This window comes from Camellia sinensis, chromosome 8 (assembly GCF_055761805.1).
Source record: "Camellia sinensis isolate YWXY chromosome 8, ASM5576180v1, whole genome shotgun sequence".
NCBI lineage: Eukaryota > Viridiplantae > Streptophyta > Magnoliopsida > Ericales > Theaceae > Camellia > Camellia sinensis.
This window is the reverse complement of record NC_138968.1, coordinates 193,694,083-193,755,030: the sequence shown is the minus strand read 5'-3', so window position 1 is coordinate 193,755,030 and position 60,948 is coordinate 193,694,083. Positions and strand designations below refer to the sequence as shown.

The following is a 60,948-nucleotide window of genomic DNA, read 5'->3' as shown; positions in this document are numbered from 1 at the left end:
TAAAGTGGACCAACTAAGGCATGCTTGTGACTCATATACTTGAGGGCTCACAAGCCAAAATGCATAGCAACCATATCAAACATGTCAAACATGACCAAATGGATAACCAACATACTTTAAGCATGGAAAAATAGTGCTAACATCTTCATGGAACCAAGCCAACACATGCAAAAATCATGGTCTAAACACAAGGGACATTTCTAGGCCAAATGGAGCAATACAAAGCAAGTACTACAAGCATACAAGGAGGCACAAATCCGGCCAAAAACAGAGGTTACATATGACCTAAAACATCCAAAAAAACTTCTGAAATAAGGCTCAAGATGATTAAACATACATGCTACCTTTTTAGGCCAAAATGTGAGGAAACAAGACAATGAAGGGAGAGGGGTGTCCCTCCCCTATGTAAGACTTCAAACCACCTTCTTTATCACTGAAAATCAACTGGTTTTTAGTGGTGAAAAGACCAACACACTCAAGCAAACAAGGTCTCTCAAAAGAAGCACAAAAGAGGCCAAATAAAGCCTAATAAGGTGAGTTTGCACTCAAACCACAAAACAACCTTAATGAAAGTTCTAAAGCATGAGAATACAAGCATTTTTCATGTTATGCACAAAAGCTAAATCAGCAAGCAAGATAGGTAAAAAACTATTGTAAGTTCGGGGAAAATAAAGCAAGATGCTCACCCTTGAAGAACCTTTGAAGAACAAATGGTCTAGCCCTCTTCTTTTGATCAAAATCAGTCCAAAAACTCAAGAATCAACCCCCCAAGTCCCTCAATCTCGGAGCTAGGTGTAATAGTGTGTGTAATGGTGCAAAAGTAAGGTAAAAACACACTTTTGGGGCCAAAAACCACACACAAAGGAGGAGAGAGAGGGAGATATAGAGATAGGATATATCTATATCTCTAAGCTCTGGTTTTTGCTTCTAACTTTCTAACCTAGAGCCAAGAGGAGAGCCTTCCTCTTATAAGACTCCCTCTTGCAAAGCTTATACAACAAGCTTGCTTAGAGGGAGATCCCTCCATACACGTGTATGGAGGGAGGCAGAGTTGGTGCCAGCTATCACAGCTGGCACAAAATATCTCCATAAAGTAGATGAACAGTGGTCGCCTGCCCAAAAATGTCATTTCGACAAAAAAGAGTGCCGACCGGCAACAAACTATGCCGACCGGCAATAAAATGTGCCGACCGGCAACAAATAGTGCCGATGGCAGAAAAATACCAGCCGGTGGCCTCTAGACACTGCCGGTGGTGTGTGGGGATGCCTCACAAGGCATTCCCTGCCTCTCCAAGGCAAAACACAAGTGTTCGGTGTGAAACCAGGCACTAAACGGTCGAGTTCGGAGATCCTGAGGCAAGGCGCGCGAGCCGAGGCCTCCGGGAACTCCAAACGAACATAAACATGGATAATCACCGAGTGTTCAAACGGTGACGTCCAAGTCTTGAGGACGGTCAAAAATGGGGTGTCTACAGTAACCTGCTGGAGGCAGGAGCAATTAGAGAGGTGCACTACCCAAAATGGATCTCCAACACGGTCGTAGTGCCAAAGAAGAATGGCAAATGGCGTGTCTGCGTCGACTACAAAATAGTCAACAAGGCATGCCCAAAAGACAGCTTTCCTCTACCACGGATAAATCAACTGGTAGACCTAACGGCAGAGCACAACCGACTTAGCTTTCTGGATGCATACAGAGGCTACCACCAGATCGCCATGCATGAACCAGACTAGGAGGTCACGTCCTTTACGACTCCAAGAGGACTATACTATTACAAGGTCATGCCCTTTGGCCTGAAAAACGCAGGGGCAACATTCCAACGGATGGTCACCAAGGTGTTTGAACCATTGTTAGGCAGAACAATGGAGGCTTACATCGACGACATGGTGGTCAAGAGCAAGGATGAGAATGACCATCTTAAAGACCTATGCAAGATGTTTGAGATCCTAAAGAAGCACAAGTTGCGCCTTAATGCGTCCAAGTGTGCATTCGGAGTAGGATCTGGCAAATTCCTGGGTTTCCTTGTGACCAACCGAGGTATAGAAGCAGACCCCTCCCAGATCAAGGCAATCCAAGATTTGGAGAGACCAAACTCAGTGAAAGAAGTGCAGCATCTCACCGGCATGGCAGCTGCGCTCAATCGGTTCATAAGCAGGTCGTCAGATAGACTACGACCATTTTTTCATGCCTTGAAGGCCAAGTTTGAGTGGGATGAAGAATGCGACCTAGCTCTGGAAAGCTTGAAGGAATATATGTCTTCTCCACCACTGCTTGTTACCCCAGTACCTGGTGAAGAACTCTTCTTGTACTTGGCAGTCTCTCAGCATGCAGTTAGTGCTGTGTTGGTTCGTGCAGAAGGAATCCAACACCTACCCATCTATTATGTCAGCAAGACATTGCTAGGGGCCGAAACAAGGTATTTGCCCCTAGAAAAATTAGCATTGGCCTTAATGATGGCCTCCAGGAAATTGGCACACTACTTTCATGCCCACACCATAGTCGTCCTCACAGCTTTTCCACTAAAAGCTTTGTTTGAAAGGGCGAACTTTTCTGGGCGAATCTTGAAGTGGGCAGTAGAGTTGGGACAATTCGACATCAAGTTCCAACCCAGAACCGCAGTAAAAGCCCAATCTTTGGCAGACTTCGTCGCAGAGTTTACTCCTGGAAGTCATCATATCTGCCCAGTCGACCTAACTGACACCACCGAATTAGGGATGGAAGTTGACGCCGGAATAGCGCAACCCCTAGTAGAAGGTACTCAGTCAGACTCCAAGGCAGACCAGACTAAAGACAGCAAGGTAGAAGCTACACCAAACCATGGCTCTCTAACAAAAAAAGACTTGGTACAATCAGATAGCAAGGGGCAGACAGCAAGCATGGACCTTGAAGAAAGCACCAGCAACATTCTTGACCCCACGAAATCATCTGACCCCTCCACTTGCTGGAAGTTGTTCGTTGGTGAGATGTGGAAGCTCTTTGTGGATGGAGCATCCAACCGGCATGGTGCAGGACTCGGCATAGTCCTCATCTCACCAGACGGCCTGGTTGTAGAGCAAGCAATTAACCTTGGCTTCCCAGCATCAAACAATGAAGCGGAGTACGAAGCGCTTCTCGCAGGACTCAAATCAGCATACTACATGAAGGCCATCGAACTAATGGTCTACAGCGACTCACAGCTGGTGGTAAACCAAATTTCTGGCGACTATGAAGCAAAGGATGATAGGATGGCCAAGTACCAAGAATTGGTCAGAACAGAGATCAAGAAATTTGAAGTAGTAAGGATAGAACAAATCGGCAGGGAGGAAAACAACAGAGCGGACGAACTAGCAGGCTTCGCCTCAATGGCAGATACCTCCATACCTTATCTACTACTGATCGACTACCTACCTAGACCAAGCATAGAAGACCTCGAAGCAGAAGAGGTATGTTGCGTAGAACTAGGCCCCTCTTGGATGGATCCCATCATCCTGTTCTTAAAAGACGGCATCCTACCAAAAGAGAAAAAAAAAGCCAACAGAATAAGAGCGAAGTCGCAGCGATTTTGGCTCTCCTCATCCTTGGCATTATACAAGAAGTCATTCTCAGGACCTTACCTAAAGTGTGTTCATCCCAGCAAAGTGGAAGCATTTTTATACGAGATACACGAAGGGGTGTGCGGAAGCCATCAATGAGGAAGATCGCTAGCTTACAGGGCCATTTCACAAGGATACTGGTGGCCATACATGCAGGCAGACTCAGAGAAATATGTGAAGAAATGTGAGAAATGCCAAAAATTCGCACACTAAATACATCAACCAGCAAGAGAACTCCTACCATTAACCAGCCTATGGCCCTTCGCAATGTGGGGCTTGGACATAGTAGGACCACTTCCAACAGCACCCGGCAACAGAAAGTTCTTTCTCGCAGCAACAGACTACTTCACAAAATGGGTGGAAGCAGAAACATTGGCATCAATCAAAGAAAAAGATGTAAAGAAGTTCGTTTGGCAGAATATCATCACTCGGTTTGGCATACCAAAAGCCCTAATCTCAGAAAATGACACTCAGTTCGACGGCAGAATCTTCAGAGGCTTTTGTGAAGAGTACAAGATCGAATTCTACAATTCTACACCGGCATATCCTCAAGCAAATGGCCAAGCAAAAGCATCAAATAAAGTCGTCTTGGATGGATTGAAGAAAAGGTTAGAGAAGGCAGAAGGCAAGTGGGCGGACGAACTTCCTCATGTTTTATGGGCTTACCGCACCACACCGCGACGATCACCAGGAGAAACGCCATTCTCCTTAGCCTATGGAATGGAAGCAGTAATCCCATTGGAAATTGGCCTCCCCATAATTCGAAGCGAAAATTTTGACCCCGACTTAAATGTAGAGGCCATAACATTTGAGCTCGACCTCGCCAAAGAAAGAAGAGAAAAAGCACTAGTCCATATTGCCTTATACTAACAAGAATTATCCAGAAAATACAACAAAACGGTGCATCCAAGACAATTCAAGATTGGAGATTGGGTACTACGCAAAGTGATGGGAAACACCTTGATACCAGGAGATGGCAAGCTAGGGCCAAACTGGGAAGGTCCTTACAAAGTGGTTGGGTTAGCAGGCAAAGGGGCATACCACCTAGAGGACAAGGACGACAAAGCAATCCCTAGGCCATGGAACACGGCCAATCTCAAGTTATTTTATTTTTAGCTTTTTTCTTTTCAAACATGTGCAATTTCTTTTTCTTCAATAAAACAATCGATTCTTTTCAGCATGAATTGTTCTCTGTAAAAGTTAGCTTTAGTGAAGTTAGGAATATTGCAAACATTTTATTCTAAGGTAGCTGGAAAAACTAACTTAGAGGTTGGCTGGATTAAACCAACACCCTTCCTAAGCTCAGGATAAGGATCCAGGCTGCAGGACGTTTGGTCGGAATAACCAAACATTATTCTAAGTTAGCTGGAAAAACTAACTTAGGTTGGTTGGATGAAACCAACACCTTTCCTAAGCCCAGGATAAGGATCCAGGCTGCAGGACGTTTGGTCGGAATAACCAAACATTATTCTAAGTTGGCTGGAAAAACTAACTTAGAGGTTGGCTGGATTAAACCAATCCTTTGTACTCTTCAGCTGAAGTAAGGGTATGGCTGAAGAGTGGTTGGTTGGATTAAACCAACTCTTTGTACTCTTCAGCCGAAGTACGGGTATGGCTGAAGAGTAGTTGGCTGGATTAAACCAACTCTTTGTACTCTTCAGCCGAAGTACGGGTATGGCTGAAGAGTGGTTGGCTGGATTAAACCAACTCTTTGTACTCTTCAGCCGAAGTAAGGGTATGGCTGAAGAGTGGTTGGCTGTATTAAACCAACTTTTTGTACTCTTCAGTCGAAGTAAGGATATGGCTGAAGAGTGGTTGGCTGGATTCAACCAACTCTTTGTACTCTTTAGCCGAAGTACGAATATGGCTGAAGAGTGGTTGGCTGGATTAAAACCAAACTTTTAGTACTCTTTAACCGAAGTAAGTACATCAGCTAAAGAGTGGTTGGCTAGCAAGGTCAATCAGGCAGCTCGGTTAAAACTGGAATAATGTGCCTCGGCCAAAAAATAGTGTTTCGTTCAAAATTACAGTTAGAAAGCAAGCACAAACTGAAAAGTAAACCGAAATAGCAGTTGGAGTAATAGAAGACATTACAAGTGCAAGCATACAAATCAAAACCGGAATAAGAGTTGAGCACAAAAGAAATTTCTCATTCATCAGAAAGATTACAGTTAATGGGCTCCTAGCCCGGTTACAGGTAAAAGCAAAAAAAGAAAAGCAAAAAGACAATCAGTTGAAAAGATCATCAATTTCGGCATCAAACGCAGCATCGGCATCAACATGAAGACCGGTTTCAGGCGGGAGCTCGCTTTCGGTCACAAGGGTGGTTTCGGTCGGAACCATGGTTTCACCTGGTAGTTCAATAGTCAGGTCCTCCACCGTGGGCTCCAGCCGAACTGACTGGTCCGCATTGACAACCGGGGTATCCTCAGAGGCAGAGTCTTCGTCAGAGTCTGAGCCTTCAAAAAATTGCTGCTGAATGGCATCAGCATACTCCACTAGGGAGTTCGGTATGAAGTAGGCTGGAGAGTTGAAAACCTCGGTCTGTGGATCGTGACCGAGCTTCTCAATAGCTGCCCTCCAGCCGCACTTAAAGAAGAGTTCCTTGGCGGCTTCGCACTGCTTGATATAAGCATCCTCTGCCTTCTTGAAGCCTTGCTTTTCGGCTCCTTTTGCGCTCTCCTTCAGCTGGGTTATCTCGGTATCTTTCTTCTTTTCGAGCTTCACCAGCTCGCGCAGATACTTATCCTTTAGCACAATGGCAGCCTTCTGCTTTTCTGTTTTGGCCGAGCTAACCAGTCCGGCCAGTCGACCGTTCTCAGCCCGTAGCTCGGCCATTTGCTTTCTGGCCTCCTCTAGCTCGGCCGTCTTCGCTTCGGCTTCTGCCACGGCTTGCCTTGTTGTTTTCCTGAGCTCTAACACTTCCCTGTGAGTGATGTTGTTTTTCTGAATGGCCTGACAAAACAAAGACTTCCCTTGAGCTGAAGCGAAAGTTGGAAAAATTAGACAGAAAAACAGACAGAGCTACTTACCAGGATCATGGATTTTGTTGAAGACCGGATGGCCTTCAGTTCGGTGTTTAGTTGCTTTTGGTGGTGCTCCATATCTTTGGGGAGGCACACACTCTTAGCCAGGTTGAAGGCCAATTGGTGATCCTTATAAGCAACAACCGAGTCAGAATCTTGGATATCTCGGTTGTTGAAGGTAAGTTTTGGTGCCCAGCTAGTAATAGTTCGGTCAGAAGGCTCCGGTTGGGGGCTCGGTGGCGGACTCGGTGGAAGGGCAGTCTCGTCTTCAACAACCAAGCGTTGTTCAGTTTCGGTAGTCCGGGCGCGCTTGGTTCGGCGGGATGAGGACGGTTGTTGCGTAGGAAGGGCCACCACCGCTTCTTGGGTTTGACTTGAGGGTGGTACTTCGGCCCTGTTGGTCTCAGTCAAGAGGGCCCTGACTCTGTTTCTTTTAGCCATTTCTTCTTCGGAAGTTAGTGGAATTAGTCTGATTTGTGGTAAGGTTGGGTCCGGCTCTGGTGCGTTTTCAAGAAGAAAATCAGTCACTCTGGCTTTTCGGCGACCACTGTATCTGTAGGTCGGCTCGAACTTTAGCAATTTGGCCCAACTACGTTCTAGATACCGTAGTGTGGCGCGTAAAGTAACTAGGTTTGGGTAGCTACATAAAGAATGAAGGTGGGCAGAATCTGCGAAAGAAGACAACTGTTAGTTCGGCTGAAAGATTGAAAAACCGAAATACAAAAAAGCAAACAAGAAAACCGAAGTAAGTATACTGGGTTCTCCTTTTTTCCAGTTTATACGTCGGCCAGGAATCTGGGCTTGATGATCCTCAAAGTTCCCAGACACCCAGAAAAAGTCGTCGTCGTTTAAGTCTTTATCCGGTGTATATTTTATTATCTTCTCTCGGCGACGATGTATTCTTAAATAGTAAACCCACCCATCTTCTTTTGAACCAATGGAGTATTGGTGGAAGATTTCAGCCAGGCCAAGGTTTAGTCCGGCTTGGCGGTTCAGTTCGGCTATTCCCATTATGATGCAGTAGGAATTGGTGGATAGTTGGGTTGGGCATAGTCTGGTTTGCCTAAGAAACTCGCAAATTAAAGGTTGGACTGGAAATCGTAGTCCGGTTTTAATAATTGACAAAAGGGTGAAGGGGACAAAGCCTTCATTACTCCAAGGAATGACATCCTTTCCGGCTAAAATCAGGTGAACGTCATCAGGTATATGGTAGTCTTTTCTGAATTCGGCTAGGCCGCTCGGAGTGTCTACTAGATACCTATACTTCCCCATTTATTGTATAAATTATTAATAAATTAGTTCGGTCGGAAGAATGTGCTCAGTAGCTCGGTTGAGCGCGCAGAAGAGTGCCTGGGCAACCTAAGTCTGCAAAGTGGAAAACAAAGGTATTAAGCACAGATCGCAGACCGTGCTACAAAATCAAAACAAAGTTAAAAAGTCCTACTTCGGCCTATGGAGATGCTGTATCTCGGTTCAACAAAGTGCTTGGTAGCTCGGATTGAGCATAAGGTTCGCGAGATCGGTTTTCATATGAGGCTGGTTATCTCAGTTTGATCTATGGGTTTAGTTACTTCGGTTGAGCCTCTAGGGGCAGCTTTCTGAGTTTGGTTTAGAAACTAAGAAAGCTGGCTTAGCCCCAAAGGCTTAGCTCGGTTGAATGCCGAGGTTCCTAGTTTACTGAGTTCAAAACTTCGTTCGGTGAGCTTATCTCGGCTAAAATAAATCAGGATTTGGTAACTTACTGAAAGTACTGTTATCTCTATGAGTTCTAGTTCGGTTATTGTCTGAATTGATCTACATATATAGCACAAACAGTACCCTAGTTCGGTTGGGACAAGATTCTGGATCAAAAGCTAATTTTCTATAGGATATATCATATACTCATGGGTTCTACTGTTAAAGTTTTTTCCATAAAAGTACAGAAGCAAAACAGAAATGGACAAATATGTTTCGCAAAAACATAGAAAGCAAAATACGAAAACAAACAGAGCAAGAAAGAGGAATTTGCTTACCAGGTTGAAGTAGAGGATCTGGAAATGGATGCAACGGCAGTAAAAGATGAACGCAAAGCAAGCTTCAACGTTGCAAGAAGTTGAGAGGCAATGGATGCTTACCAAGACGAAGAGGTGCGTTTTAGGCAAAGGGAAAAAAAGGGCGGGACTGTTCAAATTTCACGACGTACGAAGACGGCGTGACAACCGTCCTCAGTCAATCAGAGCGTGCCACGTGCCCTGGGAAGGAGAAACGATTTAGTTGCTGTGATTGAAGAGACGTTTTGACCGGACTAGCAGAGCCCTGTGTGAAATTGGCTCGGCTGGAAAAGCTAAACTATTTTTAGCTCGGCTGGAAAAGCTAAACTGTTTTTAGCTCGGCTGGAAAGGCTAAAAAGCTTCAGCTCGGCTTATAGACAGGTAATCCCAATCATGCTGTGCAGATGGAATTAAGGGGCAATTGAGAGGGTAATTTTGGTGAAAATTGGGCTGAGCTATGAGATTGACATTATGGCCTCAGTATAAAGGGCCGAAGTGAAATGGCCATGGAAGATACTTCGGTCGTGCGATATTTTGGAGTTAGTCCGGTCGTAAGGCTGCAGAGATAGTCTGGTCCGACGTAAGAATGAAGTTACTTCGGTCCAGAAGCAACTTGAAGTTAGACCGGTCTTGGAGTTATACCGGTCGTGAATCGTTAGTTCGGTCTAAATCGTGCCATGTACAGTGCATGAGAAGCCGACGTAAGAAAAGTAAAAGGAAGAACTAGTTCGGCTCATTCTACAACTATGCTTAGTCGTGTTTACTTCGGTCGAATTAGAGATCGGCCATGATACAACCATCTCACTTGGTTTAAGCAGTGAGGGGGGTGTTGAAGGATAAGCATTATCTTTCAGGAGTATGAATCCTAGGAGGACTCTGCATGGAGGAGTAGAAGTCCTACTAGGATTGTGCCACACGAAACCTATAAAAGCTCACAAACATCACCTTTGGAGAGGTAACACACAACTTTGCTTTTTGTTTACACGGAGCTTTTGTCTATTTGTCAAGGTTACTGACTTAGGCATCGGAGAGGTTTCCGGCACACACCCGCCGGCTAGCTCACGTTTGTGTTTTCAGATGATAAAGTGACGACGTATGGAGGAGCGCAGACTTGGTCAACAGGATTATACGAGAAAGTATGTTTCTTTCCCGTACAACTAGGATCCTTGAGCTTGTCATTACTCTCTCTGTCTGTTTCAACCTTATTGTGGTTGATGTTACAAAACTTTGTGACTTAATTACAATATTTGTGATTTTTAATAATTTTGAACAATCTTGTTACGCCAATTAGTGATATCATTACGTATTTTGTGTTTTATGTTACGAAATTTTGTGACTTGATTACGATATTTCTGGTTTCTAAAAATTTTAAATATTTTTGTTACACTAATTAGTGATGTGGTTATACATTTTGTGGTTGATGACTATAATACACAAAAATAGACAATGATTTATATTAAAAACAAATAAAAAAATTAAGATTTAAATTGATAAATAAAAAATTAATAATTTATTTTATTATAATACTCAAATCATGATTTATTTTTTATTTTTTGTAATTGTTAATAGTAAAAAACTTTATCAAATTTATCATAGTTTTCCCTCCAAATAATTTTTGTCAAAAAAATTGGAACAAACCCTCGAAATTTTGTCCAAACCAAAATTCCCTCATATTTTTTTTTTTGACAAACCCCTGGACCTTTTCTTCAGCCCTAACATTTGGAGAAATTACGCTCTCTCTCTCTCTCCAATCGTCGCCGCTGTCCATTGCCACAACCATCACCACATCTAGGTAAGTCCTACACCTTTCTCTCCTATTCTGTTTTATTTCGGACAACTGATTTTAACCCTCTAGGTGTCACTCTCTGTCAAGGGATCATACACTTCCTGCCATCGTCTCCACCACCTTCGTCTCCACCGTCATCTCCAAATTAAACAACCTATTGGATAACACCTAACCCCCTGCAGCGACGACGAAACCCTAGATGTATTCGAGCTCGATTACAAACTGGTTTGTATGTAGTTCATAATTGCCCAAAGCCCTTACTTTTACTGTATTATCTTCGATTTGTCTGTGCTAAGAGGAAATTTTCAAATTTAGGGTTTTCAAGTAGAGGATATGGAATTTTTATATGATCAAGTAAAAAAAATCGAAAACCCATCTTCATTCAGTCCCATTTCCTTTGAAGAAAGACTTGATTTTGTTTTTCCAAATGTAATTTATGAGCTTTGGTTGATTGTTTGTGTTATTTAATGTTTTTGTTTCTCTCCCTTTCTCTATCTCCATTCTATGAAACCCTAGACCGAAATCCCCTTTTTCGAAACTGCCCCTTTCACGTTTGTGAACTCACTGGGTTGGTTTATAAAATTAGGAAAATATGATTTGAATAGGTTTAGGTTTTTTTATGTTTGTTTGTTGTGTTGATTCCATATATATATATATATACTTGAAATTTGGCTTGTGTATGAGATTTGACGTGTGGGTAATTGAATTTTGTACTCATGTAACTGATATGAATTGCTTATTTTTTATTTGAAATCTGTTTATTTGATCCATTTGAGTTTAAAGTCCATTTGTTTAGCTAGTTAAATAAGCCTTTTGATCCATTTGTTTTTTCTGTTTTAAAAAAATGGTACACCCAGTTTAGTCCCTATTGGATGAAGGTCTCGAATAATTTTGTTTTTCTAGCTTTCTCAAATTATATTTAACTCTTTGTATCGCCTTGATGCTTTTTTAATAAAGTTTGATTATTTATCCAAAAAAAAAAAAAAACATTATATTTAACTCTTTACTTCCAAACAAAAATTCTTCTAATAATACTGATTTTAATCCGTGCAGATCAAGGATAAAACTGGTGAGCAAATAGGTGAAACTGAAGGTATGATGTGTGATTAAAAAGAAGTTTTTCTTAATGTTAGATAGCATTTTTGAAAATTTGCTTCTGATCTATTACTGTTGCATGCTGTTTCAATGGTGATTTTATTTTGATGGGAAAACATGACAACCATCTGAACAGTATGATAGCTGACCTGGAATTATCATGAAGAAATTTTTTTTTGAATTGATAGTGTTTTCCTGTTTCAAGCTAATAAACTACCATAACTACATTTAATCCCAAACAATTGCCCGATTTTGAGTAGTAGTCCCCCCATTCACAAACATAAATAAAAATCTTATGAACAAGGTAAGTTGTTCTAACTTGGAATAACTTAACTTACAGGGAAGTGTAGTGTTAATAGCTATATCATTTCAAAAAATGTGGTATGGACATCATTTCATGATCCTTTTGGCTATTATGGAGTTTCAGTGTTTCATTTGTCTTTGGAATTTCAGAATGATGTAGTGAAGAACCTAGTGACTAAGTTACACGCTGCTAAAGCTACGCTTGATTTGGTGACACAAACAAAATGCAAATTTGTTTTAGAGAATAAAAAGGTTCATATATTAAATTCTGATTTCTATAGCTTGAGTGGATGTACATAGATACTAAGGGTAGAGTGTTTTTTTATTTTATTTTTTATGTCATTGTTATTACTGTTTATATTTTTACTAGCCTTTAAGTGTTTTGAATTGCCTAAAGAGTGAATGTTGTTGTTCAGAGAGAACTTCACAAACCAGAGTCTAATCGTTCTTGCATACATCTGGAGTTCGATGTATTTTTTCCTTTTATTTTTTGGTTGTGTTTGTTGTTTGATTTTGGTTTAGAAATAATCATGCAATGTTTGCCTAAATTTAGTCAATATATTCAAATAGCAGTAAAGTTTTATCCATATTATTGCTATTTTTTAGCTTTATTACAAGTCCATTTGATTGTAACTTATTTAAGTACTAAACTGGGTGTATCAATTTGAGTGTAAAGTCCATGTTTTCCTGTGGTAGAATCATAGGGGGAATTGTAGTATCAAAAATCAAGTGCCTAGTAATTTTTCAAAATTTTATATAATTCTGTTTATGATGACATGATAAATATATGAATATTTGCACAAATTTGCATGATTTATCATGAAGATGACTTCCAAAATGTTGGAAACTAGACTAATAAGTTCAAAGAGTGACAAAGATACAAAGTAGCCACAATCATTAATTTCCTTACGTATTGTCTTCTTTACTAACTCTATTTCAATGTGTTGTTTTTGTTTGTTATAGGTCCTCAATTTCTCCATCTTAACATAGAAGTAAAGCTATGCCTCCTCCATCCCTTCCTCGCTAGCGGTTGCATTAGCAAGTGTGTTTTTTAATTTATTTGCTTTTAATTAATAGCAGGGCACTGGCGGGTGTGCTATGTTATTTATTTGTGCTGGCTTTTCTTATTTATTTGTTTATTTTAATTGATAGCAGGGCACTAGCGAGTGTGCTATTTTATTTATTTGTGCTGTCTTTTTTTATTTATTTGTTTATTTTAATTGATAGCAGGGCACTGGCGGGTGTGCTATTTTATTTATTTGTGCTGTCTTTTTTTATTTATTTGTTTATTTTAATTGATAGTTATTTGTTTCATGTTAATTGATAGTAGGCTAATTGCTTCTATTTTTTTGAATTTATTTTCTTTGAATTGGTAGCAGGGCACTGGCAGGTGTGCTTTTATTTTGTTTGTTTATTTTAATTGATAGTAGGATACTTGCGGGTGTATTGTCTTTTTTTTAGAGGGAGATGTCACAAGAGAAAGATTGAATTCATTTTTGGTTGAACTCAAATTTGTTAAATGACATGTAAATGTCTGCAAATTTTGAACTGATACTTTTGCTTCCCACCCATGACAAAAATAAACATAATTTTGAGGGAGTAAAGAAATGTACATGTTTGAAAAGAAAGAACTCTAGGGTAAATACATCACAACAGTCTGGTTCAAGTAAATTCATTAATTTTGATAGACAATTGAAAATTCTATACTGAGATTTTTGCCTTTAGCCACCCATCATAGACGAAGCATGAATCCTCTAGAGTGTTTATTTTATTTTATTTTCAAGTGATTCTACACATATAATAATTGCTTCCAAAATTGTGTTGTAAGTAGTAGAGAGAATAAGGTATGGAGGGGATGTAAAATGAGAAAGACAAATAGTTGTAGTCCTATTTAAACCCTCTTTAGGGATAATAAACGAGCTGAACAGTTGATTGTTATAACTTGCTTTGATAACTTTAGTGAATTTTAAAATTTGTTCAACTTTGGTTCGTTAAATTTTTGAGTCCATATTAAATGAGTTTTTGTCAAGCCGGCCTCAAGTAGTTTGGTAGTTTTAGATTCATGAAACAGAGCCGAACGAGCAATTGACTATTCAAGCTTAATTTGAAAACTTTAATGAGTTTCAAAATGTGTTCAAGTTTGGCTTATTTACTGAATGAATTGAGCTCGAACGAGTTTTTAATGAGCTGAACATAAGTCGAGCTCAAGTTGTTTGGTTCGTTTATCATTCCTAAAGTTGTTGAAAAAGTTGCCAATGGCTGGCGGATGGCGGTAGCAGGCAACAATGGTTGGTAGCGGTAAGGTGGGACAAATAGGTGACATGTGTAGAATTAGGTGATATTTGGACAAATAAAGTAGAAAAGTACGTGACATGTGTACAGATAAATAACATTTGAACATATAGATAAATTTTTGGACTGATAAAGGCTTGGCTCTATTGGCCCAATAATTTTAAAAGCATAATTCTAACCTGAGTATTTTGGTTTTTTTTTTTTATATTAAAAAAAAGTAATTTGCTTGATATAAACCACGGTTTTATTTTATTGGGTGAATTGATTTCTTGATCTTGAGGAATCGTAAGATAAAAAAGATCTTTTTTTTATCAATTTTATCAATTATTTGATAATTATTAGTCCCAGTTTTAGTATGTTTATTATTGTTGGTATCGATCTTGATCCAGGCCTCAATATCGATTTTCTTTTTAAGACAAAAATGGAGAATTTTCCAATCAAAATATTTTCGATCCGTATTTTTTTCCATATACATAATATCACTTTTTCCTGAATAATTTTTGATAAGGATATCCCCTAGTATATCAAAAAATTTGCCCCTATGTTTATGTGTGTTGTAATTATAAGAACTCTCTCGATTCTTATTTACTTGGAATGGTGATCCATAAATATATGGGTTCCTCTTATTTTCATAATTAATAGATCTATAAGATGAAAAATTATATCTATAGTATTTTTGAAAATTCTCATTTTGATTTGGTAATGAATATACTTCGTCGATCAACATCCATAAATATATGCGTCCATCAACATCGTCAATCCCAATGATGTCTCTGCTGCGCCTGTCGCTCCCAGGATCGTCGAGAAGCGTTTCAAGTTTCCAAATTTCGCTGACCCCGACGTTTCCGCCAAAGACTTGGGTCACCATGCCAGCTACTACACGATTCAGCATTCTTATGCTGCTAGGTATTTTCAAATCCCTCCAAGTTCGATTTTTATTACTCATTTTTATGTCAATTTGTTTATATCTATACTATACTATACTATACTAGTGGTGTGTGGTGTGCTATTACAGGTTATAAATTTTGATCTCAATCTGAATTTGGATTTCATTAGTTACAGGACGTTTTGATCTGGGCAATTACATGAGGATATTTTGGAAGGGAAAAAAATGTGACATCTACCTCAATTTTGGCCTTCCCTTTTAGATATAGATATGCACATAGAAAGGAGCTTTTTTATTTTGAATTTTTTATTTTTTAGTTTTGGATAAATTTGTATTTTCAAATTTTTAGATGCTAAACTTAATTTATCACAAACATTAAGTAGTGAATAAACTCTAAATGCTTTCAATTTTCCATGTTATATTTTTGCTGGCACACCATATTTCTATTACAAGTTACACTATTTAGATTTCAGGTGAAATAGTGCATAGTGTCAATTTTGATTGTCTATCCCTTAATTCTGTTGTGGATTAAGTCCTGCTAAAGTCATAAAATTCTAAAAAAGCATGGGCATGAATTCTGTTGGATTCATTTGCTGTTGATTATGTTGCTGTCTTTTTTCTCTAGTTCTATTTTGTAGTTAATTCTTAGCTAGTAGATTTATAAGCAGTATTTATGTTTCTTGATCATAAGCTTAATTGGAAGATATAGAAGCACTGTTTTTGTAGGTTAGTCATATAAGTATGTTAATATGTACTAATTGGGCGTTGTTTTTTTTTTTTATGTTGTGTTTGGGACATTGTGTTGCTGAGAAAATATGCAATGAGGGAAAGAAAAGGAGACTGCAAGTTTATTTGGCTTTTTTTTGTGTGTGTGTGTGTGTGTGATATATTTGTGCTTGAAGAAGATAAATAACAGCTAATTGTTGCTTATTTCGTGTAATTAGTAGATCTATAAGCACGTACTATGCTTGGTTACTGAGAAAATAAGTTCAGTGAAAATAAGGAAGAAGGAAACTGAAATGCTGAAATCTTTCCTTTAATTTTATTTTTGATTTCCCAAAATTGGCCACTTACCATATGCCCTTATGGTGGATAAACTATATTGAAAAAGTAGTTTACGATTCTAGTTTTTAGAGGGCAGTTCTAATTGCGCTATACAATTATGAATTCCTCATTTATTTGTCAACGTTCTTGTACACTCACAATGTTGAGTAGTAACAGCCAAAATCCTCGTTTGGGATCGTTCTTGTACACTCACAATTTTGAATTACTTTTTTTTTTTTTACAAGAATTGTATTTGAGGGATAGAACAACAAAAAAACTTTGGTCTATGGAGTTGTGAATTTGTTTTGGTCTTTTTATTTTGTTTAAATATGGGACAATGGTGTTTCAGCCAATCGCCGCCATCGCCGCTAGTGGTGCCGATCGTCACCGCCACCGCCACCGCTAGCCAGTCCTACCCTTCTCTTAGATCACCTCACCGCTTGGCAATTTGGTAAGTTTCTTTTTCTTTCCCTTTGGTCTCTCTCTCTCTCTCTCTCTTTATATATATATATATATATATATGCTTTTTGCTATGCTATCTTTGCTTTTGGCTCTCCCCCTTTGGTTTGGGCTCTCTATCTCATCCTGTTTCTGGTAAGTTTTTTTTTTTTACTGACTTGATTCTATTATTGTAAAGTTGTGAGAGGTTGAAAATTTCTTATATTTGATGAGCATTTGTGAAACAAATATAAATGTACTGATTTAACTTAAAATATTTGTAAGCTTTTTGGTTAAAATATAAATGTAGGTTGTTTGGTTAAAATTTTAATGTAGGATGTTTGGTTAAAAGATTAATATATATATATATATATATGTATTTGTAAAAAATATGAAATACAAAAAAAAAAAAAGAAGAAAAAAGTACTGATTTAGCTTAAAATATGAATGTAGGGTGTTTGGTTATATTTGATGAGCATTTGTGAAAAAAATATAAATGTACTGATTACATTCATGGTGGACAAATAGGCAGGTTTTTTTTAAACTCCAACGTTTATGAAGCTTGAAGGCTTCTAAATTGTTGTCTTGAAGCAATGTTCCTGCTATTACCTAACAGCATCTCTAATGATTCAATTGCAAACAGACGGTTATTGCTATATTTTAGTAATGAATAACGACAAAATACTAAAGTTTAGGAATGTTGCTTTAGTAGTTACTTTTCTATTTTTTTAGATTTTTCTCTCAAAATATCAAATAAAAAAAAATGTTATATATGGTGTTGCTTCAATAGTAACTTTGCTTTTGTTAGATTGTGGCTTCACAGCATTGGTTTTTAAATGATGGTTTGCAAATCCTTAGCCACTATATTTCATATTTTTTGAAGCAGATTTAATGCCTTTGTCTTTGGCTCTTCATGATAGTGTTGAGTTCACTAGTTTTTGTTGTTCTAAATAAGCAAATTTTTTTGGTAGCCCTTCTTACAACTAGGAAGGCACCTCTTTAGGCAAGTAAATTCTTCTCTACTTACTGAATTAAAGCTTGAATTATGGTTATTATATTTATAACAATTTTTGTGTTTTTTAGATTCTTTGTTATCTTAATTAATTGATGTGTAGCGAAATTTGTAGGTACCAAAAGAGTATTGAGCTCCTGATCTTGAAGCTTCCATTCAAGAGGCTTGTCCATGAAATTGCTCAGGACTTCAAGGTAATTGAATGGTCGCAATAGATAAACATTGTCATATTTATCGTAATTGTTTAGGGTTTATTTATTTCTTTATTTCTTTTTTCTTTTTTCTTTTCTTTTTTAATGTTTTTGATTAGTAGTGTATGTTAATGTTAATTTTAACGTTTTTGATTTTTTTTTTGTGTGTGTGTGTGTTGGGTTGTGGATTTGAATAGGTTACATTCTTTGATTGCTGGCAGTACAATAGTGGCTGTTGTGCCCACCAGCACAGCAACCACCCCATCTCCATAATGAACTGAATTGAGTAAAGACTTGTTTATAGTTTAATTAATTGAGAATATAACATAGCTTGACTCAACAATCATGTGTAATTATTTAATGAAAATATATATAATGATGTGTTATTGAGTGAAAAAGAGTATTCATCATGCTATGTATGGATCTAAAGATTGTTTGCACTACAAAGATTTTGAGCCTGGACCTTGAAAAGAGTAATTCTATGTGGTATTCCCAATTCATAGAAAACCGTAACACATATGAAGTGTCATCCTTTGATGTACCTTGGTCATGTATCTGATTTGATATATATATATATATATATATTTTAAGTAACTGATTTGATATATATGTGGGTAAATTACAAATACACTTTTTGAGATTTGCTTAAAATGTAAGTTGTCCCTGTAGTCTAGGTGATTACTTTTATGGCATCTTTTATGTGTGGCTGCTTAATTCTAATTTCTTGATATGCCAAGATAGATTTTAGCTACAACATTTAGATGTCATACCTAATTATGATGTTTACAACTTGATTATGAAAATAAATGATTTACGAAAACAAAATCACAAAAGAGTGTGTAATGACCAATATATCAAAATTCAATTTGTTATGATTTGAATCATAAATTTCAAGTGAACAAACCTTAACGACAATATAATTTGTTTTTGCAAGTGTTACTGTGGGTAATAGTTGCTAGATCGAGCGGGTGATATTGGGAGCTAAACTAAGATTTTTTTTAAAATTTTTTGAGGACTTAAATTTGTTAGTGTTTTGTATAAATACTCTTAAACGATGGTTGATGGATTTTTTTTTTGCTGTATGGACTTAAATCTGTTAGTATTTTGATGGATATTTGTTTTGTATAAACTTCTAGCAAAGGCTATGAAGCCATTTTGTTTAGTGTTTTCGCTCATTTTCGAAGCAAATGCGCAACAACAAGTGCATATAGAAAATTGAATGCCATTATTCGATCGTCTTTTCCCATAAAATATTCTCTTGAAAATGGCCAAACAATCTAGGTCTTTAGCTCTGACAATTCTTTGCACAATAGCATTTGCCATCAAAACGTCAATTAGAACTAATTGGCAACATGCCTTGTTATTGTCAACCTCTTGTTTAATTTTATCATCGATGTTCTATGATTTGAAAATTTTATTTTTTTCATCCTGAAAAGTTCAGTTGGTACACCCTTCTCAATCTAGGGTCTTGGCCTTTTACAGCAATGAAAAGGATAGAGAAAGGTGACAGGCCCTCTTTCTTTTCTTTATTTCTTTCGTCTTTTTTTGTGCTTTGGATGGGCAGACAAAAGCCTTTTTTTAGGCCAAGATTGTGACCAATGCCATCACGTGATGCCTTGGAGTTTTTCTCAGTGGGGTGGTGGTGGAGACTTGGACAGTGTTTTGGTTCAATGACCAATTTTATTTACCCACGCAAACAACCCTCTCCCACCTAAAGACTTGGCCAAATTACCTCAATAGTTTCTGTATTTTGTCTATTATGTTGTTTTGGTCATTGCTATTTTAATTAATTCAATTTTAATCTTAAGTTTTAAATTTTATGTCAATTTAATTTAATTGATAACACTAACTAAAATTTTTGAAGAAAAATGGTTACTAAATTAGTTAAAGTTAACTTAGTAAGTTGAATAAATTTATATTTTTATTATAAAAACATGACACATGCTGCTTATGTATTCGTTTTCTATCAAAACACATTAAAAATTATAATTAATTGGATCAAATTAAAATAAAATTATAAATTTATGGTCGAAATCTATCCAATTGAAATTATGGTCAAAATCAACCACTCTCACTATTTTTCTTTATAGCATAGTCTTTGACACATCAATGTTACATTAAAGTAAATTATACCTTTTCTTGTTCTTGGACAAAAATGGTTGGACTAAACACAAGTTTCTTCATCTTACTGGGCTCAATCTGGAAAGTGATTGCAAGGAGGTTCAAGCATCAACACCAACTTTTGTCCACTTTACATAGAATATTTTTGGAATAAAAAAAAAAAACCTTAATTAATCAATCACAATTTTTTGCCTCCAATAAAAAGTCAGCAACATAATAATTGCAAAATATTATCCAAATAATGAAGTAGGTTGATAGACCTAGACATGAATAGTAGTATGTTTCCATTATGAAGCAAATCCAAATCAATATGTATCATATGACAAAGGTCCACAGACATCTTGAAAAGCAAAAATCAAAACATAATAGTATTAATTAGGCGGCATTGACGTGCTTGGCAATGGTAGCAACTCGTCTTTGTATGCTCCCACAACCTTATCCACTATCTTTCCTTCTTTCAGGATCACGAAAGTCGTATAGCCTCTACTTCCATTTCAATTCACCCCTGGCTTTAAGTTCTACACAAGATAGCACACTTGAGAATATAATTTTATAACAAAGGTTGAGTTATAAACTCAAAGTTCACTAGTTTAAGAAATGCGATAACGTCATTGATTGTACGAACTTATGAAAAATAAAAAAGAATAGAGCATCACCAGCTTTATATTGCGCGATATCAGCAACAATATCAGTTGAATTATGCTTGTATATCACAAGATCAAGTAACAAGCGAGCCCTATGCAAATAGTCAAACTACATGCCAAAAATAGTGAGTACGTAAAAACATCTCACATTATAAAATTAGACTTCATAAAACATAAGATACTCATAAGTGGACAGTTGGGTATAAACGTAAGTACCTTGATTACACCCGAAGGCAAAGGTTTCCCTTGCATATATTTGATGACGAAAAGACCACAATCATAGCTATAGGAATGAGTGTAGTTGTAACAATAGAGTCAACGAACTTAGAGATTATAACATTAATGCTTATTTAAAAATTAAGAACGATAATGTAGTGTATTACCTGTTGTGTTGGCGTGGCATGTCTTCCAACCATTGAAATGCAAACGAACTAACGTCTTGAACATAATCTTCTCCATGCGCATATTGAAGCAGCTTATACAATGATTGTAGCTGTTGGTGGTAGGTAGTAAGGTACATAGATCAAGAAACAAAAAAGTGGGTACAATTGGTATCATAATGGTTATTCTATTACCAATAATCTGGCTTGATTTTTTCGATCCTCATCGGTGTCAATACATCTGCTGGAGTCGAATAGATAGGCAACACATTTTTCCATGTTTATGTTCAAGCATAACCAGTGGTTTTCCCTATGGTTGAAAGGCATGTAAATCTAAAAATATAACGTCGAATGTGCATGCAAAAAAATAAAATAAAAAATAAATATATAACTACATACAAATAGATATTAACGAAACACCAAAAGAAAATGAATGGAGTGATCGGGCGCTTTGGAGGATCAGTCGATTTATCCATCGGGCTTCAATCAGAATTCTTTGTGAAGAAAGACAAGAAAAATAAACTCATAATATCTTCGATTAGGAAAAAAAAACAAACAAACAAAACAAGAAATTAGAAAATGGGAGGATGATTTGATACAATTGTATTCAGTAATATACATACACTAACTAAAGATTTGATGCACTAAGAGTCATACAAATAACATAGAAATATTCAGTTGGTAGTACAAAGAAACGGATAAACCAAACGAATATTACCATTTGCATCAAGAATTTAATCTGCATCTATTACGCAAAATAAATGATTGGTTTTGGGTCTCATGGTGTTTTTTTGTAAATCTCTTATACGTTATGGAATCTGCAAAAGCCTTTCTTTTGGATCATCTTTATAGATTAATCTCTCATCAAATAGTGAACAAAAACCAATGGAGCATTTGAGATTATGATTTGAAGCCCCTAAATTTTGAAGCATCCTCCACAACTTTTTAGCATGTTACTCCCTCTTGAGTTTCATCAATCAAAATTGTCATCAAGAAGTAGCATTGCAGATTATGATTTGAATTCGCAAGTCAGAATTTTCCATTATAAGATTCTCTCCTTAATTTCTTTTGTATGGCAATGAAAATTTTACTAAAAAGCATATAACAAAATGATAATCTAAGATTGCTTGGGCCTAATAATTTGCAATGGCTTTTGCAACTTCTTGTTCTCCCTAACTACATGCTTCAAAATAATCAACTAAAGTTCTTAAAGGGCAGTCTCTTTGATAACCAACTAAAGTTTTTGTGTAAAAAAGAAAGAAAAGAAAAAAAGAAAAAAAAAAGGAATCATCTCTTTGATAACGTTTTCAATGAGAATGATGGGGCGGAAGCACCTTTGACCTTGTCTTTTAAATGTCTCCTGCAAATGAGAGATGCCAAACACCATGTTTTAGATAAAACCTTCACCCATTACTGAGGCCTAATAGTTTGTTTCTTTTCCATTATACTAACCCTGTCTATCCCTTGTGTGGTGCTAATGGGGAGGACCATGATCACCTATTCTTCCAATGCCCTTTCTCCTCTAAGGTTTGGACTGCTGTGCTCACCAAGTGCAATGCTAATTGGCAGAGCACAAATTGGCTGGGTCTTATTGAGGTTGTGGCTAGAGATTGCTTGGGCAAATCTCTAGCTACAATCATCAAGAGACTTGGCTTCTGTTGCACTGTGTACCAGATCTGGATGGAGAGAAATAGCAGAATATTTAGCAGAATATTCTGCAGAGCATTATTGGCATGGTCAGATATAGGGCTCTTGCCCTTAAAAATATCAAACAGTCTCGGACTGATAGCTGGTTTCTTCAAGAGTGGAGGTTGCCTACAATCATCCTTAAACATTGAGGGGAGTGGTACCTTCTGTGGTTTGAGTGAAGGTGAGCATTTATTGAGGGTTGAGTGTGGTGAGCTTCTATAGTGAGATGGCTTTGATTGTTCTAGTTAATGTATCTCTGTTTTGCAGGTATAGAATGATGAAGCCCATAAATGAGAGTTGCGAGTTCTCCAAAAGTGGGTTGAGTGATGGCAGCCAGAAATTGAGTGCTAATGTAATTGTTTTTTCTTGTGTGTTATTACAGGTTTATATAATTGTTGGTATTGGACAGGGGATGTTGTTGGTGAGGGCTGAGTGAGGGGATCTATAAATTGTTGGAGTGTTGATGTAGTTTTTTTTGTCTCACTCATTGTACCACGATTTTAACCAAGCCCCTAACACTGTTATTCTTTGTTAAGGAGTGTCAATATTGTGGGTTGAGTGATTCAGCCCTCCTAAACAGCTTTGTTATAATCTGTGTTATGGGTGTTGCTTATTTGTTTGTTTCACATGTGTACTATTGTTACTTCCAGGTTACTCTAATCTGTGTTGGGAAAGAAGTCTCATGGACAACAACTTTGTTCTGGCCAGCTGGAGCCATCGGGGAGTGATGGAGACACAAAGACCAGGTTGCACTGTTACGCCAGTCTAAGTGGAAAATCTCTAAATGGAAAATACTTTGTCTTTCGTTTAAATATTGTAATAGTTCATTTCTTTTTGATTGTATTGAGTCTATAGCTGTCTAGTCCTAGATGATTGTAGCTGTTGGTATTAGAAGGACTAATCTTGAGCAGACAATATCAACAATGACAATATTAGCGTATTTTTCCAAAATTGATAACAATAACAACAAATAATGCAATGCTACCCAAGACTAATTAAACTTAACAATAACAATATTAGAATGTTTTTCCAAAATTTATCAACAATGGTCACAAATAATGCAATGCTATCCAAAACGAATCAAACTTATTCAGGTCTGTCTTAAGCATTGAATACAAACTTATGAAAGCTATGCTATATCAGAATTCACTCACAAATTGGGCAGAACACATGTTTTCAGCACTCTGGTGCACCTCAGCTGGCATCATTCATAGCTCAAATGTAAGATCTAGGAATACATATGTCAAATAAAAACAGTGACTTCTGTCTTTCGCTGAGCAAAGTCTTAATATAATCTAAACTGTATCTGGACTATAGCTTGGGGTTTTGCCTTAACTGATTCAAAGATCAAAGGAGTGAGATATGTAGACATTCTATGATGTTCAGGATTCTATTAAAATGAAGTTAGGCATGAATCTATTTCCAAAAAGTTTAAACTAGGAAAATTGAAGAAGGGGAGGGGTCTTGGCTGTGCCAAGGAGATGGGAGAGTTGTAGATAGGTATGGGCTTAACATGTACAGAGTGACGGAGATGTAGAGAAAGTCAAAGGGGAAACTCAGAATGGGGAAGGAGTTCCATCAATATCCAAGCACCACAGTAAATTCAACCCCCTACATAGATGATTCTCCACTTTATCATCTTTCAATACTTTTCAGGTTGGGAAGGTGAGGAGACAGAGAAAGGGAAATAAAGGGTATTTTGGGTTGCATAAAGGGGGGGATGAGAGAGATGGTGTTCCATACCTTGATCGGGGAGAGATGATGGAGGAATTTGAAGGAGGGAGGTGCTCTTCTGAAATGGCTTGGGCTGCAGAGATCTTGAGGAAGGGAGTTGCTTTTTTATGCAGCTGGATTTCACAAGAAGGAAGGTTCAATGTACTCTTTGGAGAGCCTCAAAGGCTCTTCAAACCTAGCCAGCAGGGAACGACTCTGATAAAATAGCCAGCCTGTTGGAAGGAGAAAAATGAACTGAGGGTAGCTAACATACCCAATTTGACTAGAATTGATAATGTCAAAGAAACAATCATATATTTTGGATTTGATAACTTGACAAGAATTGTTAATGTCTAAGTAACAATTCATGCCATTGTGGAGGCTCCTGGTGACCAACCAGGTTGATTTCCAGGCCTACTCGAACAGATCTTATTGCCGCTTTAGATAAATGAGATTTTACAAAAATAAGCATTAATTAAAAAGACACGGGGCATCTGAAACATACAACCATAAATTCAAAATCCTTGCATGTATATCTATTCATCTAAAGCCAAGCTAAAATGATAGAGATTATCCATCCGAAACAACTACACAAACTGATTGTTACATCTTATAAAATGTCTAAACATATGATATCAGCTGTATTTTGGTTTGCATCAAGCAACTGCAAAGATATTGAATCTAATATATTCCACTCTAAGCTCTTCTAAATCACATTTTCAACATACACGGAGTTCCTTCCTATAAGGGATGCAATCGATTAGACATCAACTGTACAATACTTGGCTTACTAAATTTCATTATAAAATGATTTTAACAAATGGATGCAGTTGTAGAGAATTTCAATAAAACAAAAATCATCACTGCCAAACTGAAAGATTGTCTAATACAGCTACAAAAAAGAGCGTAAATTCTGTTACATAGATACTGAAATTTTTGAGTTTTGGGGCCAAATGCAACATCAACCACACAATCAAGCAAATATGAGTCTAGCATTTAACAAATTTCATTTCTAGTAAATTGTTCAATGTCAATAATGAGTTTTGGGTTTTGTCAACTATAATTGTCTATAAATCTACCCATAATTTAAAATGTAATTATATCCACCTTACATCAATGATAACCAGAAATATTTGCACTTTAATTACAACATTTGCTCTTAAGATAACAGTAAAAAAAAAAATTTACCACAGTTATAGTCTCCTTATGCCAACAATCACAATATGAAATAAACAATCCAGAAAATTTTACCTTGTGCATTGGACAACTGAGATGATGAATGCCAAAACCAAGAATCACAAGAAGAAAAAAAAAATCTGTGAACTGCTGCCAGAAACACATGAAAACATGTTCTGAAAGAATCCTACTTCATTAACCCTCTCCCCCTAAAAAACAAAAAAGAATGTCTTACCACACAACAAAAAACAAAATCAATTACAAAGCCAGTAAATTATGAAGTACAAAATTTTACTGCACCTAAATTCTACTATAAGAATAAAAAGCATGCTTCAAAAGGACCTCGCCAACATCAAGTTCGATACAATCAAAATGGGAAAAAATAGCATATAATATATATATATATATATAAGGAAAATGCAAACATATTAGTGTGGCTCCTAAACTCTAAAGCAACGTCTGAAATTACCATTCCAAAAATCTACACCCATTAATTAGCAGCAAAAAAGCTATGAAAAGTAAAAAGAAGTTTGTATGTAGACACATGGGAGAAGAGCCAAGTTCAAGTGTTTGTGCTTTATAAACGAACGAACAAACAATAAGAGAGATTCAAAGGAAAAAGCTGATAAAATAAAAATTAATATAAGAGATTCATTCTTCACAGTTAGAGTTCTGAAATCAAGTGGCACGGCTATTGGATACAGATGTTAATTTTCATTGAGAACCAAACTTAATATTAGATATTCAATAAGGGTTATGATATCAAATCACATAACCTCATAACTGATGTATAGTACATTCAAATGTGATAATAGATTATTTATATTTTGTGTGATAAATAAATCATTTTAATCTTATGAGTTAATGTGATAATAGTTATGATTTATATGATATTAGTTATGATATCAAATCACATAACCTCATAACTGATGTATGGTACATTCAAATGTACCATACAGGTCAAAAAATCTAAACCAAAGGCGGAATAATTTTATCCAGTATAAAATTGTACTAACTCACCCTTTATCCGTTGATCAAACAGGGTCTTTAGTATATTTCCTACTCCTACAAATAAACACACATGAATCAAGAGAACAAAAACAACGCCCCCAAAAACAAAAAAAAAAAACAAAAAATGCAATTTAGGTGATTTTATAGTGGAAAACAAATACAAATTCAATGCTCAGCGTACCAAAAGAAGAACCAACAGTTCAATGGAATGGATTTGAACTCAGGCCAATGAACTCATTGTCTTTCAGATAGCTTAACTAAACAAACACACCTACTCTGTTCTTCCAACAAAAAAACAAAAATGAAACTATCAATCAAACTAAACTCAGTCAATTTTGATATCAATTGAGCGAGGTGACTTGCTTTCTTCACCATCCGAAACTATCTCTTCCAAACTCAAAGGCAATAATCCACAGGAGAAACTGAGACTCGGCTTCAGTCTCGGCACAAAAACAGGCTCTGCCTCTCTGTTCAAAATCTGCAAAACTCTCCTCATCGATGGCCTCGCGTTGCTATCCGGGTTCGCGCAACTCAAACCCACAAGCAACAGCCTCTCCATTTCACTCTCCTCGAACTCCCCGCGAAGCCGATCATCAGCTGCCTCAGTGATCTTCCCTTCACCATACAATCCCCAAACCCAATCAACCAAATTCACCATCTTGTTACCACTCTGTTCTTTCTCAATTGCCCTCTTTCCACAAGCCACTTCAAGTATCACAACACCATAGCTAAAAACATCGGTTTTCTCGGTTGCTTTCCCGGACTGAAGATACTCTGGAGCAAGATATCCCATTGTTCCAGCGGTCAGAGTTGAAACCGGGCTCTTATCGTGGTCCATCAGCCTTGCCAATCCGAAATCCCCGAGCCGGGCATTGAAATTCCCATCCAGCATGATGTTGCTGGTCTTTATATCTCTGTGAATCACTTGCTGTTCACATTCTCTGTGGAGATATGTGAGAACAGAGGCTAACCCAATTGCAATGTTGTATCTTTGTACCCATTTCAGTGACTTATCTTGCTCTGTTTCTTGGTATAAGACCTTGTCAAGACTCCCATTGGGCATGAACTCATAAACAAGCAACAATTCATTCTTCTCAACACACCAACCTTGGAGCTGGACTAAGTTTTTGTGCCTCAAACAAGCGATAATCGACAATTCGGCAAGGAATTCTGTTTTGCCTTCGTGGGCGTGTTTTGATCTTTTCACTGCAAAAACAGTGTCCGAATCATTGAAATTGGTTCTGTAAACAGTGCCAAACGCTCCGTGGCCAATGATCCTGCTGGAATGAAACCCTCTTGTGGCTAAATTGAGCTCTCTGTAAGTGAATTGTCTTGGACCAGTCACAAGCTCTGCTTTGAAGCTCTTCTCCATTCGAATCCCTCTCCATTTCTTCATCGAAATCCACCCGAAAACCATGAGAAATGCACAAAAGAAGGCGGGACCGGCAATCCCGAAACCCAAACCGAGCCTCCGGTGATTCTTGTTGGGAGATTCAGGGACCAGGATTGGCGGTGTAAGCACCGAGTTATCGGAGATATTGTGAGGATGAATTCGAGGCCTCACTGTGCGAAACCCAGAAGTCTGAAACCTCCATTTCTCAATCTGGTGAAGCTCCGTGCTTCCCTCTGTTGATGCCGAAAAACCCACATACATAACCTGTTTTAGATAACCAGAAAGGTCAATATCGACCGTTAACAGAGCATTATTGGGCTTGAAATTCGTGTAACTCAAGAACACATTGAGCCTCTGTTCATCGCTCATGTAATCAATCCAAACATTGATCATGTCCCCACTCTTCAGATCGATGTCTTGAGACAACGGATCGGCAGTCTCGATCGAAATCAAGCTTTCGATGTCTAACCCAACATGGTGGTCGTTGGTATCGTTGAAATCTGAATCAAGTCTTGTATCAAATTCGATTGCGACGAACTTTTTCTTGGTCAATTGGGACGAATTGACAAGACCCAAGTACCCTCCCGGGCTTCCCAGAGTCTGATTGTCTGGAGAGAGAAAGAAGGCAATCCCATCACCAAACGATGTGGGATTGACATTGCTGATTGAGAAAGAGAAGCTCGTAGAGAAAGAAGCAGTGATGTTGGTTTGAGGATCGAAGAAGGGAATTGGGTAGTTGTAGATGACTGTTCCAGAGCTTGAAGATGGGACACCGAGCTCTCGGGTGAGGCCGATGAGGCCGTCTCGGAGGAAAGAGTCGCCGAGAAGTGTGAGGTTTCGGAAAGAGAAAGATGGGAAATCGAAACTTGTGTTATGCTCTGCAAATGCTAATGGTGGATGTGAGAAATTGAGGAGGAAGAAGATGAGAAGCAAGAAAACAAGAAGGTTTCTTGGATGAGTGTTGATGGACATGGTTGAGAGAATGAAATTGGCGTTGATGAATAGAAAGGATCAGTATTGGGAATGGAAGTGAAAAGTAGTTCTTGGTGTTCATTACAGAGGAGAGAGAGGTGGAGGTGGTGGGAATCTTGGGTGGGAAAATGGGTTTCAAACGGTTGTGAAATGGGCGCGTGGGTCGGTTCTTTGACGAAGAAGAAGAAAGAAAAAAACAATAGGGTTTTGTAACGGTTGTCTGGAAGTTTTGTAAGTGGCGGCCAGCTACAAGACGACGACGTTGAGGAGGACTTTCTGTCCCTTGTTTGATGCTTTTTCGGCTAGCGACGTGGTGGTATGGCATGCACTAATTATTGAGCCAAAAGATGACAACAAACATTCACGTGGCCTATGCTATAACCTTTTTAATCAAATAAGTTCCAAAGACACATATATTACTAATATATGGTATAATCATTGTTTAATGTTATAAATTGTGTAAAAGATAGTTTTAAAATATATAAAAATATAAAATAATATATTGATTTTAATAAAAGTGTATTAAAATTTTTTTACATATTTTTTTATTTTTTATTTTATCTTTTACTTGTGTGGTAGGAGTAATTGAGTAATGTGACATTTGGTAAAACTTTTGGTAAAATATTTGAGGTCTCTAGCATTTTTGGAAGTTAATTTACTAACAAGATTCATTAATAAAATCTTTATAAAATAATCAATCTTTATAAAATAATCAATATCACATTATTTTACATAAATTTTAAAGAAATTTATTAGAAAATTCTTTTTTAAGTGTTTATATTTCAATTAGTTTATTAGATATTTTTATATTCAAATAAATCCTATTATTTGAACATTTGATCTATTAAATCTTAATTCTTATATTTAAAGTATTTTATGGATATTTACACCTTTATAAATATTTTTTGAATGGTTAGCAATCTAGTGATGTGAACATTTATATTTTACAATGTGAATATTTATATTGACGTGTGAATATTCACATTAACAGTATGAATATTCACATTGATGGAGTGAACATTTACATCACAGAACATTCACACTGTAAAAGTGATATTATTAGGGATATTTTGGTAACTGTGTTACTCATAAGGCTTATTGAAATATAAGAAAATAATATGAACTAAATGAAACATAAGTAAGTATAAAATGATTTATGAAACAGTGTCCCTAAATTTTATGTATAAAAAATATTTTAAAATCATTTTTCTTGAAGAAATTGTTCAAAATTAACATCCTAAATCTGTTTGAAAACTGAAGTGTGGAAGTTCATGCTTTATTATTGTTAGTTTGGAGAGATTAAATTTTAATTAAAAAATTTAAAAATTATTTAAAATGTTAAAAAAGAATATAAAAATTCAATTTTTTTTTACTTTTCCCTACATTTTTAATGTAATTTATTTAAATTAAAAATTATTTTCAGATATCTTAATTTTTTTAATTATATATTTTAAAAAAAATTCACTCCCAAACCAACCTTCTAAATTTTAATTCAGAAAAGAGTAATACTTTATGCAAAGGAAAATAAAGCCTAGGACTACCTATAAAAAATTGTTTACTTTGCATAACCATGTGACTGTCATTATGGGTCCCCAAATCCCAAGTTTTCAAAGTAAAAATTATTACCATCACACGTCACATAGCCGTTGTGATACGGAAACAACAAAAATCACACTAATTCAAAGTTGGTATGGTTTCACCAATAATTATTCTTTCATAGTACATACATTTTTTTTTTTTTTGGCAAAATAACTTTATAGTGATGATAGAAAAAAAAAAAATTATAAAATTATAAAAAAAAATATTATTTTAATTATTAAAAAATATATATTTTTATACTGATTTATATTTTTTTCACTATCCAACTGTGCTGTTATTTAAAGTTCGTTTGAGTAGTGGGTTGACTTTTTAACTATTTTAACTTAGGATAAAAAGTTTCGTTCGAGATAAATTTTTTAAATTTTTTGATTTTTGTAAAAGAAATAATGTAATGATTATAGATTGAATGTGATATTTTATTTTCTTATATTAAAAAGTTTATTTTATTTTTTTGTGACTATTTTAGCCAAAAAAAACTCTAAACTTATCTTCCCAAACGAGCACTTGCTTATTTTTTAATTTTTTTAAAACTAAACAATCAATTTTTAACTTAGTTTTGAAATTCAAGTTACTCAAAACACAATTTTGAAATCGACCCCGCTACGTAGCTTGAAATTTTTTGGCACGAATTTGGCTCGACACCAAAACGACGTCGTTTTGGTGTCGTTTTTTTTTTTTTTTTTTTTTTTTTCTTTTTTCCTGTGTTGTTTGCAGAGAAGGAGAACGGAGAAGAAGAAGAAAAGGAAGAAGAAAAAGAAGGGAGAAGAAGAAGGGTGGAGAAGAAGATCGGGAGGAGAAGGAAGGAGGGAGGGGAGGGGGCCATAAAAATCGGGCTGGAGGAGGAGGCGGGGCTGCGCCGGGCTAGCTGCTGCGACGAACTAGACAGGAGGGGGTTGCGACTGCGACTGCGACGATCGGCGAGGCGGTGGTGCAACGATCGGCGAGGAGGCGAGGAGGTGGTGCTGCGACGACGGCGGCGAGGCGACTGCGACGGCGGTGGTGCTGCCTCCTCCTCTTTCTCTTCTCCTCTCTTCTCTCCTTCTTTCTCCTCTTCTCTTCCCTCTGTTTGTGCAGAGCTCCTTTGCTTGAAAAGGGAAAAAAATTTTCGAGCCGTAGAGTTTCGAGCTCTGGATCATTTTCGTTTTGAAATACATATATTCAAAACTCAATTTTAAGTTTGAAATTCTATTTTTAAATACAACTTCAATTAATTTATTTAAAACCTTTAAAATCATGCTTTAAAACTCAATATTGAGGAAATGATCTTAGATTTATAAAATAAATTTAAAATAACCCAATCTAATCATTCTAAATTCAATCCTTATCCCAATAAATATGAACTATTAGTTTTTCATTTTCTATATCTTGAATGGATATTGAATTATTTAAATTTTAAATTATTTTATTTATTATTTAAATTTCAAATGTTAACAAAATTCAATAATAAAATAAATATAAGTTTGAATAAATATTTTAATTTAAACTCTAGAAAGAAGTATATATATAATTTTTTTTTGTCTTTTACATAATTTATAATTAAAATAATATAAAATTATAATTAATATCTTATAAATAAACCGATAGCTGATAAAACCCATATATCACAAACCCAACTCGAATATTAAGGCCAAGTTTGGGAAGACTAAATAAGTGTACTTTTTGACTTTTAATGAAATATGGGTTAGATTTGGGTTGGGTTTGAAGTGATGTGTTAAAGAGGTGATGTGACTTAAATAAGATGATGTGACTTAAATAGGATAGTGATTTTTTGACTTTTTAAATTTTTTGGAGGATGCCAAACTTGGCCTAAGCCTCCGTTTGAGAAGTTGGTTTTCAGATTTTTTAGGTTAAAATAGTCACAAAAAATTAAATAAACTTTGTAATTTAATAAGATAAAATATCAAATTTAATCCATAATTATTACATTCTTTTTCTCAAAAAAAATCAGCAAAGCTCTAAATTAACACAAAAATTTCAGTCTAGTCTACCATTACGGATAAAATAATTTTTTTAAACCTCAAAAATATGAGCTGGAATAGGTGAGTTAGGCCGGCTAGCAGGTCGATCACCACCCCTAGTAAAGCGGGCCATCTCTGTTGCCACTCCCTCTGATTATTTCCGGAAAACTTTTGCTGCGTTGAAGAATTTTCCCATTCTTTCCCTCCCTATTTATTTCCCTGGAAAATTTTGCCGCCTTAGTATTCCCCGCAGTATAACAATTACACTGCTCCTGTTTGGCACGCAAGAAAAAATTCATCGTTTCGTGGAAACAGTGATTCATCCTGTATTCAGAGTTCCTGCCAAGAGAAAATCTGAAGCCTGATTGAATTTCGGCAGGCCAACAATGTCCGGTTAGCGTTCTCTCTCTCTCTCTCTCTCTCTCTGCGTATATGTTTTGTTGTAGATATAATCGAAGGAGGACAACCGGTACTACTCAACCGATCATCTAGTTAATACGATCGTACTGTAATTACTATGCCTCCGTTTGGGAAGTGAGTTGACTTTTTGGCTTTTTGACTTTTTGGCTATTTTAGCCTGGTTTGGGAAGGACTTTTTGACTTTTTTAGCTTTTTTTGTGAGAGAGGATTGTAATGATTATAGGTTGGATTTGATGTTTTGTTTTTTGTGGCTAAAATAGCCTATTTTGTTTTTTGTGACTATTTTAGCCAAAAAAAACCTGGCTTTTTTCTTCCCAAACAGAGCCTATGTAGCATAATTGAGTATTTTAAATCTTCTAATGGAACGAAGGAACAACACTGGATGCACATCGCGATTTCAATCTTCTTTTGAATTTCTCGATTGTTTGGTTGTTGTTTGATTATGAACTAACGCAATGAGCTGCATGTTTTGTTGCCAGTTATTATTCAACGCATATTTGAGTATTTTTTTGTTATAAATATTCTGTTAGAACGAAGGAACAACACTGGATGCACATTGGGATTTCAATATTCTTTTGAATTTCTCGATTGTTTGGTTGCTGTTTGATTATGAACTAACACGATGAGCTACAAGTTTTGTTGCTAGTTATTATTCATTTAATTTTTTTTCTATATGTCATATAAATATTGTGTTGCCACTGGATAAATTATCGTTGGGTTCTGTTGAACCAGAGGAATCATCCAAAATACAAATAAAGTAAATTTATTAAATGTTCAATCGCTTTACTGTTGGCATTTATTTGTTTTTTGTCTTTTACTGATCAATTGCTTTGCTTGAAGTTTCATCTATTATTGCCTAAACAGGCTGCCGAGAATGTTCCACTTTAACTCTCAACGATGTTCACATTTGTCTTGTGTTTCTATAGCCTCTGAGAAATCTTGGAAGCATAGTATTTAATAGGAGCAATGCATGACTTTAAGCAAAAATAAAATGTGAAATATAGTAAGCCAAATATAATCGTAAAGAAGTTGATAGGTATAATATACTTACTAAACTTCCCCTTTTTTGTGGTTGATAGTATGGATAGGTCATGAAACAAGACAACCTAGTAAGCTACACAATTGAATTTTATCTTACTAACACTTTTTTCCTAGGAGTATAGTCGCGTTTAATTCACTCCAAAACAGTTTTTTTCTATAGATGTTTATTACTGTGTTACAGCTACCTTTCACTAGTAGTGGAAATTTTCTTTCTTTTGTTTATGTTTCTTCTGCAAAACATGCTCTTTCTCTCTATTAGGGACAAAGGGTATGTAGTTTTAGTATCAACTGGAAGTTTCAACCCTCCTACATATATGCACTTGCATATTTTTGGTAAGTTGTTGCATAACTTTGATTTGCTTTTGCATTTTAATGGTAAAGTTTCTAGTTTAAGTCAACATTATGACTGGCATTGTGAGATTCTCTCACTGTCAGAACAGGAGATTTTGATTTTGTTTATTTTACTTTTTAACACTTACATCCGTAGAAAGAAACTGGTTCTATGTGTTTGAAATACCAGTTTAGGGTTTTGGAACATAGACTGTGGGGAGCAAATTAGTTGAATAACTGAACCTTTAACAATTACAATTTTCTTTTCCCTCTACCTGAAAACGAAGACAATGGATCTTGTCACGATCCCATTCCGCCCCTAATAGAATGGTGCCATGATGGCCAGTAATTCGAGATTACCAAAGGCCAACTTGCAAGGATTCACACACAAACCGAGTATATATATGGGGCTTACATGTGCGAAAGCAATAAATCTAAATCTAAATAGTCCACAAGAGCTGTGCATAGATCAAATGAAATGACATATATCTTAACATAGTTTTACAACTTGATTACAATAAATTAAGTACAAAATACATCTTGATCAAAAGGCTTCTCAAACCAACATAAACAAAAGAAATAGACTACAAGCCAAGAAGCATAATCTTCAAGATGCCAGCAAAAGTATGAATCCAAAACATGATGCAAAACACATCTAGGCATCACCGCCTTCCTGCTCGTCACCTACATATATATAGAGAGGGTAAGCTTGGATACTCAGTGAATAGTATTAGCAATAAAGGTTTGCATGAATGATATACAAGATTTCCATCAAAACACTACATAGCATAACTAGTACAAAATCCAAGGATGAACCAAGTTCATCTATCAAATCTTTCGAAGCCTCAAGGGATGCTTACTAGCATCAATAATACAATGGATGACATTAAACGAAGGTGCTACAAAAGCTTAGAGTCCTCTAGCACGTAAGGACTTGTGCTACAAAGGCTTAGAGTCCCCTAGCATGTACGGACTTGTGCTACAAAGGTTTAGAGTCCCCTAGCACGTACGGACTTGTGCTGCAAAGGTTTATAGTCCCCTAGCACGTACGGACTAGTGCTACAAAAGTTTAGAATCCCCTAGCACGTACGGACTTTCCAAGAATGTCATCCAAAACAAGGTTAATACTTGATACACAAAATAGGGGTAATTATTCATGCTTAACAAATACTTTTTCCAAAACAACGCAACACAAAGCAAAGCTTTATCAAAACTTTATAACATAGCTTTATTAAAAATACCACTCACATAGTTCTTCGGTTGTGGGGGTTTCAAGCAAGGATCCAAGGCCTACAAGTACATAATAAACCCCATTGAATGCACTTCAGGAAGACGAGAAGAGATGCTCAAACATGGGTATGAAATGCATTCTCAAAACAAGCTTTACATGACAGGAAAGGATCTCGGCATTTCTTTCAAAATCAAGTCAAAACAAAGCAAAACATGCTGGGAGTTACAACACTGCTATATCATCTTGGGAAAACATGCTGGGTACCAATCAGGTCTTGGTTGAGGTCCCACATCTCTTGGCCGAGGTGTGTTCCCGACGACCACATTCAAGGAAATGAAGTCTGGGAAAATCTGGGTTTCCCTCTTGAAGAACATGAAGAACAAGATCATGAAGAACATGAAATGCTAAAACCATAACTTCTTTATTCAAAATTTGAGATTTCATGAGATGAGTTCGAAAACATGAACCTGGGTACCCATACTTGGAGATCTTATGAAAACAAACACGAAAACATGGATCTTGATACAAACTTTCGGATTAAACAAGGCTTTTTTTCAAGAACACATGAACATCATTTTCTCTTTCTAAAACAAACTTTAAATCAATGCATAGTTCATGAATTATGCTAGATCATGCAATGCAGCTAAATGATCAATAAGAACAACAAGAGTAGATTAAGATTATAACCTCAAAACACGGATCTAACAGTTCGAACTCTAAGGATCAAACTAGGAAATCTACTTCTCTCTCAAGAACTCCTCTTCTTCTTCTTAGAGCTTCTCTCTCTTCAAATACAAGGATATGACACAAAATGATATAATTCTAACTCTGCCGGCTGGCTAAACCCTCTGCTGGGACACGTGGCACTACCGGATTGGACTTCCTCAAAAGGTAATAGAAAGACAAGACAAGGCTATGACAAAGTGTGTATGACAAGCAAGGTAGCAAGGGCACTCCGGCGGGTAATGATCTCGGCTAGGACAAGGCTTCGGCAAGCAAGGTCTCAATGATCTCGGCTAGGAAGGACAACACTTGGCCTAGCTGTGCCACACCTTGGCCTAGATGTGCCACACCTCGGTCTATGTCGTACCAATCCAGGGACAAGATCACTTTGGTAGAACATCTCGGCCTAGATAATACACATCTCGGCCTTGGTGATGAACACCTCGGCCTAGAAAATGACATCTCGGCCAACATGTCAGGGTGAGGGTAGAGGTCAACCAAAGTGGTTTCCAAGATGGTCCTAGGTGTAAGAAGTTCAAAGGTGTAACCTGGGCTTAAGATGACCTCGGCTAAACTCACACCAAGTAAGGAACAAAACATGCAAGCAACACTTAAATGAAACTAATCAAAATCTGCAAAGATACCCGCTTAATCAATACAAGAATCGTGCAAAAATGTACGTAAGCATGACTAGGATAAAGTGAGGGTTGCTACATCTTTCCCCTTTTAAAGAAGTTTGGTCTCCAAACTTGAGTTACCTTGTCCTACAAACAACTCCGGATGTCGGATTTTTATATCTTCGTCCATTTCCCATGTAGCACCCTTGCCATAGTGCTCCTTTCATTCAACCTTCACCATCGGTACCGACTTGTTTCTCAACTGTTTCACTTACCTATCGATAATTCTCATCGGCTTCTCTTCTTAGCCTAAATCTTCATTAACCACGATCCCAGAATGATCAATCACATGCAATGGATCCCGAATATACTTCCTTACCATGGAAACATGAAACACAATGTGGACTTGGCTTAATTTTGGTAGCAAAGCAAGTTTGTAGGCAACTGGGTTAACTCTCTCAAGAATTTCAAATGGTCCGATGTAACGAGGTGCCAACTTACCTTTCTTCCCAAATCTTGAAACTCCTTTCGTCGGTGAAATCTTCAAGAATACATGATCCCCAACTTCAAATTCTAACTCCCTTCTCCTCTGGTCGACGTAACTCTTTTGTCGACTCTGAGCAGTCCTAATTCTTTGTCGGATAAGTTTAATCTCCTCTGTTGTCACTTGAACCAGTTCGGGACTGACTAAAGCTTTGTCTCCAACTTCGGTCCAACATATCGGCGATCTGCACTTCCTTCCATACAGAGCTTCATACGGCGCCATGCCAATGCTAGCTTGATAACTGTTATTGTAGGCGAATTCCATCAACGACAAATGCACTTCCCAACTTCCCTTGAAGTCCAATACACATAGTCTGAGCATATCTTCAAGCGTCTGAATTGTTCTCTCTGTTTGCCCATCGGTCTGAGGATGAAAAACCGTGCTAAATCTCAACTCTGTTCCCAAAGCTCCTTGTAGACTCTGCCAAAATCTAGAAACAAACTTCGGATCTCGGTCTGATACAATGGACATCGGCACTCCATGAAGTCTAACAATCTCATTCATATACAACAAAGCGAGTTGGTCAGCATTAAAGGTAGTCTTAATAGGCAAGAAGTGTGCTGACTTAGTTAACCTATCGACTACAACCCAAACTGAATCCATGCCCTTCTGTGTCCTCGGTAAACCAACCACAAAATCCATAGAGATGTGCTCCTATTTCCACTCGAGAATCGACAAAGGTTGAAGAAGTCCTGCTAGCCTCTGGTGCTCTGCTTTCACTTGTTGGCAATATAGGCATTGAGATACAAACTCGGCTATTTCTCTCTTCATATTTGGCCACCAAAAAGTCTGCTTCACATCTTGATACATCTTGGTGTTCCCTGGATGTACTGTAAATCTGGAACCATGGGCTTCCTGCAAAATCTTCCTTTTTAACTCTGGGACGTCGGTTACGCACAATCTTCCTTCAAACTTGAGTTCTTGATCTTCAACAGTATACCCTAACCTCGGCTTAGTGAAAATTTCATCAATCACCTTCCTGAAGAACCTATCTTCCATCTGCCTGGTCTTCACTTCCTCAATGATAGTCGGCTCCACTGAAATCATTGACAAATAAGCTGAATTCCCAACTAACTTCCTGCTTAATGCGTCGGCCACTGAGTTTGCCTTACTTGGATGATACTGAATCTGTATGTCGTAATCCTTCAATAACTCAAGCCATCTTCTCTGTCTCATATTCAGTTCTTTCTGGTAGAACAAATACTTCAAACTCTTGTGATCTGTGAAAACTTGGCAAGAAGCTCCATACAAGTAATGACGCCAAATCTTCAGAGCAAACACTACGGCTGCTAATTCTAGATCATGGGTGAGATAGTTCTTCTCATGGGGTTTCAATTGGCGAGATGCGTATGCTATGACTTTACCTCTTTGCATTAATATACAACCCAAACCCTTATGTGATGCATCACTATAAATCTGAAACTCCTCATTACCTGTCGACAGTACAAGAACTGGTGTTGTGACTAACCTCGTCTTTAGCTCCTGGAAGGCCGATTCCTTATCCTCGGTCTATTCATACTCCACCCCTTTCTGAGTTAGTTGCGTCAAAGGTATTGCAATCTTTGAAAAGTCCTTCACAAACTTTCTGTAATAACCGGCCAAACCCAGAAAACTACGAACCTCGAACACATTGGTCGGTGTCGGCCATTTCACAACGGCTTCAATCTTACTTGGATCAACAGAAATACCCTCTTCATTAATCACATGCCCCAAAAATGAAATGCTGGAAAGCCAAAACTCACACTTGCTAAGCTTGGCATACAACTTCCTATCTCTCAAAATCTGCAAGGCAAGTCTCAGATGCTTCTCATGTTTAACTTCACTCCTGGAATAGATCAATATATCGTCGATGAAAACAACCACGAACTCGTCTAGGTACGGCTTGAAGACTTTATTCATCAGATCCATGAATGCTACAGGAGCATTAGTTACTCCAAAGGACATAACCAAAAATTCGTAGTGGTCATACCTTGTCCGAAAAGCAGTCTTCTCAACATCCTCGGCTTTAACCTTGAGCTGATGGTAGCCCGACCTGAGTTTGATTTTTGAAAAGACTCGTGGTCCTTGTAGGTTATCAAGTAAATCATCGATCCTCGATAATGGGTACTTGTTCTTAATGGTTACCTTGTTCAGTTCCCTGTAATCAATGCAAAGACGAAGGGTACCGTCCTTTTTCTTAACAAATAGAATTGGTGCTCCCCAGGGTGAAGTACTCGGCCTAATAAAACCCTTATCCAATAACTCTTGTAATTGTAGTTTCAATTCCTTAAGCTTGACTGGGGCCATCCTATAGGGTGTTTTGGAGATAGGCTGGGTTCTCGACATGCTGTCAACAGTAAATTCTATCTCCCTATCGATTAAGCAGCCAGGCAAGTCACCTTAAAAGACGTCGGGGAATTCCTTAACAACTGGGATGTCGGCCAATTCAACGTTTCCACTCAGATTGCTTAATATACTACACAAATAACCTTGACACCCTTTTTGAATCAACTTATAGGCCTTCATGGATGAGATCAAGTAAGGTGGGGATACCACTTCTTTACCCCGAAACGTAATCTCGGCTTTGTTTGGGGGTCTCAATATGATACATTTGGAAACACACTTAATGGATGCATTATTCGCTACTAACCAATACATCCCCAATATAACATCAAAATGAGTTATGTCCAACGGCATCAAATCGACTAATAATTTAACATTCTCAATCATAATAGCACATGCCTATAAATGGATGCAACAGTCATAGTTCTTTTAGACGGAGTAGACATAGATAACACATAATCAAGGGGTTCTAATTCCCTATTCAACTTCTCGGTAAACTTAGTAGACACAAATGAATGAGTAGAACCCGAATCAATCAATATTTATGCATCTTGAGAGCAAATGGGAAGTATACCTGACACTACTGTCTCGGCACCCTGAGTGTCTCCTGGCACCAATGCAAAAACTCTGCCCTGTCTCATCTGTTCTTTCTCGACGTTGCCTTTTTGTTCCGAACCCGAGGTGTTCCCATTCTTCTTACCATTATCAGCCTTTGCCTTCGGACAGTCTTTCACACGATGACCTACCTCACCACACTCAAAACAAGCTCCAGACGCCCAACGACAAACTCCAAAATGTGGCTTCCCGCAGCTTGAACATATCGGCCTGGTACCACCTTCCTGCCTCGAGTTGCTTGAACCGCCTATGTTCGTTTTCTTCCTGGCGTCAAAGGTTCCTCGGCGATTGTCGAAATTCTGTCTCTTCCTCTGGCCCTCTCCTGAAGTCTGGTATCGGTTCAAGTTAGCTTCTGCTAAGATGGCCTTGTCTAACACTCCAGCGTAAGTCGGCATGTTGAGCATGTTAACTCGGTCCTGTATCGGCCCACGAAGTCCACTCTCAAACTTCCTAACTTTTCTGTATTCGTCATTGACCATGTGGGGTGCGTATCTTGCCAACTCGGTAAAAGCACGGTCGTATTCTACCATTGTCTTGTTGCCTTGTGTGAGAGTCTGAAACTCTGTGGTCTTGCGATCTCGGACACTAAGGGGAAAGTGCTTATTGTAAAATAACTCCAAAAATCTGGCCCAAGTCAGACTTGGATTGCTTTCTCGGGTCATCATCCACCATCTTCGTACATCGTCATCTAATGTGAATGCTGCCAATGACACCTTCTGGGCATCGGTGCTGGGAAAAATCTCAAACAGCTTCTCTATTTCCAAGACCCACGCTTCGGCATTCATCGGCTCAATACCCCCAGAGAATCTCAGCGGTTTCATTTTCTTAAACTCTCTAATTAAGGCTATCGTGCCGTCCCCATACAAAGCTGGCGGTGGGGGCACTTGTGGTATTGGAGGAGGTGGAGGCTGAGCTGCATGTCGGCCGTTTGTCTGCTCGGCCTGGGTAGAGGTAGTACTAGTGTCTTGAGGCCTAGGTTGCCTCAACTCACGGACCAAACCTTCGACCAACCTTTCCAATCTGTCCTCAGAATGATCTCGGCCAACTGGAGGTCTACCCCTTCTCATGATGCTAGGAGTATGCAAAATATGACTGTAAAACAAAATGGGCAAATACACATGTATGCAAGTAACAAATGATCATGCTGAGATGATGCACACATTGTCAAGTAGCAAGCAGTATGATGCAATCCTAATATCATTCTAAAGGAAATCATATGCTCTTTAGGACTCAAAGTGTGTGAATAACATACTATAAGGAACTCGTGCTCTGATACCAATCTGCCACAACCCCATTCCTTCGAGATTACCAAAGGCCAACTTGCAAGGATTCACACACAAACAGAGTATATATATGGGGCTTACATGTGCAGAAGCAATAAATCTAAATCTAAATAGTCCACAAGAGCTGTGTATAGATCGAATAAAATGACATACATCTTAACATAGTTTTACAACTTGATTACAATAAATTAAGTACAAAATACATCTTGATCAAAAGGCTTCTCAAGTCGACATAAACAAAAAAAAAAGAGTACAAGCCAAGAAGCATAATCTTCAAGATGTCAGCAAAAGTATGAATCCAAAACATGATGCAAAACACATCTAGGCGTCACCGCCTTCCTGCTCGTCACCTACATATATATAGTGAGGGTGAGCTTGGATACTCAGTGAATGGTATTAGCAATAAAGGTTTGTATGAATGATAAACAAGATTTCCATCAAAACACTACATAGCATAACTAGTATAAAATCAAAGGATGAACCAAGTTCATCTATCAAATCTTTCAAAGCCTCAAGGGATGCTTACTAGCATCAATAATACAAGGGATGACATTAAACGAAGGTGCTACAAAAGCTTAGAGTCCTCTAGCACATAAGGACTTGTGCTACAAAGGCTTAGAGTCCCCTAACACGTACGGACTTGTGCTACAAAAGTTTAGAGTCCCCTAGCACGTACGGACTTGTGTTACAAAAGTTTAGAGTCCCCTAGCATGTACGGACTTGTGCTACAAAAGTTTAGAGTCCCCTAGCACGTACGGACTTTTCAAGAATGTCATCCAAAACAAGGCTAATACTTGATACACAAAATATGGGTAATCATTCATGCTTAACAAATACTTTTTCCAAAACAACGCAAAGCAAAGCTTTATCAAAACTTTATAACATAGCTTTATTAAAAATACCACTCATATAGTTCTTCGTAGGGCTGCTCGCGGGTCGGTTTTGGCCGGGTGCGGGTCAAAACCGACCCAACCCGCACTTATGCGGTTGGGGAAAAATGGACCCGCAACCGCCCGCGATGCGGTTCGCGGTTTGTGCGGGCGGGTGCGGTTCGGTTTGCGGTTTAGTGTTTTTTTTTTTTTTTTTTTTTTAACTTAAGCAAATTTGACATTTTTTGTTACTTTCTAAATATTTTTTTTTTCCAGAAGAGTTATAAATTAAATTACAAGATATACAATTCATGATCATAATAAATAGTCCACATGTTAGATAAGATGATATGGAACCATGCTTGAGGATAGTAATTAATCTTCCTCCTTAGCTTGCAAAAACAAACCCTTAAAAGTCAAACTAGTAACACTAATTTAAATATGCAAAAACAAACCCTTAAAAGTCAAACTAGTAACACTAATTTTAATAGTGGATTAATCTTCACTGTTTAGTTTTTAATATGCAATAATGTGATAATAGAATGACAATTCAAAATATCATATTTAACTGTGTCTACTAGACTAATGGAATATAAAGATTTTTTTTTTTATATATATATAAATAAAAGTCAAACTAATAACACTAATTTAAATATCATTAGATCATGATAATGTATATAAGTGCCCATATAATAAATTTTACTTTCATCCAAAATGTAAAAATAAAAATAATAACTAGTTATCTCCATCCATCCAAAATGCAAAAAATAATAATAATAACTAGTTATTTTTTCTTAAAAAAAAAAAAAAAAAAGATGCGGGTTGCGGGCGGGTCGGGTTCGACCCGAACCCGATCTTTTGCCAATTTCTTGACCCGCACCCGCCCGCCTAACTACATCGAAACCGCCCAAAGCACTGCGGGTAGGGTAGGGTCGGGCGGTTTGTGCGGGCGGGTGGGTTTGTTGCCCAGCCCTAGTTCTTCGGTTGTGGGGGTTTCAAGCAAGGATCCAAGGCCTACAAGTACATAATAAACCCCATTGAATGCACTTCAAGAAGACGAGAAGAGATGCTCAAACATGGGTATGAAATGCATTATCAAAACAAGCTTTACATGACAGGAAAGGATCTCGGCATTTCTTTCAAAATCAAGTCAAAACAAAGCAAAACATGCTGGGAGTTACAACACTGCTGTATTATCTCGGGAAAACATGCTGGGTACCAACCAGGTCTTGGCTGAGGTCCCACAACTCTTGGCCGAGGTGTGTTCCCGACGACCATATTCAAGGAAATGAAGTCTGGAAAAATTTGGGTTTCCTTCTTGAAGAACATGAAGAACAAGATCATGAAGAACATGAAATGCTAAAACCATAACTTTTTTATTCAAAATCTGAGATTTTATGAGATGAGTTCGAAAACATGAACCTGGGTACCCATACTTGGAGATCTTATGAAAACAAACACGAAAACATGGATCTTGATACAAACTTTCGAATCAAACAAGGCTTTTTTTTCAAGAATACATGAACACCATTTTCTCTTTCTAAAACAAACTTTAAATCAATGCATGGCTCATGAATCATGCTAGATCATGCAATGCAGCTAAATGATCAATAAGAACAACAAGAGTAGATTAAGATTCTAACCTCAAAACACGGATCTAACAGTTCGAACTCTAAGGATCAAGCTTGGAAATCTATCTCTCTCTCAAGAACTCCTCTTCTTCTTCCTAGAGTTTCTCTCTCTTCAAATACAAGGATATGACACAAAATGATATAATTCTAATTCTGTCGGCTGGCTAAACCCTCTACTAGGACACGTGGCACTACCGGATTAGACTTCCTCAAAAGGTGATAGAAAGACAAGACAAGGCTATGACAAAATGTGTATGACAAGCAAGGTAGCAAGGGCATTCCGACGGGTGATGATCTCGGCTAGGACAAGGCTTCAGCAAGCAAGGTCTCAATGATCTCGACTAGGAAGGACAACACTTGGCCTAGATATGCCACACCTTGGTCTATGTCGTACCAATCCAGGGACAAGATCACTTTGGTATAACATCTCGGCCTAGATAATACACATTTCGGCCTTGGTGATGAACACCTCGGCCTAGAAAATGACATCTCGGCCAACATGTCAGGGTGAGGGTGGAGGTCAACCAAAGTGGTTTCCAAGATGGTCCTAGGTGTAAGAAGTTCAAAGGTGTAACCTGGGCTTAAGATAATCTCGGCTAAACTCACACCAAGCAAGGAACAAAACATGCAAGCAACACTTAAATGAAACTAATCAAAATCTGTAAAGATACCAACTTAATCAATACAAGAATCATGCAAAAATGTACGTAAGCATGACTAGGATAAAGTGAGGGTTGCTACAGATCTAGTAATATATGAAGAAAAGGAAAGAGAAGCATATTTCTTATCAGTTTTGTTTCTATATCATGCCGTCAAAGGGAGAAAAAAAGGCATCTTATGCCTAGTATTTTTGATTATGTTACAAAAGGCATAAGATGCCTAGTCATCCTGTCAAGCAATCCACTTATCATGTAATGTTGGTTTTATTTGAATGTGTTGTTCTTAAATGATATTGTGTACCGCCTAAGCTGGATCCTTTTGTAAAACCGGTTAACACAATACTGAAGTTAGCAACTAAAATTATATAAAAGTGTTGCACATTAGCATCTTGAAATTTTATGTAAACAGTATTTTTTTTGCAACTCACTGGTGTCAATCTAATTATTGGATAGCATCTTGAAGTTTTGTGCACTTCTAAAAAATTGTAATCATAAGGCTGTCCATTCCTCGTGAAAATGATATTGCTGGTGCTTTTTTTTTTAATCGTTTTCTGGTTGGCATATTAAGTAAACGAATATAATTCCAAACTCTTGAACTAATGATTTGTCTTCCGTTTCTTTCTTTCTTTTTTTTTTTCTTTTTTTTTTTTCTTATAGATATCAGCTGTGCAATTGATACAATGATATTTAAATGAAAACAATTGAAATGCATCATTCAATTTTCTGTAAAAGATTTAAGTTTGTTTAACAAGTTTTCATTTGCTTTTTTGCTAAGAACTGTCAAGAGATGCACTATGCTCTGAAGGATTCTGTGTTATTGGAGGTTATATGTCACCCGTGAATGATGCATACAAGAAAAGGGTATGTAATGTAATATATGCATGCTTGTAAAAATTGTATCATCATCATGATGTTACTTGGAAAAGGATGGTAGTGGTCTAAATGATCACACCAAGGTTTTGCAAATATTACACCATATAATTTCAGACGATGAATTTGATAATATTTCAATTCTTTGAAATTCAGAATTTTGCACCAAATGGAGTGATTTCCTATTTTCAGGAGATTCAGTATGTTGCTGTTTCATGATTATTTGGGTTACGTCATGCCTCTAAATCTAATATGTATATCACTGCAGACTAACATCAAAGTTGTAGATGAACTTGTACCGAACCAGATCAGCTCAACACGAGTAAGGTAAATGGTTTTGCCTCAACACGATCAGTTCAACATGACATTGGCTTTAAATTCTCACATTTGTTATGTATATATATATATATATATATGTCTACCGGGGATTGCATTTCGCAAGGGTTGTCAGTGAAATGTCTAACAGCAGATGAAGTGATCAATTATATCAAACAACACCATCTGTACTCCAACTCCATGGTCTAGCGGTGATTCCATAGCGACCAACTCTCAGATTCCTTCAACAGGTATTCAGATCTTTATTTGTGAAATTCATTGCATTTCTTGCAAATCTAGTTGTAATAGCAGAATTTCAAATGCTGAACAAAATTTTCAATAGAAAAACCCAACAATAAAATTATTATCAAACCAATATTGAATACTCTCTACTTAGTTTAGAATAAAATAGCATGACCATAAATCTTAATTTATCATATAGTTTTCTATAGTCTATTGTCATTTTCTCGCTACCATTGTGATCATCAAGACCCCTTGAACTGCCCACACGGATCAAAGCTAGGCAGAGCAGCCTGGCTGGAAGAGGAGCTGCCTCCTCCGCGACTGTCCCCATAGTAACTGTTCATTCCCTTTTTCATCATAGCTGCATCTGCATTCAAAAGTCCTTGGGCCTGGGTTTGGGCCGTGGGAAAACCCTGCGGCCCATAATTTCCAGGCCCAGTTTGCTCGAAATTCACGGTGCGCTTCACAAAGGACTCTCCACGCATCAAGGTATGCTCGCTCTCAATCCCTCGATAACTGTTCAGGAACAGAGTCAATGGCTTTACGTAGTCCTCAAAACCAAGCCTACCCATTGCACCAAGGATGTCCTCGGCGGTGACGGTCTTGCGCTGCTCGTGGTGGCAGCGCTCGTTGGCTTCGCCAGTGATGAAGCTGATGAATTTGGAGACGCATTGTTGGATGTTCTCTTTGGCGTCGTCGGAGATCTTGACATGTTGAGGGAGAACCCTTCGCATTATCCGAGTAATGTTGGCAATGGGCATGAATTGGTCACGCTCACTGACATAAACTGGAAGTGATTGCTCTCTGTTGCGGTTTTTGGCTCTTCTACGCTTTTTTGTTGCTATCAAAGCTGAGATCAAGTTGGAGAAAATCAAACAATAACATCTGGTAAAATAGCTTTAGCACCCATAACGATTTTGTTAATATGTATTTTTAGGACTTGTTAATAGTTGTATTTAAGTCAATTTCATAGTATATATATATATATATATATTTAATAGTTCTTAATATATATTTAATATATATGTGTTAGTTTCTTTAACTAAAAGTACCAAGTCATGGGATCAAATCCAAGACAAAGTGGCCCATAGGTAGAGATAAATTAGAATTTCTGCAATTATATTTTGTATCATAATTTTACAATTGTGATTTAGGGGTGACTTAAACCATAACTTATTTAATAATAAAAAGTTTTGTGCTAAAATGATCTGCAAAATATGAATAATAATGAAAAATTATAAAATTAATGTAGTACTTTGAATTCATATTATAAGAAAAATACTTGGAATTTCCTTTTTTGGGCATCTCACCGCCTTTTTGGATATCAATCATTCATATACGTGTGGGACTCACTCGTATACGTGTGGAGGTTACACCATTAATGATTAAGATTCAAAAAAGATTATGAGTGTTTTTTAGAAATACTCCCAATCATTATTGATATTATAATTACTGCACAAGGAAAGAGAGTAAATTTTATTTATTTATTTATTAAATTTTGTCCTTTTTCACAACCCCACGAAAGATGCAGTCAAAATATTTTTTATTGACCCTGCAAAAACAACCTCAAAAAGTAGACGATTAATTTAACGGGGACAAATGTTTGGACCCTGTTTTGGGTTTCATGGTTTCCAATTTAATTTTGAAATTTATTTATGTATGTGTAAATTTCACATTATTAGTGATCAGGATGAGAGTGGGGGTTGTGGGGTTATGTATGTGTGGGGTCTCTATCACAATTATCGTGATTTGATCATATAGATATTGATAGTTGATCAACTTGATTTTTTTATATGAATAATTTTTTGTGCAAGTTTTATATGATGTATCGGTCGGATTATTAAAATAAGCTTAAAATAAACTTACAAAATGCAAATTGTGCGGTCAGGACACAATTTTAAATCCAACGAGTCCTCACTCCACAAAACTATTGCATGTTTGATACTTTACAAATACGCGTGTGTGTCTATTCATTAGCTTGAACTCTTTCATTAGAGAGTTTCGTATTTAAAGCATTTTTTCAAAATGAAATTTCATGTTCAAAACTAAGAAGAGGAACTCACATTGTGCATATGTGTACATTTATTTATGAAAATCAGGACGATTGGCTTGAAAAGAATGTGAAAAAAATAGACACAAGTAGATTGATTGACGGTTTTTTATAAATATTTGACAATGGTAAGATAAAAATAATATGCAAGAAGAATACATTTGTAAAAAAATGTATGTGTACTTATGTACAGGAATACATATATACAATTAAATTTGAACTGAGAATAGAAAACAAAAGTGGTTTCAATGTAGGTTTACCGGAATTTGGTTTTCGAAGCCTATGGTTGTGATGTGAACCTTGCCTACGTATCTTCTCTTGATTAAATTTCTCGATTTCATGCACACAAGATTTCTCAATTTGATGCATGCTTTGATCACCCTTTGCTCTTTATTGTAGTCTAGTGAGAATTTTTACTGTTCAAAGCGTACAATCAACGCAATGAATTGCAATCCTCTACAAGAAACCTAAGATTACCAGTAAATTGGATTGTCTGATTTTACACAAGAGATTGTTTTCACAGGAAATAAAAGGTTACCAGTTCCTCTTAAAAGATCATAAACAAATTTCTTGTAATCCTTGTTTAATGCGGATGAGATCCACCTAGATATGGCCTAGTGTGAATTTAGTGTTGAAAGATGTCAATATACCTCTACATTTAATAAAAAGGACTAATTAACTTTTGCTACATTAAATGGTACTTAAATATAGATTACCATACACTAATGTTGTATTGGTGTAATCTTCTTCCTAATAGCAAACTCATTAATAGTCATATTTCCTACTAACTCTATTTTTTTTCCTTCAAAAAAATTGATTTTTCCCTTACACTCGTTAAAAAATCTAAAATGCTTGCTTATTATGCATAAGAGTACGTATAATAAAAATATATAACTAATTTAAACTTTGTTAACAATGTTTAGAACAATCATTAAATATACCTCTTAAAATTTTGTCGTTATTAAATAGCCAAGTGACATTACAATTTTAAAATTTCCTTAGTCCTATCTTTATAATACATGAGGTAACAATATTGTTTTTAATCTAAGGTAATATTTATCAAGAAAAATAGTTAAAGTATGATAATACATAACAAGACAATTCAAAATTTAAATTGTTCACTTATTACCAAATGAGAGGGAGATTTATAACTTAATAATGGGCCGAGCTAGTTTGGGCCGGAGTCTGGGGTCTTCACTTGGTCGGACGTTGGGTGCGCACCAGATGGAAGATTCAATCTGGTCAAGTTGGGAAAATTTTGAACCACTAGCCCTGTAACGTCCCCAAAATAATACAACAAATTAACAAGACAATATGTGAATGATAGTGAGAATCAGAGTATAAATCCTTCTATTACATGAGATCCAATTATACAAGAGAGTGACATATGCAATCATACATTTATGAGCTTGTCCCTAAATCTACAGCATATATCACAGCATGAGATAGAGCAGAAAGCAAAACAAGAATAAATGTCCTAAAGGCTTACATCTTTCCAAGATAGTTCTTGGTTACAACAAAATGGACTTTCAGTCCAATACATTTAAAACCCTTTGGTTGTACAAAAATTAAGTACGAAAATAATCAGATTGAGCCTCCAGCTCCACAGTCCTTCCAAGCTAAATCCTCGGTGAGGCATATCACCAGCACTTAAAAATGGTTTTCCTAAATAGGGTGAATCAAAACCCAGTAGAAACAATTTAACACAATATATGAATCTTAACAAAAATATAAATATGATACACATGCATGATACCGATGACAAAATATTTTACAACTTGTTTGCAGACCGTGTCATGCCAAGATTTATATCACAATTTGTGCTGTCTTAATCTCCTTTTTATCTCCATTCGTTTTATTTCATTTCATGAGCTATTTCCATTTATCACAAACAACCATACTGAGGATACAACTTAAAGGTTCTCAAAACGATATAATCATCACATAAACACTTTTATTTGTCATTTTACGAAATTTTCGTCCGCGAGAATCGGCACCCATGTATACACAATATTTTGGGACTTTCACCTTGGACACACAGGCTAACTTAATTCAATGGAGTCCATCCACTTTCTCCTCCCAAACAATGGAGTACATCCCCTATCTTCTCCCAAACATCATACATATACAATGTATTGAAACACACAGTCATATTCAATGACAACCGAAAAGAGATTAGTTTCAATTTGCCTAATCCTCATGCAATTTCTATAACAATCATAGCTATCCTTCACCGTTAGCCCAAAATAGTTATTCTTAAACAGATATACAATCTTTACAATAGATACATTATCCGAACTTCCGTAGGTGAGGGATTAAACAAATCCGACTACACAATTCATATAAATAACCACCCAATTTCACAATTTCAATACCAATTTTATTATTTATACAAAATAATTATTCAAGACATTTTATGGCAAAACTTCATTTTTCCCAATTTCATCCCAAGGCCAAAATCAACTACTTTGTAACCATACCACTTTATATTTAATCCCATAACCATTTTTACAACATACATTTAGAAACCCTTCTTTTGATTTTACAACCCAAACCCTAGGTTTGTTCATAATACACCTAAAGCTCACCATTGTTGCACAATCATCAACTAAGTTAAAAACCATATGAAAATGTGAAAAATCCCTACCTCAAGCTTAAAAGACTAAAGCAACAAAGGAGAAACTTCAAAGGCGTCGAAACCAACTTCTATTTGAATCGAAACGGAGCTTTTGAGAGGCTCTACCTTTTTCTCAAAGGTACTAGGGTGAAGATTCCAATGGATCTAGGTGAAATAGTAGAGAGAATATGAGTTTTAGATAAAGAAACTCAAGATCTAGGTTTTTGAAAAGTTTTAGAGAGAGAGAGAGGAATGAAAAAATGATGTACAATGTTATTTTCACGATCTGTTATACACACAGTCCGCTCGAGCGTGAGAAGTGACGCTCGAGCATCAAACACATTGTTCCGCTCAAGCATAAAAAGTGACGCTTGAGCGCAGAATACATGTTTTTAGAAATTTTGCAGACGAAGGACACTGCTCAACCTCAAGATTGGCCGCTCGAGCGTAGAAAACGCTGCTCGAGCGTAGAATACGCTCATCTAGTATTTGCAGGTCTGCAAAAATAATGAGAGTTTGCAAAGCCCGCTCAAGTGAGTGAGAGTTTGCAAAACCCGCTCGAGCGCGAGAATGGCCGCTCGAGCAGAGGAGCAAAAATTACAAAGCTCGCTCGAGTGCAAGAATGGCCGTTCGAGCGAAGGAGCAAAAATCTAGGCAACAAAGGTTTGGAAAAACAAGCAACCAACCTGTTCTAAACACACAACTATAATCCAATAACCAAATTTAAGAGGGATTAAGGGGGAAAACGACAATGAACAACATTTAGAAACTATAAGTCGAAGTCCGGAATGCAACAAGAGTTGGGTTAAAACCGAAATCGCTATAACCTCTCCCCATAAAGAATTTTGTCCCCGAAATTTCAAATCAAGTTCAAAATCATTATTAAACCATTCACAACAACATTAATCTAACAAGTTCAACACCATGACTCACTCTCTAGTCGTCTATTTTCATCAACTTGATACACAAGTCCCATATTGAAAGTGCAATTTACAATTTCCTAAAACATTTACAATGTTCAAAATTTACATAACATATACAATGTTTTCAAAAGTGATACAACAAATACAAAATTCCATATTCTCAAAACATATGCAATACTTATATTGAATCTATGTTTCCAAGCACCCCATAACATATACAATGTTTCCGTGTTTTAAAACATATACAATGCTTTTACATTTCATTAGCATAATCAAAATCTCAATATATAATCAAACACCAACGAAAAGTTCAAATATTTCACTTGGACTTCTAATTCACGCTCTCAAGTTGTTTCCTCAATTCCGTAATGTTTCCACAGCACCTTAACTAATAGAAACGTCCTGCTTCACAAGACTCGACTCAACAACAAGGAACGAACATGAATACCTCCCCAACCAGCAAAACTCGCGCCGGTTTATAAGACAAGGACCAATGCCCCCCGATAACAATAATAACAGTAATAACAACTTCAATAACAACAGCGCTCCAAGACATCCACCACGTCTCGACTACTTGCAATACCCTAATCACCATTGAGTGCTTAACACTCCAACATAAGGAATAAGGAAACCACTTGCACACAAAGCTTTCGGTCAACCATCGTACAACAAGAACATAAAATAAAACACGATTAATCAACAACGTTATGGCACATTAATTCCCGACAATTCTAAGTCCTTGCCAAAAAGACATACAACATGTAACTAGCAACTTATGCTAGATCAAAATGTGACTTCTCGACACAAGATAAAAGATATTCCATTCAAGTTAAAGAAAATGCTTTATTTATCCAATTTGTCTCAAAACAATTGGTTTTCCCCCAAAAGGTGTTCAGACTTACCCCGTCACAATTTAAACACATTATCAACTGGCCACAGCAAAACTCAGAAATTTTCAAATTATTTCTCAGAAACTAAAGTCACAAATTCACGTTTCAACCCAAAACCGTTTTAGTTTATGAAAAGCATCCAAGGCCACAATACTAAAAAGGAGAGTCTGGTTTTCCTCCAAATTATTCATCAACATTTCTCCAGTGAATCATAACACAGTTACCCAACAAAACCCATCACACTTACGGTGGTGTCACAATACCCGAAACAAAATTTCCACGATGAGAACCCCAGTAAATTTTTTTTTTTTAAATGCCAGCAACGCAATAACACAAGAGAAGGAATTTCACACCCACCAATCACATAATAGCGCAAAGCGCTTATACGACCAAAGTTTTCAACCGAAATCCCAAACCGGTTACTACAATTCAAAACAACCTTCCAACTATCCATACGAGATTTACATTTCATACCTAGGCACCGTTCAATTACATAACCCTCAATTTCGACTTATTCCCGAGGTGACTATATGTCAATCAACCCAACTACTAACCAATTAACTATTCAACACTATCCATCCATACTAGCCTTCAAACACCGGCATACCACTTAACTTCACCCAACTTAGTATTAACACCAACATCTAGCCCAACCTTACCAACTCTGAAATGGAGTTCCATACATGACCTCTCAGGTCCATTGAATCACTCTGAATTCTTCAAAGTTAACCGACGGTACTTTGATTCTCCATTCACCTCTCACACATGTGCCTATGTGGCATACACATCATCGTTTCACATTTGAGTCCTAATTGGACTTCTCAAGTCAAACAATACATTCTCTCAAGTCAACGTACACACCGGTGCCTTACACCACGTACACAAAGACCGAATAAGTCAAAACAACTGTGACAAAGCACACCATTCACTCCACACAATCTTACTATTTCACTTGAAGTTCCACTATCCAAACTAGACAACAAACACTCATACCATAGTGACCCAAGACTATCGAATATTAAATTACTCAATCCAATCATTAACCACACCATTGCCCTGTGACCGATCCTCTTCTACACATCATGTAATAACCCGACCCTCGTACGTGATTTCTGTTATATTCTCAGTCCTCAAATGGTACTTTTAAATGCTTACTGTGTAGTTCCGTGAAAAATTATAATTAAGGAAGTGAAATCCATGTCTTTGAATGTCTATCTGTCTCACAAGGAAACTATCTGTCACCATTAACGTGTTTGAATTAGAAATTGGAAGCCTTAACAGCTTAATTAGCTGAAATTGATTATATATTCGTAATCAGCATAATTTTTAGGTAATATTAAGCATGTTCGTGAAATTTTAATTTTGGGATGACTAAACGATTCACTTTTGTCCTATATGCCTTACTTATAAATGGATATATGTATATCTATCTAAGACTTCATAAATCTTGATCAAAAAAGAAAAAAACGTGAAAACCATTTTGGGGAAGAAGAAGAGAAATTGGGGGAGAAGGGATTCAACAAGAAAGTTTAGCAAATTGGTAGAAGTGTAGGATTAAATTCAAGGTAAGCTCAAATCCTCCTTGTTATGGCCACTTAAAGTTTGCAATTGATGTGTATGTTTGATTCATGTCTATGTCTAATTCATGAGTGATTGATAAGGGTTTCTCTTACTTGGTTGCTTAGACATCTAGATTTAAGTGTGGTATGAAAGTATACTTCAATCTATGGTTTTCTATTATCACTTCATGGAATTATGCATATACTATGTGTTATGTTTCAAAGATATGAAAGAACTTGAATTCAAGAGTGGAATTAGAGAGGGAGATGATTTTTTTTAAAGCTCCTAATCTTGCTTAATTTATGATACTCAAGGTAGAATTCATGTTGTAGTGAAGTTAGGTGAGTATATTGCATTAACCTAACCTTGGGTTGCATGTAAAAATGGAATGAATACCTGGTTGGGACTTGAATGAAAGTCCAGAATTTCAGGAAATTCGCTTGGTCCGCTCGAGCGTAGGAAAGCCCGCTCGAGCGGGAAAAACCACCTCTCAGCAGTTTTGTGCAATTTACAGTCCGCTCGAGCGGCCCAATCTACGCTCGAGCGGAGGACTCATTTTCAGGAAAAATTAAATGGTTGTTCAGCTTTGAGTGCTTGTTTCTCTGGTATTTTTAGAATGTTTTTCAGATGATTTTAAAGTGGTTGTAAGCATGCAAGGTGCAAGACTCAGGAAATGCTTTATAAAAACAAAAGAGACTAATGTATTACTTGTGTGCAGGGCACCTTCCAGAAGGAAGTAACACGCCATCTCAACACTGTGAGTAGTAGTACTTATGTTATGTTATGTAATCATGTTAATGTCTCAAGCATGTAATGCTCTTATGCATGTCTAAGATATGTTAATGTTATATGTAAAGAAAAGCATTTACAAGGGCTATATGCCATTTTCAAGGGCCATGTGCCACAAGTTTCAAGTATATGTTCAAGGGCCTCGTGCCATATGTTCAAGGGCCTCGTGCCATATGTTCAAGGGCCTCGTGCCATCATGTTTCAAGGGCCTCGTGCCATCATGTTTCAAGGGCTTATAGCCACAAGTTTATGTCACGGGAATAGGCCTAGGGCCTTTATGAGCTAAATGCAGAATCAGACAAATCAAGTGCATGCTACATCTTTTATGTATTGATGTATTTAAGTTTCAAGTCAGATGTTTCTCATTATGTATTACTACTCATTGAGCTCGGCTCACTCTCTATTATGTCTGTTTCTGTAGGTTATCAGTCAGGGGGTCAGTCCTAACTTTGACGCTGTCCCTTTTGTCAACCTTTACATGTTCAGGCACCATACCAGGCCATTTATTTTTTGGGAAGCTGCTAAGATATGGGTTTGCTTTTGAGAGCCACCTATGGATGTTGTACTTAACTTTTATATTCCTTTTGTTATGCCCAATTATCGGGCTAGGACTGTAAATGTATATGTTATACACGATATTCAAGGATATAGTTTTAAACTTTAACAGCTTTTGATGATGTATATAATGCATGAGATCCTGGCATGTTAGAAATAGCTCAATGGAGTATGCTTGTATTCCTGTTATATTAATATTTTATGCTTCCGATAAGGCCCCGTACGGTGTGTACACCAGTTTTTATGTCAAGTTTTGTTCAGGTCATGCCCAAACCTTTAGGGGCGGGTATGGGACGTGACACATCATCTAGCAACAATATACGAACCATATACCGCCATACACCATAGTAGCAAAACCTCCTCACTTATTGCACGATGTCTTACCTTTAACCTCGAATGGGTTATCTCCACACTGAATCTTTCATTCTGAGGATATACTCACAACCTCAACTGAATTCACAACAACAAAGTTCACATACTTATCCTCTCGAACCAAGTCAACTCACAAGGCTTACTATGCTACAACGTCATCATTACCACGTAACCGCCCAAACCGAGCAACAAGTAAACACAACACCTTCATCCCTCAGTAACTAATAAGGTCAACTCTTTAATCCATATTCTACCCATCACTCAATATACAAGTACAACTAAAACACTAAGTCTCCTAGTCAATCCACCAGCTGTTGATACTTATTGAACAATTGCCTTGAACCAAGCCTTGAGCACACACATGACACCAACAAGGCCTTCAAAGTCTTACCATCCTAACTCTGTAGGAGAATAAAAAAAGTTCTCAACATCTGTACTGTCATTCCAAACCTTGACCCGTAAACACAAACCATTGTGACCCTACACATAGGTTACACACTAATTATAGATTATACACTCGACCAATCCTTCCAACAATATCTCTTAACTTAACCAGAATTGAGGTGCACACCTCTCACACCCAAATATAATAAAGGAATCCTAGAATTTAGGAAATGCTCACTATACCACTGTTCGAAGTATAATACCAGCTACTCAGAACACACCACACCACCCACCAACGCCAATAACCACAACCACTACTACGATAAGGGATTAGCATCCCTCTACAAGAAATAACCAATCAGATAATACGAAGATCCGTTGCCATTACTTACCATTAAAGTACAAGTCTATACCCATCGAAACTATATGCGATTCACCCTTGAAAACAACATATACGTTGTATGTACAAAACCTAGTGCCAATCGTACACTTCACATCCTTTCGAGAAATTCTCATGACAGTAGATCAAAACCTCTACCACGCACATAAGACCAAATAAAGAACACTCATGAAATTACACACACCCGGCAAGTATACTTTTCTCGCCCTATGGTAACCCCAATCAAAACACGCATCTCTTAACAACTCTTTTTAATTTCAAAATATGGCTCACCAGCCATCACCTTCCCAAACCAAATCACAAGCGTATATATGTATCAATACGAAAATTTTTCGATTCCACAACAACTTATCATATTAATAAAACTTTAGTCATTACATGCTCTAATCTGCCCAATCCATGGAAATAAACAAGGAAAGGTACATATATATATAAACAAGTAGTTATGATGTCTCAACATCCTCAAAACACATTGGTTTCATAACAGAACCTAATGATTACAATGATAAGCTACTGGTTACAAAACAGAACAGCCAAAACAAAACTATCCCAGCAGTACTACCACCGTTACTGTTCCTCACTAGACCACTAAAATTGGTTATTCTCAAATCCAAGATACCCTAAGAGCTCACAAGCCATGGACAAGAACTGTTGATGTGTTCTAACTAGCCACACTTGGAACAAATGCATAATTCCCTACTAGGGGTCTGAGAATTTGGCTCTCCCGAGGCCCTCAAAATCTGGCGTGCTTGGTTTTCATAACGGTATTGCCTTTCCCTGGACGAATAAGGTTAAACCCGACTAGGTTGCGAAACTCCCAAAGAAGCCCCCCGCTGATTACACACCCAGCAAATAAGTGGTTCCTAAATACGAGACTAGTTTGATGTCTGAACTGGTAAGGATCCCAATGACTGCTCCCCCATCAAACACTCGATCACTCCAAGTCTTGGCCAGCTAGATTGTAACAACCCCGACCTGTAATTAACGTTAATTCATGATTAAATAAGCCTAATCAGTAATTAAAATCAATTAAAAAGTATAAGGTGTATTTTGTTTCAAAATGAGATTATAAGAATCAAAGATAGATATATTGCAAATTGCATTGAAGCAAAATATAATTTATGCTTCTTTTTTTGGAGATTAAAACTTTTAGGGTAAATTACACTTACACCTTCTAAGGTTTATATTTATTACAGTTTTTCTTCTCATCTTCTGAAAATTACATCTCCCCTTTTGAGGTTTAAAGTTTCATTACAGATTCTCCCCTTCAGCAATTTAATTTTTTTAAATACCAATTTTGTCCTCATTGGGTAAATTACATTGACACCTCTCACATTTTAGAAATTACAATCCCCTCCCTAAGGTTTAAAGTAGCATTACCAATTACCCCATCGGTTAGTATTAGTTGAAAAAAAATTAATTGAAAAAAAAAATTAATTGAAATTTTTTTTTATTAGTAAAGTTTTTAAATTTCTGTTTAAAAACCAACGTAAGCTCATTTTTTGAATTTACAATTTTTCGTCAAATTTACAAACTGAGACAACCTTTTATAAACCAAAAAAATTATCAAATAAGTTTTTATGACAATTTTTTAATTTTTTGTAAATATAAATTGAAAATTGAAAACGAAATGTGATTAAGGCCGAAATGTACATCATTGAGGCCGTTAATTAGAATCTCTTAATTTCACTTGTTGGTCAAACTGTATATTTATGTGTGTTGAGTGTCAATCAGGTTGTACATCGTTGGAGCATAAAATGAGCAAAAAGACAGAATTTTGGTAGAGTTGACTTTCTCGCACGTGCGTTGACTTTCCCGCACGTGCGTTGACTTTTACTGAGAAAGTCAAACCGACGTTTTAAACCTGTTTGGACGAGATTGGAAGGATAAAAAGGCAAGTAAAAGGCTGGATTAGGGCTGAAATTGTTTTGACCTAAAGGGAGAGGCTAGGGTTTGGAAAGGAAGAGAAACAAAAGCTCCAAGATGTCTCCCATGGTGGTTCCTTCTCCTTCTACCTCCCTCCACTCCTCCATGAGTGGCTAGTCTTCTTTTTCTAGGGTTTTGAAGAAACCCTAGCCATGTAATAGGTTTTTCTTTTTTGATTTTATATTATGTAAAGGTTTGAACCATTGTATGGTGTTTTAGAAATTCTTTATATATAATTTTCATTATCTTTTCAAATATTTGATTTTCTGTGATTGTTGAATATTATTCATACATGAGTTTTCTATTCCTTCACATTCAAGGTATGGGACGAACCATGCTACGAGGAACGAGTTGTATCACTACCCTAGTTTAGAGTGAACGATTCGTATTACTTGAGATGGTTCGTGCTCGTACATTGAATGTGACAATCTTCTTGTTAAATGCTTTGAACTTGTAGTTGCGAAGCATTAATCTGTTCAAACCATAGCATAATTAATTTCAATTGGAAATCCTAATTACGTGGTTAGTGGTGAATTCTCTACCCTAGGATTTTTCCCCAATTTAGTAAATCCAATTTCATTTATTCTTGATAATTTAATTCATTAGTTTGATTTATTCGTTATTAAATTAGGTTATAAACAACCAATCTTTTTATCAAAATTAATTTAGGAATTTAACAATTAAAGTAGTTTAATTTCACAATAGTCCCTGTGGATCGATACCTGGACTTGCCATTATTCTGATTGAATTTGGTATAGTTTAGTATTTAATTTTGGTGTGTTCAACGACCCATCAAATTTTGGCGCCGTTGCCGGGGATTTCTGGTGAAATTAGTTAATTTAAAGTTACATTCTTATTTTAATTTTTAGTTTAGGATTTTATGCTTTTGGTGTTGCTAAGTGTGCAGAGCATTTGAAATTGGGGCTATCACTGAAGTGCAAGCGGAGCGCAGCCAAGCTTTAAAAAAAAAAAAAAAAACCGCAGCGCTAAAGTGAGTAAACAGAAGCAAACACTCACAAGCAAAGCACCAAAGTGCTAAAACGGAAGTCAAAGCTCAAACAGAGATTGGAGATAACGTCTACACGTCAAGCATCCGCAAGACGAGTAAAGCGTTTTCGTTAAACCGCTGTGAGTATTTTTTCCTTTGGTATTTTGCTTTCATACTTAGTGCACAGAGTCGGAACTTGTTGTGTGTGTTTGGGTAGTGTATGCACAGGCATCGTTCTTGTCGCCCTGAATTGTGGAGTTTGGACCTTGAACTAGAAAGGACCCTTAGGAGACTTAGGACCTCTGCCCGTATTCTTAGGCTTGAATATTCATACATTGAGCCATTAGAGAAGGCAGATCCTAATGTCCCGAAGGAGCCTAACCGAACACTTAAGGATTATTTTACACCCACTGCATATACATCACCATCATGCATCCAATTACCCAATACCACTGCTGCTTATTATGAGATTAAGTCCAGCACTATACAAATGCTCCCATCATTCTATGGACTAACTCATGATGACCCTTATAAGCATTTGAATGAATTTCTGGAAATTTGCTCGACAGTGAGGATCCAGAATTTCACAAATGAGGCCTTAATGTTGCGATTGTTTCCATTCTCGTTAAAGGATAAAGCCAAACACTGGCTAAATTCTTTACCTGCTAATTCAATCACAACTTGGGACCAATTACAGCAACGGTTCTTGGAGAAGTACTTTCCCATAGGTAAAACCAACCAGCTTAGGCGAGCCATCACAAACTTTGCTCAAATGGATGGCGAGCAATTCCATGAGACGTGGGAAAGACTTAGAGACCTTCTCCAACAGTGTCCTCACCACCAAGTGCCTAATTGGCAACTTGTTCAAACATTTTATTATGGCTTAACTGAGCCGCACCGCCAAATGGTGGATTCGTCTTGTGGTGGGACATTTATGTCTAAAAATGATGCCGAGGCATGGCAATTGTTTGAGAACCTAAGTGATAATTCCCTTCACCATGCATCCACAGCCCGGCAAGTCCGGTAACCCGTAGTTGGAGCCCCGAAAAGAGGGGGCATTTATGAGGTCGGGCAAAACCTAGAGTTAGCACAACAAGTAGAGGCACTGTCCCGCAAGATGGACCAATTATTAGCTACGGGACATGCCCCTACCCAGCAAGAACAACCTCAATTTCACGAGGCATGTGTTATTTGCGCGAGCCCTGCTCATGATTTGAGTGAGTGCCCTTCGGCATCACAATTTTCGGAGTTAGTCCAAGAGCATGTGAATGCGGCTCAAGGATTCTCCAACCCGGGTAATGATCCATACTCCAACACATGCAATCCGGGATGGAGAAATCACCCTAATTTCTCATGGAGACCCCCTTCACAAAGCACTTCTTACAATCCGCCACCACCAAGGCAGAATTTCAATAATTTTGCCAACCAATCATCCTACCGACCACCGCAACC

General features: G+C 37.1%; 5 protein-coding genes across 11 annotated transcripts; 2 read left to right on the top strand and 3 right to left on the bottom strand.

Moving 5' to 3' along the window:
- The first annotated feature begins 10,288 nt into the window (after positions 1-10,288).
- LOC114319359 (uncharacterized) lies at positions 10,289-23,361 on the top strand. 3 transcript variants are annotated; one of them, XM_082884856.1, is made up of 8 exons: positions 10,289-10,418; positions 10,482-10,641; positions 11,466-11,505; positions 12,774-12,852; positions 14,898-15,008; positions 16,382-16,483; positions 17,598-17,676; positions 23,158-23,361. In XM_082884856.1, the coding sequence occupies exons 2-8, from the start codon at positions 10,612-10,614 to the stop codon at positions 23,233-23,235; spliced, it is 519 nt and encodes a 172-aa protein (XP_082740982.1). In that variant the 5' UTR covers positions 10,289-10,418; positions 10,482-10,611; the 3' UTR covers positions 23,236-23,361. The 3 variants fall into 3 exon arrangements, with proteins under 3 accessions (XP_082740982.1, XP_082740981.1, XP_082740980.1); XM_082884855.1 differs by lacking the exon at positions 23,158-23,361 and adding an exon at positions 17,871-17,999 and having other exon boundaries at positions 10,500-10,641; XM_082884854.1 differs by lacking the exon at positions 23,158-23,361 and adding an exon at positions 17,871-17,999.
- Positions 19,969-25,456, bottom strand: LOC145788822 (ubiquitin-like-specific protease ESD4). Of its 5 annotated transcripts, none has more exons than XM_082884857.1 (7): positions 24,251-25,455; positions 23,662-23,735; positions 21,014-21,151; positions 20,822-20,931; positions 20,655-20,721; positions 20,451-20,547; positions 19,969-20,312 (listed from the first exon to the last, which is right to left on the bottom strand). In XM_082884857.1, the coding sequence occupies exons 2-7, from the start codon at positions 23,713-23,715 to the stop codon at positions 20,278-20,280; spliced, it is 501 nt and encodes a 166-aa protein (XP_082740983.1). In that variant the 5' UTR covers positions 23,716-23,735; positions 24,251-25,455; the 3' UTR covers positions 19,969-20,277. The 5 variants fall into 5 exon arrangements, with proteins under 5 accessions (XP_082740983.1, XP_082740988.1, XP_082740985.1 ...); XM_082884859.1 differs by having other exon boundaries at positions 19,970-20,312; positions 23,662-23,705; positions 24,251-25,454; XM_082884862.1 differs by having other exon boundaries at positions 21,014-21,062; positions 21,239-25,456.
- A 1,065-nt stretch (positions 25,457-26,521) lies between these two features.
- Positions 26,522-28,968, bottom strand: LOC114296768 (putative L-type lectin-domain containing receptor kinase S.7). The gene has a single exon (XM_028241094.2). The coding sequence runs from the start codon at positions 28,770-28,772 to the stop codon at positions 26,733-26,735; it is 2,040 nt and encodes a 679-aa protein (XP_028096895.2). The 5' UTR covers positions 28,773-28,968; the 3' UTR covers positions 26,522-26,732.
- Positions 28,969-33,955: 4,987 nt separating this feature from the next.
- LOC114275661 (nicotinamide/nicotinic acid mononucleotide adenylyltransferase-like) lies at positions 33,956-46,175 on the top strand. The gene is made up of 4 exons (XM_082885914.1): positions 33,956-34,123; positions 45,390-45,475; positions 45,753-45,810; positions 45,909-46,175. Exons 1-4 carry the CDS (start codon positions 34,012-34,014, stop codon positions 46,007-46,009), a joined length of 357 nt encoding a protein of 118 aa, XP_082742040.1. The 5' UTR covers positions 33,956-34,011; the 3' UTR covers positions 46,010-46,175.
- Positions 46,176-46,284: 109 nt separating this feature from the next.
- LOC114275684 (nuclear transcription factor Y subunit B-2) lies at positions 46,285-53,574 on the bottom strand. The gene is made up of 2 exons (XM_082885913.1): positions 53,445-53,574; positions 46,285-46,892 (listed from the first exon to the last, which is right to left on the bottom strand). The coding sequence occupies exons 1-2, from the start codon at positions 53,572-53,574 to the stop codon at positions 46,285-46,287; spliced, it is 738 nt and encodes a 245-aa protein (XP_082742039.1).
- Between the last annotated feature and the right edge of the window lie 7,374 nt (positions 53,575-60,948).

What these genes read in the sequence shown, in the direction of transcription:
- LOC114275684 (XM_082885913.1), bottom strand. Translation starts at nt 53,574, where the DNA reads ATGGTGTGGTTAATGATTGGATTGAGTAATTTAATATTCGATAGTCTT. An exon ending in AAGATTGTGTGGAGTGAATG is followed by an intron (nt 46,893 to 53,444) that starts GTGTGCTTTGTC and finishes ACTTGATCTCAG; the next exon opens with CTTTGATAGCAACAAAAAAG.
- LOC114319359 (XM_082884855.1), top strand. Translation starts at nt 10,612, where the DNA reads ATGTATTCGAGCTCGATTACAAACTGGTTT. An exon ending in CAGCATTCTTATGCTGCTAG is followed by an intron (nt 15,009 to 16,381) that starts GTATTTTCAAAT and finishes ATGGTGTTTCAG; the next exon opens with CCAATCGCCGCCATCGCCGC. An exon ending in AAATTGCTCAGGACTTCAAG is followed by an intron (nt 17,677 to 17,870) that starts GTAATTGAATGG and finishes GGATTTGAATAG; the next exon opens with GTTACATTCTTTGATTGCTG.
- LOC114296768 (XM_028241094.2), bottom strand. Translation starts at nt 28,772, where the DNA reads ATGTCCATCAACACTCATCCAAGAAACCTTCTTGTTTTCTTGCTTCTC.
- LOC114275661 (XM_082885914.1), top strand. Translation starts at nt 34,012, where the DNA reads ATGTTTCTTCTGCAAAACATGCTCTTTCTCTCTATTAGGGACAAAGGG. An exon ending in TATGCACTTGCATATTTTTG is followed by an intron (nt 34,124 to 45,389) that starts GTAAGTTGTTGC and finishes TTTTTTGCTAAG; the next exon opens with AACTGTCAAGAGATGCACTA. An exon ending in GATCAGCTCAACACGAGTAA is followed by an intron (nt 45,811 to 45,908) that starts GGTAAATGGTTT and finishes ATATGTCTACCG; the next exon opens with GGGATTGCATTTCGCAAGGG.
- LOC145788822 (XM_082884857.1), bottom strand. Translation starts at nt 23,715, where the DNA reads ATGATGCCAGCTGAGGTGCACCAGAGTGCTGAAAACATGTGTTCTGCC. An exon ending in AAAATCAAGCCAGATTATTG is followed by an intron (nt 20,932 to 21,013) that starts GTAATAGAATAA and finishes TACCACCAACAG; the next exon opens with CTACAATCATTGTATAAGCT. An exon ending in TGCCTTCGGGTGTAATCAAG is followed by an intron (nt 20,548 to 20,654) that starts GTACTTACGTTT and finishes TTTGGCATGTAG; the next exon opens with TTTGACTATTTGCATAGGGC.